This window comes from Meleagris gallopavo, chromosome 1 (genome assembly GCF_905368555.1).
Source record: "Meleagris gallopavo chromosome 1, MGAL_WU_HG_1.1, whole genome shotgun sequence".
NCBI lineage: Eukaryota > Metazoa > Chordata > Aves > Galliformes > Phasianidae > Meleagris > Meleagris gallopavo.
Genome location: NC_139404.1, coordinates 72043939 through 72116027, shown reverse-complemented (window position 1 = coordinate 72116027; position 72089 = coordinate 72043939). Strand labels below are relative to the sequence as shown.

At 38.5% G+C, this 72089-nt stretch overlaps 1 protein-coding gene across 4 annotated transcripts; it reads left to right on the top strand.

Moving 5' to 3' along the window:
• Nucleotides 1-36115: 36115 nt before the first annotated feature.
• PTHLH (parathyroid hormone like hormone) lies at nt 36116-47545 on the top strand. Of its 4 annotated transcripts, none has more exons than XM_003202552.5 (4): nt 36117-36214; nt 37279-37400; nt 42786-43208; nt 47050-47545. In XM_003202552.5, the coding sequence occupies exons 2-4, from the start codon at nt 37297-37299 to the stop codon at nt 47057-47059; spliced, it is 537 nt and encodes a 178-aa protein (XP_003202600.1). In that variant the 5' UTR covers nt 36117-36214; nt 37279-37296; the 3' UTR covers nt 47060-47545. The 4 variants fall into 4 exon arrangements, with proteins under 4 accessions (XP_085089833.1, XP_003202600.1, XP_010714599.1 ...); XM_010716297.4 differs by lacking the exon at nt 36117-36214 and adding an exon at nt 36648-36789; XM_085233706.1 differs by lacking the exon at nt 36117-36214 and adding an exon at nt 37012-37142.
• The last annotated feature ends 24544 nt before the right edge of the window (nt 47546-72089 follow it).

Genomic DNA, 72089 nt, shown 5'->3' with positions numbered 1-72089 from the left:
TAGTATTTCAAATAGCCAAGTGAAATGAGGAATGAGACAGTAATATTCATCTCTCTGTTTTTTAACTTAAGGACTTTTGACTTACTGTCAGATGATATACATAATTCCATCCACAATAGTCTTTGATACAGTCTTCCTAAAATTCATGATCTATTTCTATTCTGAAATCATATTAACATACATCAAATTATAATGTTATCTTCAGGAGCATGATTTCTTTATTTTCTAAGAAATTAGAAAATTTCTTCTCTTTGTGCAGGTACATATAACCTGCTAACAAAGTCTCTCTATATTATTCTTTTTGCTAAACTGAGCAATGTGAGATCCTTTCTATCTAACATTCATTGTCCTCCTGGTTGTACTCTGAGCCATCTAATTTGCTGGCATGGTTTTGATTTCTGGCCTGAATATTGTGTCAGTATCTGACCTGCTCTGCTAGAAATGCCTGTTTAAATGTTTGTAGCCTGCTTTGGGTGACTTCTGTCCTGCAGGTATGACACCACCGCATCAGAGTTGAGTCACTCTTGTGAATACCTGCTGTCCTGTAAGTCCTGGCAATACACAAAACAAAGACCTCCTAGCATTCATACTCAATGGTATACTTTGTCTTCAACTGCTAGAAAAGCTGAATAGCCCTTTATAAGAAGTCCCACTGGGTGCCATCTTGCAGTATTTGCAGTGTTCTTTTTGTCTCAGAATACTGCAAAAGGACACTTGACTTGAGAAAGCACACCAAAGAAGCTTAAAGTTTTACAGAAGTCCAGAAAGAGATATAAGAATCTCAGATGCTGTGCTGCTATGGTTTCTTCTGAGGACACCACCCTATTGTATGCAAAAAAGATATGTTAGGTTTTTCATCATGCTACCAGCAAGCTGGTGTTCACTGTCTCTTTAGTGGTTATGACTCAATTTTTTGCACATATGGATATAAATCCAGAGGTACACTAAGACCTAAGGCATCGTAGCTGAGCATTGCCAGCCCATTTTACTGTAATTATTATGTAAGTATCTGTGGTCTCATGCTGGCAGGTTCTGCCTAACCTCTGGAGTCTTTATATTTTTCTCCAACCTCTCTTCCTCTTCACCAAATTTCTCTAAGCCTTCTCCATATTCCTCCTCCACTGCCATAAGGATGCTACACAGGTGAACTGCACTACTCTTGCTAGAGTTTGATGCTTCCTCCATCGAAATTTGTCCTGTTTCGAAAAACCTTTGCACTGTCCTGAATTTAATTGTACTTGAATAAAACAGGACAAAAGAATTTGCTTCTCATTGCTTTCTCCAGCTCAGAAAACATGCTTGACAGCACATCACACTGCCACACACAAAACATTTGGGTATATTGTCACTGAGATTTTTTTAGATATACCTTCCTGCAAGTCCTAACCGTGTGTAATGGAAGGAAAATCCATGGTTCAGCTATGTGTTCAACTTGCTGCAAGGTGGGTAAAAACTTATTTATCTGCTTTCTACTTCTTATTTACATACAGTATGAATATTAAGGAATTTAACGTCTTATTTGAAAGTTTTAAACATGAATTTTCTATTGTGCAGTTAGAACTGTAATTTTGTTTACATTTTGGTTTGGGTGAGGTTTTCTTTGTTTTTTTGTTTGTTTGTATTTTTGTTTGTTTAATATTGGAAAACTGAAATTCATCAAAATCAAATTATTTCCCTTGAGAGTGGATGATCTCTAGAAGCGTTTCCTGCTTGACAGGTCCTTTTTTTTCTGAAACGAACAACCACTAGTGACAGGCACAGCTACCTCTTCCATTCCTTCAGTAAGTTTCAAAAGAACTGGAGGCAGCTTTTGCACTTCCAAGACCCTAGTTTTCATGTACTCTGCAAATTCAAACAACAAAGAGTCTTCCCCTTTTTCTCAGTTCTAATATAATAGATCAGTGGAGAGACTTCATCAGACTTAATATTACCTATGAGAATGTCTACTGTTTAAATGACGTACAATGGAAGTTTCTTCAGACTTTCAGAATAATTTAATTCTCAGTACATCTAGCATGTAGGATATAGTGAAAGAGACTGCTATGAATTCAGCAGTTCAGATTACCATTCTTTTAATTTGGACACCTCACTGGAGTTTTTAAGAAAGCCCACAAAGTTTCTGTAAATTCAGTCAAGACCAGTTTTAACAGTATTCCCTATATAGCTGCAGAAATTTGCAGGTTTGTCTCACTCTTCAGTGAGTTACAGGTAAGCAGTTCCACAAATAACTGGAATTAATCTGATCTTATGAAACTGCCACAAAGGAAATGTCATGTGTTCCACAAAATTCTCTTTTGTGAAAACATATTTTCTAGTTGCAATTATTTGGTTGAAAATTAGAACAGATTAATAATTTGCTGGTAGGCCAGCCACATACTATATTAAATCTTGTTCAGTTTGTGTAGCAGGTCAATACCCAACATAGAGGTGCCAAGGACTCTTTATTGACACAGCCATTGTAGTCTGCAACTAGGGGGTTCGTGTTTAGTAATTTGCATTCTGAAAATTCTTGCTTCATTTGTGAAAACATTCTGTGGGCTTACAGCTGAAACTAACAGTACTTTATTTATTTGAAATAGTGCATGATGAAAGTGGCTACACTTAATTCAATTCAATTTATAGTTAATACAATTCAATTTACAGTATTTCTTATTTCATTATGCATACAGTTATGATCAGCTTTATCTACTGACACTGAACAATGAAGTATTGTTGAGTCTAAGAAACTTCCCCAGTTGTGGGACAGATCTTTGTTGCAAATCCCTATCTAGACAGTATAAGCATTTCCAAAGAAAAACACATTTTGTAAGAGCAAATACTATTTAGTTGCCATTTAAGCAATACAATAATTATGATAATAAAGAATGTCTTACACTAAGTGATCTTGTGGCTCCTAAATGTCTCCATATTGCTTTAGTAGTTATGGCCAAATTCTGCTTACACTCAGAACAATGGGGAATTCTACAGACTTCAAGGAGAAAGAGATTAAATCCTTCATCATCTGTGAATGTTCTCTGTGCATTTTAACTCCTCAAATATCATCCCTTTCAGTTATACACTTAAGCAAACTTGCAGCTTTCCTAATCTTTGTCAAGCAGGAAACACTACTTCACTGGACTTGAGGATGTCCAGTAAGATTCTTTGCTGTATTTTTAGTGCTGAAGCAAATATCAACCTTTCTGTGGCTCATAATGCAGTCTGGAGATTTTTGTTATGAGATTAGGCAACAGCTAACTGTTGGTTATTAAACACTACACTTTGCTGTTTACATATCTAACATTCACTTATTCACTGAAGGAGTTAAACTTTTATATTCTACCCAGTGTAAAACATAGGAGACTTTGTCTGGAGAGATGGCCCAAATTCAACTATCTCAATAGCATTTCCTCTCTGCTATTCTCCTTAAGGAATGGTGATGAAATGCCTTTCTTCTGCTTGTCAATGTTTAGTTACACAACAGAAGCCCAGTAAAACTTAATACACTCTGTGATTTTTATACATTAATGAGAGGTTGATGATAAGACATTACAACATAAGTGTGCAAGACTGGGCACTGTTTGTTACAACAGAAGGACTGACTAGATTCTTTAGAAACAGTCAAACCTCTCCCTACTAGAAGAACAATCACTTAATTAGCATGACATGCCCAAGTGTCAGTCACCACCTTGTAGATTTACAGAGCCTGATGCTTACGGAGGTACAGCACAAATTAAAGAGCCAGGCTTGCAAGTTGATAACGTAACAAAGCAATCCAACCTGTATATTGACCAAAAAAGGAAAGATTTGGTACCATATGACCATAATTATTTAACCTTTTTCATCACCTGAAAGGAAAATTTGTCTGTTCGTTTACTTGCCTTTGAGAACAAGAGAACAAAACAAGAGGAAAAAAAAAAAAAAAAAACTGAATTGTATTTCAGCTGGAATTATATATGTGAGTGGGTTAGAGAATATTGGTCTTCCTTACCATTCACAGGATCCTACAGAAGACTGATAGTATCAGATCAACTGTACTGTGCTCAGTGATGGTTTTTCAAAATCCAATATTTACCAAGAGACACTACTTCAGAGGTGTCTTAGACTAGACAGGTAAAGTTTGCTCCACTTTCTCTCTGTGATTACTATTGTCAAACATCTCACACATTAATACAAATCAACATGTTTTTACTGTTTTCAGAGATCTGGTTAAATCCTTTATGGTTGTGAAACATGTTTTAAACAGAGTTCCAGGGTAGTCTAAGCAGCATACTACTTCTTAGAACACATTCTTAGAATGGAATTTTATGAGGTACCCAAAGGCTCTTTCTTCTCTGAGGTGCCAAAAGATCACCTCAGAAATATTTACATCAGCATCTTGTGCATGTATGCTGGCGGTGCATTGCGCATAAGCAAAAAAGAAATGGAAGCTTGCTCAAGAATAAAAAAAAAATCATGAAAGTGAGGGACTAGACTCCCCACTGAGCCAAGAATCTTTTGTGTGAGGCAGCAATAAAGAGGAGGGGCATCAAATCCAGACATTACCTCAGGCATCAGTGCCCTAAGGACTAACTGGAGATACATTGGAATGTTTACAGAGACAAATCAAAACTGGATTTCACACATAGATATCTAGCACACCTAGGCTTTTGAAAATCTTCTCTGACTGGTGAAAGCACAATCAAATAGCCATTGATTATCCAGCAAACCTGAGGAAGCTTGGCTCTCATTCATGTCAACAGACAATAAAGAAACCACACAATGAACAATTACATGCATAAAGAACTTCAATCCATTCCCCTTTGAGGAAACCTTCTAAGGCTAAAGGGTAAGCTTGTAGTTACACAAATTCACCCAATCTTTTAGATTCATCTCAGTAACCAATTTCTCAAACTGTGAAACTATCCATTAACATGCTATGCCTTCTCACAGCAATGATCAGATCCAGATAGTAACATTTTTAAGCCTTTGAGCAATCTTCTTTTCTTTCTTTTTCTAGCCCAACACAGTATGAATGCCAACATGACATTTAGCATGCAGAGAAGAGCCACAATTGAATGTCTTGATCAACAAAAAACTTGTTTTGCTTTCTCCCTGGGCTGTCCAGACCAGAAGCAGTAAACGACCAGAATGTGGTCAGTCCTGACCTGGAACTAGCATTGCTGTGCCAAAGCTAATATCACTTGTATCCCAGCTGAGCTCATGGATCCTTCATGGTGGCTCACAGAGTGGCCCAGGCAGACTCCCGCAGACTAGAAAATACCAGTGTAGCTCTCAAAGAAGACAAGAAATCTGTGTACTTCTGCATAGAACAGAGCCTTTACGTCTTGATCCAACAGTCATGTATTTCCTGTTACAGACTGCATTTTAAACACAGATCTGGGCACTGTCAGTGAACAAGCAAATCAGGAATCTCTTTCCAGTCTGGATTTCAGCTATGCAGGACATCTGTGCTCATAACTTCTGATTTGAAAGTAATATGGGACTCTATTAAGACATGATGTAAGACATTCTCGTGTTAAAAAAAATGGCGGGAAAGAAGTCTTAGTATTTCTTCTTGTTCCTATTCTACAGAAGTTGAAGAGAAATAGGATTTTGCAATCCTAGAAACTTATTGGCCAAAACTATCTATTTCAACACTGTTTCCCAAAAGAATACATTTGGATATTTTCTGTTAAAAAAAATGAAAAGGCAGTACTTTTATGTTATTATGTCATCCCATATCAAGGAAAGTTATATCCTCACTGGGGCCAAACAGCAAGTATGACAGTGTCTCAATGTGCAGGGACAGTTTTCATGTTCCATAGGCATTAAAAAAAATGCATTTTACAATCAAATCTCTGAGTATTAGCAAAATCAAAATAAATAAATAAATAAATATCATAGGTCATATTCGCAGATAGTTGTAGAACAAAGCCTAATTCAGTTGAAGTTTTAGGTGGCCACCAGTTCAGTCAATTGAACAAGTTGAATATGGCTAGATGCACAGGAATGCAGTAGCTATACAATATCTGACCACAATTAAGCTAAAATTGTATTATTGTGTATCTCCTCCTGTTTTTGTTCTCTGAGTAAATATATTAATCCCATTTTATACCATTTTCAAGTACACTGAATCTCCAATAAAAAAATGTAGTAGGTCTGTGCATAAATGACAGCATAGTTCTCACATATAGAAAATAGGTCATTAATGAATTACTCCCTTCTTATAGGTCCATTACTATCTGGGACCAACTAACTAAATAAAAAACATTATAGATAAATTGACAGGTTACACACAAAAATGTTCACAAGACCATTTGAAAATAATCCTGGTAGAGGCCTCAGGGGGATATATAGCTTATACTGCAGCCAAAGAAAGGACCAACAAAATCATCCTTGACTGAGCTGTCTCTGGTCTCTGTTCATAGTATGTAACCTTCACAGTTAATCTTCTTTATGTTGGAAAGATGTTTTATAGTATCCAGGTGAAACTTAGTCCTATCCTTCGTAGACGTAAAAGAACAAATTATTCCCTTTGTCTTTGCAACAGCCTTTTTTATGCATGTAGTTGAGCTGCCTCAGTTTTTCTCTGTATACTGTTCAGAAGCAACTCAATTTTTCTTTACAGTTTTTTCAAATCTCCTGTCTTCGTTGGATTTTCTGCCAGTGCAAAGCCAGTGAGCAGAAGAGTTTACACTGGTTTATGTAATCTACTCAGACTTTTGCCTTTTGACTTCATAACCCCTCTATGACACTTTCAAATATCAACTTCATTTCAATCTGTAAAAAAAAATTGAATAACTTTCTCGCGTATTCTGAATGGTGCTGCAATAGTTATACTAATTTAATTTCAGCCAAATAATTTGCTCCAAAAACACAATTCATCTTCTCAGAGCTCAATATAGGAGATAGAGCTCAATATAGGAGATAGAAACTTCAATAAATTCTGATGGTTTTGCAGGAGGCTCTGCTTGTTCAAGGTTCTGTTCCAACTCAAAGCTTTTATACATAAATACTATGAAATGTTTAAGTATGGATATATAAAAATATTTCATTATCTTAAAGTTTGATGAGTTAAGGATCTGCAGGGTTAGATAAGGAAGCTTTATATCTTTTGGAAGAGGGAATTTCCCAGCATTTCAATGAAACACACAACTGTTGCTTCTAGCTATGTGAGGGCCCAAAATAAAACTAATTAAAGACTAAAAACTATGTAAGAAGATTCCTCTAAAAAAAACTAAAAATAGCCTAACCTGAGAGAGTTATTATTTTATTCTTCTCATGAGTTTAATATGCATTACCGTAGCTAGAGTATGATATGTTCAATACAAAAACAAACAAACAAACTTTGTTTTTTAAAAATTTATTTTCAAAATTTGTGCAAATGTTTGCACTTTTTTTTTTCTTTTTTTTTTCTTTTCTTTTTTTTCAGTTAGTCAGTTAGGATCATCTAAAAAATAACTATTTCTTATTTTTGGTGATCCAGCCATAGAAGACTCACCACTGTACTTGACTGCAGCATATCCGCCAATACCATGCATACACATTCATACATAAAGCTCATTAATAGAAAACTGGTATGCCACAAGTGACATTTTCTGAAGTGCTGAAACATGAAATTTTCAGTATTTAGAAAACATAGTACTATAAATTTCTACCTGTGCAAACTCAATTAGGACCTCTCTAATGGCTGATTCTTTTGGAAACAATGCAACAGAAAGCAGAAAATTTGTATACTGTCTCTTGTGAGAGTAGGTATAAAATGTTTTTTATTTCTCTGATAAGCCATCTTCACAATGGGTATTTGAAAGTTTTCTGTTTAATTTCATCTGTGTCACTTTTGCACGAGCACTTCTTATTAGTCCAGATAAAAAAATAATTAATAGTTGCATTCCAGCTTAGTACTAGATCTCTGTAACACTTGAAGTTTCTCTTGATTTCTCATTTCCTCTATGGTAAGTTTAGCAATTCATACTGTAGAATTATTGACTTCCAGCCGCATTGAATTATCAGGAGTTATTAAATTATACTAAAGAATGGGGATACTTTAAGCATCAATGGATTTATTTTAGAGCAGTGTATTTCTGGCTTCTGGATGCTCAGACTATATCAAAGTATCTATGCACTGTAGTTTCATTTCACACCTATTTAATGTCTACAGATTTAAACATGCAGTTGAGCATATTTCACTTTAGGAAACATTCTTGAAATAAAATTAATCTTAGGCAACTAGTTAGACACATTTATTTATTTATTTATCTCACACATCAGTTTGAAAGGATGCAAGAAAAAAGTATTTATTTGTTACTTTTGGTGTCAAATAAAATAAAGCAGGAGTTTAGCAAAGTTCTCTAAGCCATGATATCTCCACTTCCTGTGTTTAACAAATAGTACTGAAGTTATCTGAGACTTTGTTCACTACATATTTTCAAAGATTGGAATTTTTTTGTGATTATTTGAAATAATGCAATACAGAGTAAGGTGAGAGAAAACAACAACAAGAACAAAACCACACTTATGAGGACTATTTATCCATACCTTGGAAAATACCAATGATGCAAAACAGTTGCTTTGTCTTTAAAATGTTTTAGTACAGTGCTGCAAAATGAGTTCCATAATGGTTTGTTCCTCCTCCTTTAAAAGTTAAATTAATTACATGAGAAAACATTGCACAAAAGAGCCTCCAGAAATCTTTCAGATTCCTCAAAAAGAGTGATAATGTATTGGAACACACTGCCCAGAGAGGTGGTGGATTCACTGTCCCTGGAGGTTTTCAAGAAAAGGATAATGTGGCACTAAGTGACATGGTTTAGTAGTATGGTGGTGATGTGTCGATGGTTGGACTAGATGATCTTAGAGGTCTTTCCAACCTTAACGATTCTACGATTCTATGTACAATAGAAATGTACAACCTCAGTTTTGTACATCCTGAAATGTTCTGTGTCTGAGCTGTAGCTTCATTTATTCCTAGAAAAACACCTGACCTCAGAAGGTGATCTGGAAGGTAAGAATAGTAGGATGAAAGAAAATTTTCTTGTACAGAGGCTTGTCACATGCTATGTTGACAAGCAGAAAAGCAGAACCCCTGCTGTCAGACATGGAAAGAGAAGTATAGGAAATGTTTATTCTGTTCTGCATATCAATAAATCTTTCCTCTCCCTTCCATTCTTCCCCTTCTCCTTTGCTTCCTTTCTTGTTCTGGTTTTCAATAGAACAGAAGTAACAACTTCGAAAACAAATTCCTTTGCTTACTGTTCACTAATTTTACATGGAACTTCAAGATCCAGGAGTAGATCCAAACTTTGCCTGACTCAGATCCAGTGTTTGAGCCTGGATTATCAGTGTTTCAGGTAAGAGACACATGGTCCTGAGATTATTTTATTTCCAGACCCTTTTTCTTTTCCTCTTTCAGTTTCTCTTATTTTTTTTCCCGATACAAATTTCCTCACAACTGATGCAATTTTGTGAAAAAGTAAACTTCAGAAGGTCAGCACTTTCTACAAAAAAATAAGTCCTGCTAGATAATTCTTTGTGTTTATCCTGAAATCTCTTCTTGGATAAAAAATATTCCCCATGTAGAGAGAAGCTCTGTGTTCATTTATAGACTTTGCTGGAGTATTTGAGCAGAATTTGGCCCTTGCAGCTGAATGAAAAGGAAGGTTGCAGCAAAGCACCTGCTTCTCAGGAATAACATGGCTACAGCTCAGAATTAGCAGTGTCCTCCTTAACAAACAGGCAAAGCACCCAGAGTATATTCTTTGTCCTCAAACTTGAACACTTCCCCCAGGAAACATCCCTTTTTTTGTTCTGTCTGCAAATACCATGCAGCAGTGTCAGAGACAAATGCTGAGCATACAGGTGAAGAAGTGTTTTTTCACTGGACAAGCAGACATGGGGAGTGGCACGGTCTGAGAAGGAGGAGTTCTGGAAAGGACACCAAATCCTTGGGAGTGTTCATTCAATTGCAAGAATGACTTGCTTAATAGTTCAGGAAATGTATTATCTAGAAATCCCATTTATTACACATGCAAAAGTGAAGTTGCAGCAGTTATGAAATTTCCCATACCACTACCCTGTACTTATTCAAAATAACAATGACTTCAGCCATGTCTTAAAAAATAGCCACCACAGCATTTAAAAACTTGCAAGAGATTTTTGAAGCCCTCTTTTACAGTGGTAAATTTAAAGAGGAATTAGATTATTTCAAAACACATTAACCTTTCAATTTGTATTAAAGTACATCCACTTCAGCACTCAGAAAGCTTGAGAATAAAAAAAAATTATTTCAGATTTTTTATATTAAAGAGTGCTCTAATGTCTGACCACAGCATTATCTGTCTTCTCTCAATAACCAAGTCATAGAAAATATACATGCACATCGTTACCCAGTTCACTGTTTCGTTACTTAACTTGCTTAACCATCTGTGGCAGAAGAAGATATGTTCTAAGTTTTAATTTCTACAATTTGTTTCTTTCTTGATACTGCACATGGGTATACTCCATGAAACACAGTGTGAAGAACGGATTAATGTCATTTTATTCATTGACGGAAATGGACATCTCCATCTTCTCTGACTGGAATAAATAGAAATAGTGATAATTAAATCATAGTCTTCCTAGCCTATTTTTGTACAGTGGGATATGGAAAACATGAAATAAGCAAAGGATAACAAGGGTGAAATTAATCTGAATTCTACACAAAAAAGCACATTCACTAAGTTTTTTTTTTTCCTTTCTTCCAGTTCATTGTGTACTGAATCAATGAATTCTGAACATTTATTATTATTATTTATTTTATTATTATTATTTTACTGACATATTTTCATAGGAGAAAAATAAATACATAGGGGCCATGACACAATTAAAATACTTTTTTTAAGAATTAAAAGGCTAAGAAATGTATTTAATGTACAAAGAAATAGCACATTTGATTGAGTTCCCTTGAAATATGATCGACAGCAATTAGATGTATTCTAGCCTACAGGATGATATGTTTTATTCACTCTATACCAAACACACTCAGGAGTTGAAAAGATATGGAAGAAAACATTTTGAAAAGCTAGCACAATCCTAAGTGAAGCTAATCTTTCCTAACAACCTAACAATGTTATCCAAATCGCCTACGGTAAAGAATGAACATAAGGGGAGAATACACATTATGTTTCACTAAAGAGAATAAATGTTAGTTTAATTAAACAAAAAGGCTTCATAGTACTTTCAAAGTAACCACAAATATAAACACATTTAATCCCTGGGAAAGTGTCTATTGTAGTAGAAGGTATGTCTCAACTAGTGAAACTGTAATGGAAAGATAGCAGGAGCCTTCACTAGAAGCAATACTGGCCCAAATCCCTCTTAGCACAATGAGACTTGGTTTTATCCCAGCTTCTGTAGTTTAAATGGTTGCACATATGTGTCTGCCATGACCACTGAGCAGTATCTTTGTAATGTTAGACAGCAGCAAAGTGTCTTCTCAAGTACAGAAAGCAATAATAATATTTTTTTAAGTTATTTAGAATTAGCCCTTTTGAGTTTGATAGTCAGCTGTGACTGTATATCTGTATTAGGTAAAAAATAACCATCACTGTATGATGGAACCAAAACAGAACCCATCAGATTTAGAAATTTCAAAAATAGCTTTCAAATTGTATTTCAATTCAGCAAAAATGATAGCAACAAAATCTGGGTGTAATGCATAGCAGTATAATCAGCCAACACTTTATTTCTCTTAAATATTCAAATCCCAGATGAATGAAAATGATACTTTTACTCAATGTGTCTTCAATATAGTGATTTTAAAAAAATTACTGCTAAGACAAACTTCTGAAATAAACAGAAACTTAACTGGGATAATCAGTCACAATTTTTGCTTAACTGTTTCCCTTACCTTCTTCTTATAGAGCATTTTGATGCGACTGGCAAGGACCAGAATTCATTGTCTTTGTTACTACTATTTGTAATTTGATGGGCCCTATTAATTTCTTCAGCTTTAGGAAATGTATCACTAGGTGCTACAAAGCACCACTTGAGCCACAAACCTAACTTACTTTCAAAAATCTTTCAAGAATAATGCGGAACTGTATGTTCACTTGTTCATGCACACACATATGAAATACACACGAGTGAACTTAATGTTTGTCCTTATTGTCAGAGCAGGCTATAAGACAAAGCTATTTGTCTTATTTGCCTCATTCTTCCTTAAATTAAAGCAGTGATGTAGTGATAGTAAGTCCCTGTGACATATTAGGAAGAAATATCCAATTTATGAAGATATTATTTAAAATGTTTGAGAATTACAGTAGTAAAACTGATCTGCTGACTACTCATAAAACTTTTCAGCAATGGAAAAATTCCATTAAGTGTTAATCACAATTGACAGTAACAACCATATTAGAATTGCTATGAATTCTAAAACAGAAAAGCGGCTATTGATTTTCATCAACTTTCCACACATACACACAGTATACACTTGTGCATATTTTCCCCCAGTCTTTGTTATTAAAAGTAAGCAGCTGTTAAAATGAATACAAACCTGATTTCTTAGATCACAAAATATCATTTTATAGAATTATAGAGTGGCTTAGGCTGGAAGACACCTTAAAGGTCATTTAGTTCAGCATCTCTGCTGTGAACAGTGTTGTCAAGCACTAAGTCAGGCTCTAGATCAAGTTGCCTAAGTTCCCATCCAATCTGGATATACCTCCAGGAATGGAGGAATCAACAACTTCTCCAAGGAGCTTGTTCTTGCAGCACAACTGTGTGAAAAATCCCTATCATATAATCTCTTTCTTCTTGTAGTTTAAAACCATTCCCCCTTGTCTTATTACTATCAGACTGCATAAAGTTTGCCTCTGTCCTGTTTGTAAGCTCCTTGTACTTACTGGAAGGCTACATTGAAGTCTTCCAAAATTGTTCTTTTCTCCAGACTGAACAAGATCAGCTCCCTCAGCCTTTCCTCATAGTAGAGGTATTCCAACCTTGCTATCATCTACATGGCCTTTCTCTGGACCCCCTCCAACAGCTCCACATCTTTACTGTCCTAAAGGCCCCACAACTGGACAGAATACTCCAGATGGGGCCGCACTGAGGCAGACTAGTGAGGAAGACAATCACCTCCCTCATCCTGCTGGCCACCTGTCTTTTGATGCAGCCCAGGATACTGTTGGCTTTCTGGGCTACAAGAACACACTGCTGGCTCATGTCCAGCTTTTCATCCACCAGGATCCCCACGGCCTTCTCTACAGGGCTGCTCTCAATGAGTTCTTCACCCAATCTGTACTATACCTGGGATTGCAGCAATTCAAATGCAATAGCTTGTACTTGTCCTTCTTGAACCTCATTAGGTGGGCCAAACTTTCAAGCTTGTCCAGGTACCTTTGAATAGCATCCCATCTTCTGCCATATTAACTGTACTACTTGGTGTCATCTGCAAACTTGAGGGTGCACTCGATCCCACTGATTTATTTATTAACTTATTTCATTTCTTAACTTTTGCCGTGCATAGCTTACAATGATTCTCTTAAAGTGCAGTGGACAGGCCCACTGGCACTCTACATGCATCTGCTCCTGGTTATCCAACACCATATGGAGTATCAAAAAATTCTAATTTCTTTACTTTCTAATATGTTTTGGACACTTTGACATACTGTCATAACTTGAGTCATGTACTTAGGTACTTTGTCATCACTCCACAGGAACTGTAGTGAAGATCTTTGATTACAAACATTTCTCTAGTTTATCTTCTAGGCTTTTAAAATAAGCAACAGGTTTTTCACAGAAGATACCCAACAGTAGTTCTATTCCATGCCTTTCAGTACTGCTCCATACTCACTAAAAGGGCTAACGCTTGGTGGTAGATCTTTTCCAGGAGTCAAGAAAACTGAGTAGGTCAATTTCCCAGCATCCTAAATCTTATGTTTGATCATAATTTGACCTAGTGAAACAGAAATACTCCACCATTCTCCTGGGGTAAAGAAATAAATATTTTCCTTTGTCAAGTTTTTCATTATGCCCATGTAAATCAGAGTGCGTGCTGTCAGTCTGAGGGAAATATCCATTGTCTATTTCCTTTGAATTCGAATTGTTTGTGCTTTCTTACAGAAGTATAGATACATTAGTGGGAAGGGGAACCGCGTATAGTTTCCTGAGGGAATCTTTGAGAATTCTAAACTGTTTTGAAGTAGTTCTGGATGTTAGGAGGGGAAAAAAAAAAAAAAAAAGTGAAAATTAAAAAAAAAAGGGGTTGAAAAACTGAACAAAAATAGATGACAAAGAAAGAGAAAAGAAAAAAGAGTGGCAGAATGGCTTAGAATGTAGTCCATCCTGACATTTAGGATGACTTCTAATTATCCTAATACAACTAAGTGCAAGGAAGAAAATGTTACTATATATTTATCATGTATTTATTTACGTTGTTAAAATTAATAGATTCAACCTTAAGCCTGTTTTTGAGATTCAAGTGTTGCATGAGCCTATTTCTGACTTTCGGCATATGTATGAATTCCTTTTGCAGTGCTAACAGTTCTATTCCAATGCAATTTATATAATTTATAATATAAAATTATTTCTTAATTTTCTTTTCATGTACACATGGAAACGCACATACATTTATAACTTCAGCAAATGCCTAACATAAAAGGAAATATGAATTGATTAATTCTTGATTGTGGCAACAAAGAAGATTTTTAGGAGCAATTAGCTGATAAAAAAATTAAGACTTGGGAAGACAAAAGAAAAAATCATAAGAGGTGCGTCAAAAATGAATAATTAAAATAGTTCTCCCAGACTTTTATGTGGATAAACCATGGCTAGAGGCACCCCATTTCCACATCCTCCTTTAGAAAAAAATCTCATGAAAGAAAATATGTTAACAGAAATCAAGACTTAGCATGTGTATAAGGAACTAGCCATAAAAGCTTAAACAATAGTATGGTTTAACAAGATTTTCACATAGTTTGCTTTTCCATTTAATTAAGTTTGATAAATTTTATATAAACTGTGTGAATACTTAAAAAAATAATAATTGTCATCTCAAGAGATTTCTTCATAAGTCCACTATCTAAAGAAATAGGAGGACGAGAAAGAGGCAGGGAAGTACTAACTACTAAGACCTAGGATTTACTGTTTCCCTCTTCTATTAAATTTCTTTTGTTCAAAGTGCATGAAATAGTGATCATTCCAAAAATAAATGAAGCTAAAAATTGGCATGTACTTCTATTTTGAAATAGGTATGGCAGCTTTCACTGGAATCCATTGAATTGAGAAGACATAAAACCATAGTGCAGACCTGGCATAATTATGACAATTCTGTTTCTTCATACAAGTATTCATTATGAGGCTTTTCATAAGGCTTTTTTTTTTTTTTTTTTTTTCTCCTGAAGAGTGAGTAATGTTCCAGACCATGCAAATCCTCTGTCTCCATCACTTTTTTAGATCAAGATTTCTGTTAGGACACAGTTTATTTTTAGTAATAATGATGCATATAGTCACAGGTATCCACGAATGAAAATGGGCAAAGCTTTCCCCTACAATCATGCTTGCCTGGGCAAAGAACTTGAATGCAATATAACTGCATAAAATTCTTGTTGGTTGAAAGTCCTTTTTTTTTCACTGTAGGAAAGATCCTCATTAGGACTCCAAGTGTTAGTTGGAAATCATTTCCCTCCCCTTACCATCTGCTATCACAGCATTTCCATAATCTAAAGCCCAGGTGACTGAGTAGTATTGCTGGAAATTTCCCATCCCACTAAACATGCAGATTTAACCTTTTGCAAAATAAATAACAAAGCAAAGTTAACAAACGAACTAACAAAACCAGTTTTGGACCTCATTCTATTCATCTGGACTGAGGATAGTAATGGTAGATATTTCATAGGGATACAGAGCACCAATAGCCTGATATTATATTCACAACAGTTGAAATTTCAGATCCTAATTTGGAGTAATGATTTCATACCTTAAATTTAAATGCTTATGAATAAATTTGGTTACAGCACTTCAACTTTTACAATATCTTACCTCACCCAAAGACAATTTCATCTTACAAATATGAGGATAAGCCCTGTTACCTGTGTAATTCTGTCTGTAGACATGACATACATTTCCAGACAATGTTCTAGCAATAGTCCTTCTAGACAAAGACCTGAACCCTCCAAGGCTTAACTGTAACTTTAGCAACTTGCCTGTTAGCCCTCTTCTTAGACTTCCCAGCCTAGTCCATGCACTTGGTGTCATGTCTTTTTTGTGTCACAAAGCCCCTTTTGCCATTTTGCTCTGTTACCCTCCCTAATGATTTCCATCTTTCCAGTACTAATCCATTTCACAGCCGCAGCAAATAGCTCAAGTCTGGAAACCATGTTTGATATAGCAGAGTGAACCCCTGATCTCACCATCACTTTGTTAATAAGGCTTCCTATTGCACTTGAAAAACACCCTAATATTAAGAGCAAAGAAACAAATATCTTCTCTGTAATATTAATAGTACAATTACGGATGGTGACAGATAGACTCTGTCTGTTGGAGACAAGAGTTTTCAGTGATGCCTGTACAGATTCTGGTCATGAACAGATAGACTTTTTGCTTCATATTGCCACCCCTAAACCTTCCCTTCCAAATTCAACGTGGTGCTGAAGCCACAACCTAGAGAGACCACCTTGAAGAACAGTGTAATCACTAAGACAAATTAAAGTTTAGGTTCCTAACTGACACTGCCAAGAGAGGTGCCACTCTTTATGCTCTTTGTAATGTAGGCACCTGCCACCCACAGAGAACCAGACTGAAAGACCATCAATTAATAGATTTATTCTATTTATTTTATGACATCACATCAATTAAACTTCCATTCTAAAACCTCAGATTGTAGTTGAAAATATCTCCAGGAAATACCAATCACTTTTAAATTAAAAATACATCTCACTTAAACTAGCTACTTCTGTTCTTCCTTCTCCCCTCTTATATCTCAGAAGTGACATACTGCAGATGAGGAAGCATGGAAACAAATTTAAAATCACCATTTAAGACTTCAACCCAGCAGATGTGCATATTTTACTCAAAATTTATGAGAAGTAGCAAATATTGTTAACTCAGCTCTGCCATCTTGCCATAAAAATCTAACTGGCCAATTTCTACATGTAATTCCATTGCCAGTGGAGGCAGTGAACATGGCTATCTGAACACACTCAAAAGAACTAAATCTTTCTAGTATTTCCTTCCAGTAATGCTCTAAAGTTGTCATAAATATTTATATATTTGTATCTGTTCAAATGTGCATCAGCAATGAGCAAACCAAATCTCTTGATAAAGCAGAGGATTCATTTCCCTTCCTGTTCAGTTGCAAGTCACTTGGCATAAATAAGAAGCCTGTCATTGCTGAATTTCATTACTAATTTCCTGTCATTAAATTGGATGCTATTAGTAAGTGAACACTGAAAGACAAACAGAAATACAAATTCTTCCCTGTAGTGAAACTCATCCCTAAAGGAAACTTTGATGAGAAGCTAGTAAGTCACTATGGGTACTTGTCTGTTGTGGAGGTACACAAGCATAGTTGGATTGCTTTTCCTAATCTCTTTTCTTAACCTTCTTCATCTCAAACAGACGTTCCAGCCTTTTCCCACCCGTTCCTGATAGGAAATACTCCTAGACATCAACCAATAAATTACAAGGGAATGCAGTCACATAGTAAAAGCAAGACAAAGTAATGACATTTCAATAAAACACAGTATTCATCCTATACTAATGAAGCCAGAGAAGGAGAAGATATTCACAAAAAGATGCACCATACAGCCTACACAGTCTTCAGAACTATTTTCTCTACAAAGGCATCCTGTCCCACACTCCCTCCTAGCACTTGTCCTTCTGGGGTGCTGACCTGAAGGTGTCCCTCATGTTACTGTCTTCCTACTTTCCTCCCCTGAGATGACTTCTTAAATCAAAATGAGAATATGAGAAAAGCTGAAAGAGAAATAAAAATCAAATTTCAATTGGCATTTTCCCCTAATTTGATCTACTGTGCTTGGGCATGGTGAGACAGAGTAGACTGTTACTGAAGTGAGAGCTGCCACCAGCTCCTGTATTAGTTGCCTAATGTTTTCCATTGCAAGATTATTGCAATCGATTTCTGAATCATGTTGACACCTCTACTGTTTGTCTTTGAAATCTGGCAGAAGACATCCAGTATCATGCCTTTCATTGGAACTGTTAATAAATTCAGATTTGGACAAGTAATAGAGGTGTTGAAAATCACAATTTTTATTGTATTTTCCAGTGCCAAAAATTATTTTGGCAACCTGTTAAAATTCCCAGAGATTCAATGAGTCTGCCTCCAAGTTACACCCATAGCTTCTTCATGAATGGCTGTTGTGGGCTGGTGCAGACAAAATGGCTCTGCCAGTCCTCAAAGGAAATTTAGTGTAATAGGCACAGGATCATGAAGGCCAGGGTGAAGACATGAGATGGCAGCAGCTACTTCAGAAAGCAAGAAAGGAAGAGCAAGTCACTTGGCTGAGTTAGTTGCCATCTAAGGTCTTCCAAAGGAAGGGAAAGGACAAATTTATATTTGTCTCATGTAGCCTCAGCTTGATGACCTTTTCATGTAATGAAGACTTTAATGTTAGGAACACACTTGTATTTTCTCACAGGAACCCTGAGCCAATCTGGAAAACAAGTTACACAGTTCCTAGTCACTCTGAGGAGGTAGCAACTTTAGATAGATTTCACACACTAATTGATGACCAAAAATAAAAAGAAATTAAAGAAATACACTGTATCTTCTTAGATTGTGCCTTTGTCATAATTCCTTTCACTGGTTTACATTTTTGTTCTTAAAAGTAGTCCTCAGTGCAGGAATAGCAAGTCTTTCACTTTCCTCCCTTTCGGAGGAAGAGAGCAGCAGAAGTTTGCTAGAAAGCAGTGAACTGTGAGGCAGTCACATCACTGATGGAAGGTGGAGGCCATGGCAAACCTCCAAGGCATCATGGACTAGGCACATTGCCTACGCATAAGAAAATGGAAAGCAGAGTTGAAATCTAGTTTTCCTTGAACTAGGCAGAACTGTTGCTTTTAGCTACAATTTGTCGAGTAACTAAGCATCCTAGCACAGCTCTGGGGACTCACATACAACTTCAGCCTACACAGATTTCTAGCTTTTGTATTCCTTATTTCCAAACAAGCACTGCAACTATACTTCGAGTTCTCCCAGGCCCAATAGTCTGGCTCAGGATCCTGATCTGCTACTGTCTTCACAGCTCAAAAGCTCCAGGATATCACTGTATATTTCCAGCTGTGGAGTCAGTTATGGAGTTGATATAGCAGAAGTTACTGTAATTGAGTGTTGCATCTGGCTTAGCTGAGATTTCTGGATATGGTGATAGCTTAAAGTCAGATTCTGTAGTAGTTCAGCAGGAATTGAAGACAAAGATTTCCAGCAACGCAGAGCTAATAGTGGCCTCGTTTGGCAGAGGAAGGAGTAGATATATTCCTATGTAACCTCTAAGTCATTTTGATAGAAATCTCAAACTCTGCATGCTGTATAAGCACAGACACAAACAAATCTAATGAGGCCTTCTGAACCTCCATAGCACATCTAAGAAAATGAAAGAATATTGCAGAAAAGAATGTGGAAACTCACCACTCCTATTCCAGCTGAGACTATTAGGATTTTCTCTGGGATTGTTGTTTACTCATTTCCCAGCAGTGCTTAGATATTAATTATTTCATGGCAATGTTCCAAACTCTTTTTTTCCCCAAGGGACTACATTCAGAAGCAGTTCCTGGCTGAACTGCTTCTGAAATCTATATACTCCAAACAAAGACTGCTCAAAGATCTGGCAATGTGGAAGTAAGCTTGTTCTATCTAAAAAATCACAGCATATGTAGACTGGGATAAAATAATATCTATATCCACCTCAATCTGCTTTTGAGACGTTACATTTTTATTTCATACATTTTACCAGTAGGTGAAGATATATTATCACATAGAGCCATCAAAGCTAGTGGAAGTCATTTCTTGGGTTTTAAGTCTGCATGCTATTTTAAAAATTTATGGGAGAAAGCAGAAAAATCATTGTAAGGTAGAGTTGTTCCTACTAAAGAATTCTTCAAGAATGGAACATTCAAACATTATAGAACTGGGTTTACAAAAAAAAAAAAAGGGTGAAAGAGCACACCAGTTTGAAAAGAAGCAATCAGTTAGAACGTATGTTAATCACACTTTCACACGAGGATGTAACAAGACAGTCACATTTATAATTTGAAACATATTATTTCCATTTATCTGTTACAGCCTTGGAGAAAGGCTGTACCAGTTATAAGATGGAAATAAAGTTTCAATAAACATACGTAACTTTAGGAAAGAGGCTGGTTTGTCTCAGCACTAAATTTAAAATGATTAATACTTTGGCTATTTTTTTTTAAATATTTAGAGGACACAAGCTGCTGTTTTCCCACTGTACATTAGTACTGACTTAGCAAGTGGCTGTATGAGGTGCTCATTTTTGAACGTGTCAACTAAAAATAGAGCCTACTGTAATTGCAGTTAAACTCTGAAGTCAAAGTAAAATGGGAAGAGACACATAGTCAGATCTGCTTACGCATTAAATGTCAGGTTTCTTATAAGATTTTGATATTTAATTGCACATTATACGCACCTGTTTATTTTCTTGCTCGTCAGTGCTGTATGTTTCTAGGTTTATTTTATTCTGGGAGAAATCACAAAACCTCTCAGGGGATGCTTTTTACATGCAGACATGCAGTTTACAGATGTATTGTCTAGTTTTTTAGATATATACATGTATCTTGATAGGTCACACTTCATACGTGAATTGTAAAGAGTAAAAGTTCATTTAAAGTAAAATCTGAAGTTCATTTAAGATGTATTCACTGAGAGAAAGAACGGAAGGGGAAACTTCCTCTGGTACACACTGGTTGGTGTGGTAAATGCCTCCCTACCACAAGATGCAGTCCTAGACATGAGGTTTCTTAACCCCTCGCCAGACCTTTCTCCCTGATCAGATCATTCCTGAGTCCTCTCCTTCCATACACATTTTTCATCTTGAATTGTCAGTTGCTTACAACTTTCCCAAACCAGTTTGCCTTGGGATGAACCCCATTTGCCTTTTTTCTACCAGAAGTTGATGTCTTCTTTGGCTTTTTTTTTTTTTTTTTTTTTTAAACAAAGCTCATGTATGCATTTCTCTACTCTGAACTCACCTACTTCCCTTATGTTTCAAGTGTTGCATCCATGTAGCTTTTGCATGTAGATATGTGTAAAGGTCCCTACATTTCCTGACATGAATAATGCCATCAAATAATGCTAACAAATTTCATGGGACAAATCAAGCAGATGATGTAAGTATGCCTATTCTAACAAGCCAAAATCTAGAAATAAAATAATATACTAAATTAAGGAAAAAAAAAATCAACGCAACAACCATCCATGCATGCACCACATCAACGATAACAACAAAACTGAAAAGAGGAAGGAGAATGAATGTAGTCTAGACTGTAATGTACTCAGTACCAAGCCACAAATCTGTTGAGCAACATGTGAATTTATCTCAGGTTGTCAAAAGCAGAGTTTTGAATGAACATAAACACTGTCCCTCAGTTGTTTACCTAGTAGAGGTTCTTCTTCATATACTCTACACACATATAAAATACATGTTAAGCGCTTTTTCTATCACGTATGAATTGTCACTTATCAAGGTACATGTGTATATGTATATGAATAAACACATTCCCTTTCACACAGTGATTCCATAAATTCCGGGGCGGTAGTGTTAGTCTTTAGTTCCATATCCAGATCTCTCAGCGATAAGTGGACTTCTCAGAAAGACTGAGCTTTTGCCCAGCAAGAGACAGCTTAAAAAGCTGAATGCAGCTTTTTTTCTTTAGCCAAACCACAAAACCCTTTCTCAAGAACGAATGACCTCATATCTTTACTAACGTAAGCAAAAGTGAATGAGCTCACACACTAGCAGGCATAAACACATACACACACTAGCACATATATATACCCAATCAAATAGCCATGTGAAAGTTAACAGTTTTAGGACACTGACTTCCAAGAAAAGGTGAATAAGTATGGATCTTGGAATTTAAATTCTTTTCTAAGAGTGATGCCTGTTGGTGGTTCTTCATAAGCCTTGAAAACCATACGGGTAATTACATAAATAATTTGCAGACTTACTTTAAACATTTTCTTTTTCCTTCTCTTTTTTGAACCTAACATACAAATGAAGAAAACAGACATATTTTTCACTTCTTTGTGTTGCTTGGAGGGGGAAAGTAGCATGATATTTTCCTTATAAATACCTCAGTAGGATAGATTATGCAGAAAAGATGTAGAACAAGAAATACTAAAGCTGTGTAGAGAGGCTTCAGAACAGGATTGAATAACTCTACATCAGCATGGAAATGAAATACTAAGTATGTGAGGGAAAAGCAATCTGAGTTCTGCATATTCTTGAATGTGTGTTTACACTCTTCTGAACAACCTCGCAGTCCTTCTTTGAAAATCATACACTAGAAACAACCACACAGAGAATTATTTGAATTAAGAAAAGGCTTGCACACAAAGAGAAACAAAATAGACTATAACTTCCCTGCTGGAAACAGGGATGACAGAAGAGAAATGTAACATGATCAACAGAATCATGAAGAACATGAGCAAAAAATGATTGCTCACTATTTCTCATAATATAAAGAATTTGGGATAATTCTGTTTCTTCTGCATTAAAAACAAACAAAAGGAAGATTTTTTTCAAACAACACAATAATGTAAGTGTGGAATTCTTCCACATGATACCATGGAATCTAGCAATGTAACCGGAGTTAGAAAAGAATAAATTCATTGGTGGATATTCCAAGTAATATTACAAATGCATTCACTAATCATTCATGAATTCGATGACTATCAAGTGATTAGAAATCATCCACTTTATATTAGTTTGTGCATCTTCTGCTTGTCTCTGCCACAAATAATTCAATAGACACTGATTCTGACCTAATATGGTTATTCTTTATTCTTTCTTAAGCCATTAGATATTAAGGGCTGATGAAGTGCAGGTCCTATATAATAACACCACAGACAGACTACTATGACATTTTCCTTTCATATTCATTGTTATGTAATATTCTTAAATTGATAAGAAGTCTGACTTACCTTACCCATAAAGATGAATTAGTATAAGAGCTCCTAACATATAATCTGGGGTCATTTTTCCTCTGATATCCATATTGCTCCACAGTTTTCTTACTTTTGATACATGCACTTTTTAATTTATGAATGAATTCTCCTTTCATATGGGCTATTTGCAGGCTTAATACTGAGCATATGCTCATTGATTTCATAGCTGTATCATCATTAAAATTTGGCTTTTTTTTTTTTTTATAAAATCAAGAAATATACAGTAAAGATTGATGCAGGGCACTTCATGACCTTAGTGTTCAGTATGGAAGCTAATAATGCCTAAGGCCACATATGCACTGAAAGTTTTTTCCACGTAGTTCTACAGTGTCTCTTAATCCTGACATAGGTGTCAGTACCCTAAATATTTCAGTTACTGTTGTTCTTGGTTCTGTACCAGAAAAGCTCAGCAGTCTTAGCTGAAGCCCTTGGGTAGCCCTTGTGAACTCAGTTTGTCTTTTTGTACTTCTTGAGTGCTTTGTTTTCTCATAGGCCTAGAGCACTAATCTGGCTTTCTTCACACTTCCTGTTCCACTTCTCTGGACTACTTTCAAGTATGGGTTTTGTAGCAGTTTTATCTTTATTATTCATTAAGTATCAAGTTGAAGAAACCAAATTCATGTCAACTTATTCAGGATGTTAGCCCAAGTCTCATGAGATGAAAAGTCAGTCAGGGTATAAGTAAAAGGGTGCTGTCCCAAATTCATTATTTATTAATAACAAATTCTACTGCAGTTTTCTTAGGATTGCCATAAATTTCCAAGGATCAACGTTACTTCTGGATTGCAGACTATTTAAGCAAGAATTTTATATGAAAAGTGAGAGAGATAAGTGATAATTTTCAAATTGTGCTTTATGAAGTTCAAAGTAAATAATTCTCCTCTTTATATTCTTCTCCCTTGTATTGTTATTTGCAATGTTAGTTTTCTGCCAGCTACTGCTGCTTACATTTTAAACATGTCACACACCCAACATGTTGGGAAGTATCACAGCCCAGTATAATATTTGGCTTTCGAATTTTTGTTTTGCAACAGGAGGACCAACAGACTAGATCAGCAAAAGCAACTTTGGTTATTACAGTTTGGACATGAACTTGCCATGCTTATGCCAGATAAATACAAGTGCCTCTTTTCATGCTCTTAATGGAATCATTAATTATGTCAACAGCTCGAACGATACATCTCCGAACACTTTATATTACTTTGCAAACAGGTAGTCACATAGAAGTCTTAGAAAAAATATTCTTACATTCTAAATTAATAAATTCTAATCATAAATAGATTTCTGGTTGCAGGGCTTCAACAGGTATTTTTCTCTCATCCTCTTATTCTGAAATACTGAGACTGAAGTCTCAGTCTTGAGGAAAAAAACTGAACTGAACAATAAATTTACGTGCCTTGTCACAAACTAAATGAACTTTCTGGCCCTCAAAGTTTCCAGTGCTTTGGATTAAGAAGGAAACAGTCTCAATAAACTTTTCTTTTTTTTTTTTAAGCTAAGCATTTTATAGCAGAAGGCTCTTGCTTTTTTTCCCATAATTACTAAACAATTTGTTTTAATTATATAATCAATCTGTTGATAGTACTGTAAATAATAATTAAATTATTTATCTTTCTTGATTTAAGTATGCATAGCTTCTTTTTTAAAAAATAACTGGCAGTATATAAATGAGCTTTTATACTTGACAAATAAAACCAAATTTCGGTTTTTAAAATCAAAAGTAATTTGGAGAAAACTGTTTCTAATCACAAAGCTAGAAAAATGTTCTCAATGCTTTACAATGTAGTACACATAGGGAAAAAGAAAACTTCTGAAGCAAAGGAAAGACTAACATTCGGACTGTATTCTTATTAATCTTTCACACAAAATATATGATCTAATGCTTTATTCCAGCGAAGTCATCTCCACATTTCTTCAGTAAATAGCCACATACTGCCTTTTTACTTCACTGAAAGAGGGCTTTTGTTTGTTTCGTGATGTCATAAAAAGAATAAAAAACATAGTAATAAAGGCCAATGCAGTAAAATAAAACAGAAAAAATAAATTCACCAAAATTAAGACATTTTGTTACAGATGTTACATGTTTATCACTAAGCACTGTATTCATGTCTTATTATAACAGCATAAAAATTCTTTAAAAGAGACTGGGGGGAAAACATCACTATTTCTTCTCGTAGCAGTATTTGTAGCACTCTATATGTAGAATTTTGTTGCTCAAAGACGTGATCATATGATTTATAAAGTGCTTCCAGCAATACACTGGAAATAGTGGCAGAAGCACAAAAAAGCTTCGGTTATGTCCTTTGGCCAACGTTCTTAGGAAACCTTACAGTACGGAGGATAAGGTAAACAATCAACATTAGCTGATATTTGAGAAAATTTGTTGCAGTGTGCTGTCTGGTTTGGCTCTTTGGAGCAACTTTGAAAACTCAGTGTCTTCCACATGAAATACTAGGAAAGTAGTACAAAACTGAAGAGGTTTCTAGAGTTGATATTGTAGCACAGAGGTATAACTAATCTGTGCACAAAAATAAGTAAACCAGGGTAGAAACATCTGGGAAAGAAAGTACAAAGCAAACGTGGAAGGCAAACTTATTACTCATTCATTTATCTTGCTGAAGTAAGGCAGTGAAAAAGGAGAATGATATTCCTAAGGAAATTAAAAATAAATAAATAAATAAGGAGAGAGAAAAACAAAGAAAAAAAACCATACTCATTATATCAGGATATAAGATCAGAAATGTGAAAACTGAAGATATGTTAAGTAGCAACACAACTAAGTTGATTGAAGTACCTTATAAAAATCAAATTATACAAGCATAATTACATACATGTGAACTTTGCATTTGCCAAAATTTCCTATATGAATGGCGTAAAAGAAGATATAAAAAACTCATAGTACTGTTTTAATTATGCTGTACATAGTTAAGTTCAAGTAGTTACACAACTCATACTTGACAACATTCCCATTCTCTTTTTCCCTTCAAATAAAGAGGAATGCCTTTTGCAATAACCAAAAAAATCAAAAAATACTTCTCATTTATACTACTCACAGCTGTCCCTAATTTGAACTTATCTTCTTCTGTCGACTAACGCAGCTCTCAGATGAGTTTCTTACCTCTTTCCTAACTAAGTCCCCAAACTGCTCCCCTATGCACATCCTCATAAACTGCTTAGATTGTCTATTCAGTGACATCCTTTATAAATTCCATGTTGACTGGGCATTATATTTCATTATGTTTCATTATGTTTCTCCACCTAGCCATTTAGAGCCTTATTGAGATGATCTTTTCTCTTTTCTTCCCTTTCTTTGGGCTTTCTATTGTGCTCCCTTATTGAAGTTGAGGTTCAACACAGCAAAGTGCAAGGTTTTGCATTTGGGCCAGAGGAATCCCAGGCATCCATACAGACTGGAAGGAGAGGTCCTTGAGAGGAGCCCTGCAGAGAAGGACCTGGGGGTCTTGATGGATGAAAAGCTTAACATGAGCCAGCAGCATGTTCTTGCAGTTCAGAAAGCAAATGGTATCGTGGGCTCCATCAGAAGAGGAGTGGCCAGCAAGGACAGGGAGGTGATTGTCCCTCTCTACTCTGCTCTTGTGAGGCCTCATCTGGAGTACTGTGTCCATGTTTGGAGCCCTCAATAAAAAAACAACAGAGAGCTGTTGGAAAGAGTCCAGAGGAGGGCCACAAAGATGATCAGGGGACTGGAGCACCTCCCCTATGAAGACAGGCTGAGGGAGCTGGGCTTGTTCAGCCTGGAGAAGAGAAGGCTGCGGGGTGACCTCATTGCAGCCTTTCAGTACCTAAAAAGAGCCTATAAACAGGAGGGGAGTCAACTCCCTGAAAGGATAGATAACAGCAGGACAAGGGAAAATGATTTTAAGTTGAGGGAGGGAAGATTTAGATTGGATGTTGGGGGAAGGAATTTCTTTACTATGAGAGTGGTAAGGTGCTGGAACAGGCTGCCCAGAGAGGTTGTGAATGCCCCGTTCCTGGAGGTGTTCAAGGCCTGAATGGGGCCCTGGGCAGCCTGGTCTAGTATTAAATGTGGAGGTTGGTGACCCTGCCTGTGGTGGGGGGTTGGAGATTCATAATCCTTCCAACCTGGGCCATTATGTGATTCTGTGATTCTGAAGCTTTCCACTATGATTACTGTGCATTCTCATTACCAGAAGACCTACGAGTTTGAAATATGGACCAAGTCCCACACTATGAGGCCTCCCTAAACACAGAATCTTTACTCACTCTCAAACTATCTACAGGTTAATGATGCATGAAATTCCCTCCATATAGTTCTATCTTACATTCTGATTGTTACTTGGATAAGCTTGAGTTAAAGCTAAACAAAAAAGCTAATTCTTTCTCCTTGTTGATAACAGTCTTAGCAAGTATATCTTTGCATCCATGGTAATGAGTTTTGATTTTATTTCTTCAGTTATTTAAGCTTTTGGAGGACATTTTGATGTTTCCAACATTTGGCTTATACTCAAAGATTTTCCTCTTTCGACAGCTCCAAAGTGTATCCTAACTACAAAAGCTTTCACCCAGGTTTTTCACTCCTACTTCTTAAACCTCATCTGCTACAGGCTGCTCTCCACCTGGTCTTCCCAAAGACTTGCCCAAATCATCCCCTTTGCTAGTTATTTCAGTCATATAATTTATACCATATGTGACCTTCTGATTGCTCAACCATTTCTTTCCTAAAATGAAAAGAAAAAATAGAAAGAAGGAGAGAAAACATCTTTTGTCTCTCCTTTTAAATTTCATAATGGCTGAACTGCAGCTTGCCTGGCTTTTTATTTCTTGCTGTATTGTCACCTCCGCTCTACTAGCACTGCCAGTTTTTTTGCTTGTTCATCCACACCTATTCCCCATCCCTTTGTGTTTTCTCTCCATATGCCATTAAGACACTTCCTTACATAACTTTAAATTCCACTTGAAACTTTACTTCTGTCCTGATGTCCAGCAGTTTCTGCCTTTTAGGCACTGGACTGGACTTACATGAAGCTAACTCAAATAGATTTGTGTTTTACTGATCCTGTATGTCTCCTCTGCCTACTTGATTGTTTAATATCCCTGTTGCAACTTGTATTTCAATTCGTTTGTGAAGTAAAAGCTCTCTGCATCACAGGTACTATAGCAGCAAACACAGCAGAACCGCTGTGCTCATTTGTAGGCTGTAGATACTATCTATTCTGCAAACACTTCATAGAACATATACAGAGTCTTAGAGGATCAAATGCTGCTCAGAGCAAAATTTAGTGAGGCAATCTAAGTCATGTTTCTTATGTTTATGGAAAAAGATCATAAAATTTAACAATGACAGTGTTTCGTGCAGTCTTGCATGCACATTTTTCCACTTTTTTCAGTAAATACATTTTCAGACATAGCAAGTAAACAACTTACACAAGCTCAGGCCTGAAGTTGAGCACCTGCAACTCAAATAAGATCATCATTGTTTGAGCAGGGATTAAATAATTTAGTACAAATTGGCTTTCCTATAGGTGTTGACAAGTACATCATCACTACTTACTAATGAGTACAGGTTTCCAGAGAACTGCACAGACTGCTCATGTGTCCCTCAAAACTAAGTATTTCACAAACAAGCACCTGGAGAACTTGATTAAAAAACACCTGCTGGGAGTCAGTTTGCAGGACAGATTGCATAGTATGCAGATGGCCTTCCCGGCATGGGTTGTTGATATTTCTGATATCTGGAGTCACTGAAATAACATTCATTTCCTTTCCTTCCCCACACCAACCCAGCTTTTTATGCTGGCTGCAAAGTGGTTGATTTCATGCAAGGAGTTTATGAGTATCTTCAAAGCAATGGCTGAGGGAGAATCTGACACAGCCTAACAGTGACTGTGACCTCATAAATGATGAGTCCAACAGACCTTGCCTTTGTGACAGGACAGCAGCTGTTATCATGAATTACATTTTGGCACGATATTACAAAAATTGTGATATTTGGTGAAAGCGGGATAAAGGCATCTTGTGAGGCAGTACGTGATAAACAACATCTGATAAGTCTCATCACCTGTTGCACAATTTTCTCCTATTCATGCCTGTGGGTTCCATGGCTTGTTAAAGAAAAGCTATACAGATTTAATCAGATCTGATATACCTCTCCTGGATCTTTCTTTCCATGCAAGTGAGATCCTTCAGATCCCCCGTTCATTTGTTCTACTTGTTGTCATGTGAGGTATTTGTAGGAGTTTCAAGCTTGTGTTTTCAAAGATAGAATAGAATAAATCAAGGAAAATCTGTCTGCTCTGCATGCTTGTGAAGAATTTCTACTATGACTAAGTTCTGAGAGGTCTCACTGGAAAAGACTGCAGTAGCCAGATGCCATAGTGACTTAACTCATAGGAAGGCCAGGAGACTTTTATAGATGTGTGAATGCGTAATTTTGAAACAGATACACTATTCAGAGTCAGAAGAAAGAAGCTCGTCACACTTTCTAGAAAGCAGCCGCAGTCAGACACCTTCTGGTTACTTCAGGCATGCTTGTTATATTGCAGGAGTATACCTCATTTGAGAGAGTACAGTTGGCTGGACAGAAAGCTCAATGCATGTCCTGTCACAGGACGACGATGAGAAAATGAAACCAACACCACTTAAAGATTTTGTTTCAAACCTGGTAGTCTTCCAAGCATTTGAGAAAGCTAAATATTTCCAATGAAATAGATATCAAATACTTGCTGCTATTCTGACCTGCAGGTCAGAAATGATGACTACAGCTTCCTTTTGTCAAGGTTCTGTATTACAACCTTAGATTTCAGTCCTGTCAGGATACTAACATACAAATCCTTCCCTGAGATGTCCTCAGTCTGTACCAAGTATAGCTTCCTTTTTTAGTACATGTGCCATGATTATAGAGGCCACTCTAGAGTCAAATGAGCTGCTCTCAAAAAACTAAGGTGTGTCATTCCTTCATTTGCCAGCTCAGGAACCTGCATAAGACTGAGATCATCTTGAGGGCTCAGAAGGTGGAGTTACATCAGTAAGGGCAGCAGAACCCAGGATGTTTGACTGTCAGTGTCTAGTCCTGGTGAGAGCCAAAATTCCAACTTCTTTTTTATTTTTAGCAGAAAATTAGACTTCATCATCTCAGCTTGCTGAAGTTAATATTGCTTTATCAACTTCTTGTAACCTTTACGCAGCCACTAAAACTGTTTGGCAGAAATAAAGTAATCAGTATTTCTAAGAAATACAAATATATCTTTTAGACCTCTCAGGAGAACACCAGTGATCAGTCAGACAAAACACAGAGTATAATTTCTGGTTTAAAATGAGTTGAAACCCAGAGATGGATAGATAAATTAGTCTCAGTGCAAGACAAGATATTAGAATGATATAAGAAGCAGTTTAATCATCTTCTAATAAACAAATAACAGCTAATATATAAGTTTTATAGTTAGCTTTTTTTTTTATTCCTTCAAGTTAATTGAGTTTAGTATTTGATAAGCTAGTAAATTTAGAACCTTAACCTGGAGGGGTTAACTGTAGATCCTCTGAAAATATTCTCTCTCACATCTCCTGCTTTCCAATCTGACGTCGTGAGCAGCTCTACAGGCTCCATTTTACTATGCATGATCTGTTCAAAGCAAGTCAGGTGGTCATTCCACCATGTTTATTACAGTCTGGACTTCACATCCTACAGGATATTACGTCTTTAAAAACAACCACAGTGCAAAATTTGGAAAAGGGCTAGTCATTCCAACCACCATTTAAATAAAGTGAATGAAGAGAATCAGTTTAGCTTCATGACAAGATTCCATGACTTCTGGGAAAAGTTGAAAGTTGCAGTTTGATGCACTGGAATTAGGGAAATGAAAATGGATAATGAATGTGGGATTAAATGATAAGTAATATTTTACTTGTAAAGAAGCAAAGAAACTGTCGAAGAAATTTTGAGTCAAAGTAGACAATGCACACAAAAGTTCCAGCCATTTGTATATTTTAAAACCGAAAGAAAGAAGAAATATGTTCCTAAAAGGCAAGTTGAGATGAGCAAAAATAATTAAATTAACGTTAAAAGAAACAAACAAGTAAAAAAAATGCATTACACAAAGATACACATTTAAGAAATCATAGTTAACAGTGGTAGAGCATATTATGGTGTCTTGCTGTTCAGATCCATAAATGAGATCTAGAGTTTCAAACAAGCAAGTTATTTTCGTTAGCCCAGTATAGAAAGGCAGCTTGATTTTCTGAGCTGCAAAGTCAAACAAGGCTAGATATGATAGTAGGTGCAACTTTATCTTATGTTCCATTTGCTAATGAAATAACAAACTAACAAATAAAATGACAAACTAAGCAAACAACCCTGTATCTAAGAAAAGCCCCATTTACCACACTAGCCCCATGTACATACAGAGAAAGACAGAATCCTTTTATCCAAATAAATTACTAACTTAAAGTCAAAGAAAGTGTGCTCAAACCACACTACCACGTGCCATCATGGAAGATGGTCCTCCCTTTTCCTTAACACATCACTTCTTTTCACAGTCTGCAATTCTGTTTCATTGTTGTATAATTGTAGTCATGAGCTCTTCTTGTTTAACCAAAAATCTGAGGCTGCTCAGCATAACTGTTAGATTGGAAACAGTTAACTAAACATTCGTTTTCACCCACTGGAAAATACCAATTCATCACAAATATAATTGGAAAGGTTTTTAGAACTGGGATGGAACTAAGAGAAGCCAACAGTCCAGAGGTTAGGGCTCTGAATCAGAGAAGGGAAAGACTTGAACTCTGGTGTCCCACATCCCAGATGAGTACACTCACCACTAAGCTATTCCAAGGCAGGAGGTGAGTCTGTATTCTCACAGAAAGAAAAAATATCAAAAGGGCTGGATTTCTTCCAACACTGAGCAAAAATGCTTGCAAGAGAGCTTGCAAAGCTGCTCTCTTCTCCCTCCCACAACCCTTCAAATTATATTCTTGTTCTCTAGCCAGTCCAACTTGGTAATATCTTTGTGTAAGTTAGGTAGGCTAGACACATTTGTTTCTACTGGTATTTAATAGATACTAGGTGAGAAAATGGAACAAATGAAACATCCCAATCTATGTTAAGATATGTTTCAAACTGGATACCTGAAGAAGTTAGTTGAACAGCTTAAGGTTTCAGAGCACTAAATTAAAATACGTGAGTTACTGAAAGTACGGTTGCTGTTAGCATTTAAAGCACATGGTGTGGGCATATTTGTAAGCCTCCTTGGAAGGGAATTTGAAAATAAATCCCTACATTTTCCAATTTAAATGAAGACACCCTAGGTGTCACCCGAGGTAGAGATGGAGAAGGCAAGCACAGCCAATTCCCCTTCCGGATAGGGAGTCCCTAACCCCTACGGAGGCGGCACCTCAGCGGAGCCCTGAATCCAGGACCTTCCATCCAACACCACAGTCTTTCATGCGCCGCGCCCCACTGGCAGAACCCGCGGAGCGGCCCTGTGCCGATGGCCGGCGGCGGGTGGTGATCTCAGGCGGCTCCCGGCACCACCATGGACAGCTCACTTGGGCCGGCCCGGCTGCGGTCTCCCTCGCTGCCTGCCTGCTTGCCTGCCTCCGCCCGACCCGCGATCGCACTTCACCGCCCCGGGCCCTGGAGCCCGCCCAGGCTCCGCCGCCTGCGCCGCCGCGGGATGCCAGCCGCGAGCACCGCGGGGCTATATATAGTATGACAGACTTTATGAATTAATAGCTGACTCTTTGCCCTCAAATTTGAAAATTATTCCTTTCGGTGTCTACTGGATTCTAGGAACCAGACGGAATATTTGGCAAAACTCTGTTCAGTTCCACACAGACTTTTTTTCTTTCTTTTTCTTTTTCTTTTTTTTTTTTCTTCCCTTGAATGCGTTAAATTAGATGCATATTGTCTAAATAAACTGCTCGTTGTGTCAATATCTGAGCTGTGGACCTCCGGTTGCCTCTGGGGTGGGAGAGGCAGTGCTGCTCAGATACTCTATCCTTGTTTAATAAAGAGGATTACTGTGCATGAATGGGTTGCCACGACACGCCTGGGACTTGTTGATGGGGAGAAAACGGTTTTCTCTTTCTCGAAGCAATGTCCTCACCCAGACAGTTGCAGTGCCCCAGCCACCAGCTAAGGCGTTAGTCACACCTGACAGCCAGCAGAGTCTTCGTGGGAGCTGTAGATAGCAGGGCGGTACGATAACAGGTTGAGGGAGAGAATGAGCGTGTGCTAGACAGACCACCTAAATCTGCAATCTGAGCTGCGTAGCAGGCTCACCGTCGAGACCACCCTGCGAGCTTTGAAAAAAAATGCCGTGACTTTGCACTACGCTCTTCGATAGGTGCTTTCACTGGCTGCGTAAATCACAGGGAATTTTCTGGTCCTCGCAGGACGAGGCCAGCAGTAGCTGCTCTGACGCTCCCTTCCTTTCCCCTCCAGACTCTCAGGCAGTCAGTAAGGCTGTGTTTTGCTGAACACCATTTTTTCCACCCTGGGAAGACTAGGGAGGTTAAATTCCCTGTCTGAACTGAAGCCCTGGACGAGTGCAACTGAGGTTAAAGAAATCCGGGAGGGGAAATGATGAAAATGCTTTATTGTGAGTAAAATAAGAGAAGGAGGAGAGGCAGAACTCCTCAAAGGTGAAGGATGGGGAGTTTGCAGTGTTGACGACTCAGCCTGCCTCTGAGCACCGGACGGGGGGGTCATTTACTTCCTTTTGTCTCTCTCGGGCTGTAATTGCGGCTCCTCCTCAATTAGCTGAACCTGTCCCACTTGTCTGCATTGGTTTCAGGGGAAGTTTCGCTCCTGAGTGGCGTTTGGGGAGCCCGCCCACCCACAGCCCCTGGCCCTAATCCCCCCTCAGGAACTACGTATCAAACCTGAAACAGAGATTTACCCTCCTAGCCAACCTCCCAGGTCAACTTCATCGTAGGCTAGCTGATTTATGCCTGTTTATACGTATGGAAAAAGGAGAGAGAAGCCAACCACGGCATCCCTCCAAAATCTCATTGTCTCATAGGGGTGCTGGATGCACAGATTGATGCTTCGGCACAGATGTGGGGACGGAAATAGCTCCGCCTAGCACCATTCCCGACCCCACACCTGTGTCAAGGGATCTTTCCACTGGCCCTTCCTCTTCTCCGGCCTCATCCTCCCTTCCACGGCGCATCCGTATGGGGATGAAGGGAAAAGCACCCGGGCACAGTTCAGCAAGAACCTGAGCCCTATTTTTTCTCGGCGCCTGGACACAGAGCCAGGCCTTTTTAGGGGGGGGGGGAACGGTGTTAGACAAGAGTGGAGGGGAGTTCTGTCAAGTCCTGCACCGGAGGAGGCTCAGGCTTGCGGTGAGGCTAGGTACTGAGAGGAGTGTGCTCACGGGTTAGGCATTTGTGTAGGTGGCAGGAGAAAAGTGCCGAGCAGATTTTGCGGATGACAAACGAGGTTCGGTGGGGGGGAGGACATGGGATCATGATGTGATAGTAAGCCGTCTAAAAGGGTTTGGCACTGTTCAGTTCCTGACATATTAGCAAAACCATAGATTATTCTTTTTTTTTCCAAGCCCACTGAGGCAAGATGAGGCAAACTCAGCCATAGGAAGGTGGTTAGTGATGTCACAAGTTCAGTCTTTTCAATAAAAGCAATAGAGAAGGGTCTCCCTTGCTATATATATTAGGAGAAGCTTCTGTTCTTCATAATAAAAAGAGCAGCAAGGGAGTAAGGCATCTGCATCTGCTTTTAAAACCCTTTATTTAGCTCTAATTTGTTGCAGGCAGAATAAAAAGTCTGCAGATCTGCATATATTTTAAAAGCTATTTTCTCTTCTTTTTTTTTCTTTTTTTTCTTTTTTTTTTTTTTTTTTTTTTTTTTTTCCTTAGGATAGAACATAGCTTTGGAAGCAGTTGCTGAGAAGATTAACCACTGTTGGCCAAGGTGATCTCTGAGAGGCACAGAGGGCTGTAACTCAAGGAAAAGGTGAAGTAATAAATTTTGAAGAAACTTTAGCATTCCAGTTTTATAAAGACTATTTGTTTTTCCAGAATCTGTAAGGGTTGCCTTTTTTTTTTTTTCTTTCTTTCTTTCCTTCTTTCTTTCTTTCTTTCTTTTTCTTTTTCAATTTCTGGGGGAAAGAAAATTCTAAAAATATCTGATGGACATTTTACTATTAATGCAATAGACCTATGAGAACGTGGGGGGGCTGTTCTCAAGGAATTTCACAATTATTTTTAATTAGTCAAAATGACAGTATAATTCAAAGAAGCTTATTGCCCGTACTTTTATAGCCTACCAGGTGTTCAGGGAATTTAATGTTTTCAGCATGATTTCTGTTTCAGCTCTTATGTTTTTGGTTTTATTTGCTGGCATGCTGTGAATTTTGGCGAAGGTGGTGGGGGTTTTATTGTGGCAGCAAGCAAATGCGAAATAACCTGCAGGTATAAAAATGGTCCGCTTGCACACAAAATCTCCCAGAAAGCATCCCTGACTGTGGGCAGAGGATGAGCAGAAACTACCACCCGGCACACCTCAGCGTTTTGTTGCGGCTTGTGAGGGCTCAGGGGAAGCTTTTGCTGTAAATCGAGCTCTCGGGGGGAAAAGAGGAATGGGATACCGCCGCGGTTCCGCGGCTTTCTCATTGCTTCAGCAAGGCCAGGGGCAGTTTCTTTCTCATGCAGGCTGAAGAAAAGGGATGATTGTGGTAACTCTGGTTTTACCTAAACGTTTTCCAGAGATGGAAAACTGGGTGTCGAGACGCGGGGTTGTCCCAAGGGATACGGGATAGACCGAGTCTCGAGGGGAGTCCGGGCTTGCCCCGCTCGCATTGACTCTTCCACCCTGCAGAGCGACTTAACCCAGGGTCTGAATCTCTCTGGCGGGAGCCACTTCCACACGGGGAGAAATTGAAGGCGAAAGGGAGAGGAGGAGAAAACTTTCCACTAACTTACTTTTTTGGCCAAGAGCGCTTGTGTTCGTAGACACCGAGTCCTTCCCCCAGCCCTCCCCCCCAGCCCTCCCCCTCCCCGCCTTTACTAGCGTACAATTAACATCATTAGGAATCAGCCCTCCAGCTAATAGAGGAACTGCGACGAACAACGGTAGGTGTGAGAAAGGAAAGGTGGCGAGGATCCTAGACTGGGTTTTGGGGCTTGAGCTGGAAGTTGCCCCTCGGATGGAGGATCCGTGTTGCGGCAGGGGAGGTGCTGACCTGAGGGTAAACACCAAGTGGGGAAAAGAAAGGGAGAGAGGAAAAAGCTCGGCTGCAGAAGATGCGGATTGCTTGGCCGGAGCGCTCAGGGTCTGTTGCGTGCCTGTGTTGTCGGGTGTTTCCCTTTCTCCGCTCCCTTTTGATCCCAGTCCCGGGAAGTGCTGCTTTCCAGCCTCCCTTTTGGCTGCGAATACGTACAGGGCTCCGCACATGTTCCTCGGGCGCCATCTCTTTGCAAAGTCCGCCGTGCTCCCGCAGCTCTCCCGCGGGCTGCCCCGGGCCGTGTGAGCATCGCGGCCTCCAACCTGCGGGGCTTGGCATGCCTACCAACCCCCGGGCGGCACTGCGCTGCCCCGCTTCAGACATGGAACTGCTGGGCAGAACTCTTTACTTTCTTCGGGGCGTTCGTCACAGTGAGAACGCAACTTCTCAGGAACAGAGAGTGTGAATCTAACTTCCGCAGAGGTATACTTAGAGAAGTGATTTTCTGCCCGCCTGGACCTGTATGAGCGTATGTTTACAATAGGAGCTGTGATGACTTTTGGAAATCTTTCCTTATCGGAAAAGAGGGCTTCTCTTGTAACATAAAGCCTTGGGACAGCCGCTTTCCAGCTTAGAATTGAACACTGCTCGGGGAGACGAGCTCTTGAACACGATTCAAATACGAGCTAGACTTTTTTTAAACTAGTGTTAAGGGAGATCTTGCCTCCGGGCGGCCAAAGACAGAGAGAGGGAGGAGGGACGGACGGAGGGAGGGAGGAAGCGAGCGAGCGGCAGACAGCAAGGAAAGGCGAGAGCCGGAGCAAAGTTTGGAAGAAGTGAGCTGTTGCGGAGAGTTCCAAAAGTTTGTTTATCCTTCCCAGCTTGCGAGCTGGCAGAACTGACAGCAAGGGACTGCCTGGGGACGGAGCCCGCGCATGTGTCGCTCAGGACTGACCCCTCCTTTCCTTGCAGGTTTAAGCCCCGGAGGATATGATGTTCACGAAACTCTTTCAGCAGTGGAGTTTCGCGGTGTTTCTGCTGAGTTATTCTGTGCCCTCCTACGGAAGATCGGTAGAGGGGATCAGCCGCAGACTGTGAGTTACCTGAATTTCTTTCGGTCAGGATGTGGGTGAGGAGGGCCCGGGACCCCGGGGGGTGCTGAGGGGAGTCCTGGCAAGCATGGCTGTGGGCTGCCTGCCTCAGTTTGCTCTGGGCTCGGTTTGGGCTGAGACAATGGCAAGGGACGTTCGGGGAAGTTGCTATGCTGACAGAGCACTGGGAAGGCAATACTGGCACAGAGGGGTTCCGACCTGCGGGGAGCAGCGTGCAGCTGCACGCTTGTCGGAGGTGAGCTATTGCCGGTGCACCTCTTTGCACTTCTGAGGGGAGTAGTACGTTTCATCGGGCTGTTGCCGGTTTTGCAGGTAGTACGAAATGCCATGTACTTCAGTGCTGGCACAGAACCAGTATCGATAAGGGCAGTGAAAGTGCACATCAGTTACAGCCATAGTGAAACTGGGGAACTGAACGCTATTTGGACTGGTACTTCAGCCTACTTATTTATTTATTTTTCAAAGAGAGTCCAGCATATGACTTAGAAGCAAAAGCATATTTCTGACAAATTATAATGTAACTTAAGAGATTCTCTTCAGGAAACGATCCTTTTGCTCCTTCCAAAATAATCATCATGGCTCATGCTAATATAACCTAAGCAAAATACAGAAAAGCTGATGCAGGAGCAGTTGTCTCACATGTGTATTTCACTGGCTCTTATTGGACTTGCATCAGATTTTCTAAAGTAGAAACACTTTAGACTGACTGTGGAGGGCTATATTCTTACAGAATTCAGAAGGAAGTTGAGCTAGAGAAAGTGTGTTAGAAAATTCAGTTACAACATGTGGGGAAATATAACATAGCAAGCAAATTCACATGGGTTTCCTTGTAACTGTTTTGTTACATCCATAAGGACAAAATTTTCAAATATCACTCCTTCTCTTGTTTAAGTACCAAGAATATTCCCCAAGTGAAGTGACTTCAAACCTGAACTTTGGCACCAAGCAGACAGCTATTACGATTTCCTACAAGCAAATTTCTACAGCAAATCGTGTAGAACATCATGTTGCTGCTAGTGCTACAATGTGTTCTACTAAACCTGTCAGTGCTTAGCTGTTTTCTATTCCTGAAAGCTACTGTTGAGCTATTTCTTTTCATGTAAGAGCATAATCTTTGACCCAGAGGGTCAAATCTTCAGCTTCATATATAAAATCCTAAAATAATTGAAGTGCATTAAAATGCTGTATTTCCTATGCTGAGAAACTCTGAACTGGATATAAGCCAAATTTGTAAAAAATAAAAATAATTTTTAAAATTGCTAAGAAATAATCTTTCTCTTCTTGAGAGAGGTTAGCATTGTTCTAACATTTGTTTATAGAAGTCAGGATTAGAGGTCTTCCCAACAACCAAATTCCATCCTGGCTGCAGGAGAAAAAAGTGGAAATTAAACACTTGAAACATTACTCAGCCACCTCTTTGCAGTGGTATGTAAAACATACACAAGAAACCAGATAGTTGTTAGTTAGTGGCATTCACATTGTTTTGTTTGTGGGTACAGCACAAACACAGACACCACACTCAAACATGTGTCCTGTTTTAATATCACCACAAACCATTCCTAGAGTTAATGGTTAATAACTCACATAAGTCTATATATATATGTGTGTGTGTATGTGTATGTATACAGATAGATATAATATATAAGTTTGTTTTCATTAAAATGCTTAACCCATGACAACCCAACAAGTAGTGAATGAAAATACTAAAGCATGTTCTCATAGCCACGCAAAAATAGTCAAAATGAAAAAGGTTTGGTTCTCTAGGCCTTGCTAAGGCAAATCTCTCAAGGAAAGCCATATCAAATTGTTCCAAGAAAAGATTGCCAGGCTTATTTGTTATGGAAATATTTTAGTTACTACAGAACTTCTGAGAAACCCAATAATGTCTCAAAGTGAAATTCTATATTTTTATCAGCATGCCCAAATGCTGCAGCACCATGTCCCCAAACCTGTTGGAAATATTTTTCATAACTCTGAGATAGGGAGTGAAAGCTGCTGAACCATTGGAGCCTGTGGCAAGGGCACTGTCTTGCAAAACCCAGACAGTGAGTTGACTGAATCCTTTCCAGTTATTTTGCTGATCAGAATTAATGTGAATAGTCAAGGATAATAACAGTTAAATAAGAGCAACTCTGACATAGCAAGTTGTTGCTTGAAAAGTGTTTCTTCTTGGTGACTCCAGTTACTTAGTGGAAAACAAAAAATAAGAAAAATGTGCCTGAAAAAAACAGCTTATCTGAAAGTACATGCTTAAAGTCAGAATGACTTTCTAATATTTCCCCCACAAGACATCAGGTCTCATATGCACACAGTGTACTTGGGTACAGTGATTAATCTGGGCACTCTGCTTAAATACAAACCATCACCATCCTCTCAAAAGCACCTACCATGAGTTAGTTTAGTATTTACTGTACTTGGTTTGGTGTCAGAATCTTTTTCCTTGAATGATAGATGCTCTTATAGAAGGATGAAAGGAACCTCCAGTGGGTCATCTTAACCCTAACAATCCAATATTTTTTACATATTGTCCCCGACAAGTGAACGTAATCATTTCAGTTTCCATTACGTTCCTGCTTGGTGTGTGGGGGTGAGATACTGTTGATATCTGCAGTATGAAGTACTTCTTACATCAGCCTTGGACAAGTATTTTTCCCTGATTTTATAAACAAAAGAGTTCAAGTAATTGAGTAGAAGGAGATAGAAGGTCAAGGAGATATATATCTGCCATATCTTCTTTGTTTAGGGATATTTTGATCTAGAGCATAAGAAGGAAATTGGTAGGCAAAATGTAATCCTTTAGCCTGGCTGAGTAATAAAAGTCATGTGAAATGCAACACTGTGTAATGTTATTCAATTATCTGGAATAGCAGATCATTATTTGCGGACAGACTTGATGCTAAATATCATACAGACATTTAAACAGAAACCCACCCCGTTTGGCACACTAACCCTTCACATATCAGTCTTTGAATTATTTTGGAAATGCCTACTTGCACAATATGCAGATTGTATAATGCTCTTTGTCTGTCTTTTGTGATCCGGAACTAAATATTTAGGCTTCAGCTCTGTAAAATGGAAAAGCTTTTCAATTGAGAGTACTTTAATAACAGGCTTTAGAGATTCAGAATTTTGTCACAGAGGGTAAATTGACCAAATAACCTTTAGAGGATCAGGGTGGCTTTAGGCTGTCCGTGATAAATAGTGAGACGCGCTATTTTAGTCTCAGTAAATCATGAAGATTTTGCATGTTTTTACAGACTCAAAGAGGAGAAGGAGAGCATTTTCCATGCAAAAATTCTGGGAAAATAAATTACTGAAGCTAGGACAGTAATGTGCACCACCATGGACAGCCTGACAAAGAGCTGAGAAATAGTATTCAGAGGAGACTAAGGTGCTAGTTTTAGCAGTGCACTTGCAGATCAGATTGACTTTAATGGGAAGATTGTTAGAGATGGCTATTGGAGAGTTGAACTGGTCAGAGAAAACTATCTTGGGAGAGATCTTGGGCTTATATTAGTGGTCACAGCTGTACTGAAGAGAATAAAACTATATGGGTTCAGCTTAGTGTTATTGTATTGCATTTTTGCTTAGAAGCATTGAGTTGAAGGACATAAAACAGTTGCCCTAAGGCCTGAAGTCATCTGATGTTCATCTGATCTGGAGACACTTAAAGCATCACAGACAATTTTTGGCTAAATGTATGCTCACAAACTTGAGTACATAGGCCTGATTTTGAGCAAGTATCCTGGTTGCATCATTTCATGAGAAAACAGTCATCTGTCAGTAGAATGGGAGAAGTGCTTGAATTTTATGTGGAGTAATGGAGATGCAATATCACTTGAACTAATCAGTTGCACCTGATACTAACAAAATTGCAAATTTACAAAGATAAATAGTGAAAGGGATGCTCTTACACCCATGCTACATGAAGTTACCAAATTCAGATAGCTCTACTGTTGGTCAAATCACAAATCTAAAGGGACTCTGCAAGATAAATTACAGAACAGTTCCAATCATTTAGCACACTATCATTGTCCACCACATTTTGAAATCTTGCAGGATAATTAGAGATGGGAAGGAAGGAATGCTCACTGACATTTGTGTGTTCCTCCCATTTTACCAGAGCTCAGAAACAGCTATGTATCCAGCTAGCTGACCAAATGATTACATGACAGGCAAGGCAATGAATTCATTTTCTTTGGCCAGTAAGAATCCAATCACATACAGTACCCTGATACAAGATGAGAGGATACGTAGCCAGTTTCAGTACATTGAATTAGGACAATTGGAAGGATAAACTGTATTATAGTGTTCATGAGAACATGACTAAAATCCCAGCCTGCACTCTTTCTGTGATTCACAGTGCAGCTGTGCATCTAACCCACATCAAGAAAAAAAGACTCCATTTTTCACAGTTATTTATTATCCAGGTGCCACTTATATCTTCTTTCATCAGACATTTCATGCCTTGTCTGCCAATAAGAAATCTCTGAAAGACAGATTTATAACCATCTCCTAATTCCTCAAAATCTAGAAAGAGATCAGTGAACTAAAATATCATGAACTTTGAAAGAATACCAGAGAACTACTGAAACTAAGATGCTCTGGAGAGTTAATGTAAAACTTTGCAAAGACAAGAAGTCTGTCCCGTAAAGTTCACATCTTAATGGAATGCCATAAAGGCATCTAAAACTGTAATTAGACATAAGTGACCAAGTTGTAAAATCAACATGAGCGGCAGATACTCATCACCGCTGTTGAGCAAGCTGCCTCTCTGGATAGCTCATTATGGACTGAAGTGCTTATGTTTCAGGCACCCAAATCCGAACATTTTTCCATTACATTCCTACAATAGTACTTATTTAAATTTAGAACTGAAATACGATTTCATGTATTTATTTATATTTACTAAGTATGTGACTGTGCAGAAGAAAATTATTAGAATGATGTTGTATAAATACAGCTTCTGGCTTCAGAACTTGTTATTCCCTCTTATTTGGCTGCTGCACTCCATTACCTGATGCTGCAGTTTTCCTACTTCTGGAAACTACCTTCTTGGTTTTACTGCCTTGAGTGTGATATATTAAGAATTTAAAAGCTTTCCTAGAACAGAGTAGTGAGTAATCCAACCCGAGATCCAGTGATGTGTGGTCAGTCAGCTGAAAATTACTACTAGTTTAGGTCTTTCCTTTCTCTGTAGGGAGCAGCTACTTTGAGAATCAGGATTTGCTCCAGCAGTGTGATTTCACTGGATGTCTCCAGCTCTGAGATCTGGTGCCCAATCTCTACTAGAGGAGAGAGGATTGCTGCCAAGCATTTGGCAGTCACCAAATCATAAATGCCTCTTCTGTTCCTCTCTTTCTTCAGCAAACGGGCTGTATCAGAGCACCAGCTACTGCATGACAAGGGCAAATCAATCCAAGACTTACGAAGAAGGATATTCCTTCAAAATTTAATTGAAGGTGTCAACACTGCAGAAATCCGTGCAACTTCAGAGGTCTCACCTAATCCTAAGCCTGCTACCAACACAAAGAACTACCCTGTCCGATTTGGCAGTGAAGATGAGGGCAGATACCTAACTCAGGAGACAAACAAATCACAGACCTATAAAGAACAGCCCCTGAAGGTATCAGGGAAGAAAAAGAAAGCGAAGCCTGGAAAACGTAAGGAACAAGAGAAGAAAAAGAGGCGAGCTCGCTCAGCTTGGCTAAATTCTGGCATATATGGAAGCAACGTAACTGAGAGCCCAGTCTTGGACAACTCCATTACTACACATAATCATATTTTAAGGTAATTCTGCTATATCTTTTCCACACACATATCATACATTTACTGAAATTCTTACCCTTCTGTGTGTGAGGTCAAGACATTATTTGAATTTGGAGTAGTAGCACATCTTTATGGCCATAGGTGCGCAATGGGTTTTTCAGCTATGCATTGTGTCAAGGTAAGTAACCCTTTCCACTTCCCACTGTCAAATCTGCACCAGAAAGTAAGTATTTTACCTCTGGTGACAGAGTCACTATCATAGTAGTGTATACTCCATGAAGGCTTCCTTTCTGATTGCAAAAAATTCTAGTAAACTGCTTATTGTCAAAACGAGCTTCTAGAAACTGTGTAGCAATAACAGTTATTTCTGCTGAAAGAAAGCACATCAAATTCATTAAAACTTCCTAATGTCTCTCACTTTATATCTCAGGCCATCACAGACTGAAAACTGAGTTTTAATTAAGGCTCTGCATTTATAAAACGGCCAAATTTTCTTTCTTTTCTCTCAACATCTTCCCTCTCTTGTAACTTTCCTATCCCTACCTTATAGTTTGTCATTTTGCTACTTAATCTTAGAAGAGAAAATGGAAAAATCCTCATGCTAATATCTGCAAACATAAGATTTTCCACACAATTAGAATTTTTTAATTCAGTTCCATACTTCTACTAGCTTGTGAAACAATTATACGGCTGCTGAAAAATATTGAGCTTTACTTTTGGAAGTAGATGTGCTTTCCTTGTGTATGACAATGAAGGGTTTTCAGGGCAGAGGTGTACTGAAGTTTCAAGTAGAGATGCGCTGAGTGACTCATCCTCTTGCAGTTATCTCAGTTTGAATGGAAGTCTGTACACTTGTGGACAAGGCCAAGTAATCCTCTCCTCAGTTATCCTCAAATGTTTTCATTCTCAACAGCAAAGAAAACTCACCCTTGTGTCTCCTCTCCTGCTTTGGCACAATGAGACACAACAGAAATATCGCTTGATCACAGTATGTCCCTTAGAAAGAGATGCCAGCTGTGAGACTTACTAAAATTCAGACTTTTGTTTGAATTCAGAGGGTGCTGTTTGCAGCATACTCTATTGTCTCAACTTCTGTTGGCATCTACACAAGTTACTGCTGTCCAAGGCTAGCCATTCAGCCTGGCCACAAACCAGTTAGTGTGGCTATAGTAGTCATTAGTGATGTAAGAGAAGATGGGTTTGACACAGTCACCTAGGAAAGGCACGTTCTGGTACTCCTGTCAGAAGATGTCTGAACTTTCAATAGGTCTTAAGGAACTGCAGTTGCAGAAGTGTATGCAAAATATAGAGATTATGAATGTAGGGAAAAAAATCCATGGGCAATTTGACTATTTATTTGTGTATATAACCACAAGGAGCTGTAAAAGAATGGCAGATACAAGCCTGAATTTAGACAGTAGTCTGAATTCAGTCTTCCTGTTTCAGTCATGATTGAATAACTGAATGCATTAAGCTTTACCTTGGAATCCTGACCTTATCTTTTTGATACTGTTGCCCAAGATACCCAAGATTATGACATTGCAGAAACAAATTCCTTTAGAAATCTAGAGGCCTCTTTAGAGGCCCTATACTGTAGATATTTAATTAAAAAAAAATTAAAGAGAAATCCTGAAACAGGAAAATAATTTTCCTTCTTCACAAGGACAGAGTATATTATGTTGGTTCTGCCCAGCTAAAGTAGGAATCTACCATTATCCCTGAAGCTGACAGAAGATTTGAGCTTTAAATGAATGCAAGACCTAACTCCGTCTTTACTTCAGATAGAGGGAGACAGGTTCAGTGCAGTTTTCTGTGCTGTTACTGGCAATTTAGATGGAGGGATGACTGAGTTTTGGTGAAGTTGATTCCTCAGCCATGCTGAACTAAATCAGGAACTTCTCCTCTATTTGCTGGTGCTGTACAAGGAAGGATTATGTGGACGATATCCAAATACTACATTGGTAGAAACTGCTTTTGTAGCATGCTTAAGACTAGTTTCAGCTCAGCAGGAGCATAACTTCCTTACAATGAAGAAATGAAGAAATACTGCACAGTGCAGTAGCCTGTTTTTTCCCTGTACATCTTATTCCTTCCTGCTAAACAGGCTGAATTAAAATCCTCACGCCAACTCTTTGCCCCATCTCAGTTCCAAAATTTTGAGTTTAGATCAGAAAAAAGACCAAAACTTTGAATTTCTACAAAAACTATCTCATAAAAATAGACAATCAGAGGCAAAATCACAGAAAAAATCTTACAAGTAGTCATTAGTACAAAGTTCATTGTTGAGCTGTGGTTTAGCTTAAACTCTATAATAAAGACCAGAATACAAGCCAGAGTGAAAATGTTACCCTCTTAAAAATGGCCCTGTGTAGTGCAGACACAAAATATACAGTCATGCTGTATGAACAGTGCTATTGTTATGCTCCAGACTGAATACACCCTAATATTACCCTAGTTAATTATTGAGGAGCTTCATGCTAGTAATTCCATTCCAGGCACTTAAAAATTCTTTCTCATGAACATTTTAGCTCTATTCCCATTCCAATTCAATTAAACTATTATTACCTAATTTCCTAAGAAACTTTTCAAATGAGCAGACTTCCTTGTGTTAAATGTAGTTTCCCTTGCAATGTGAACATAAAAATATCCCCTTAAACTCTCAAGGATTTGCTGCTTTGTGTGCGTCTCACACCCACACACGTCTGCCATGTGGAACGCTACCCACAGCTTCAGTGATCCATCCAGAAGCAGAGCGAATCACACTCTGTCCTATAGCTCTGCATTCCACTCTATAGCTGTTTCCCAGGGAACCAAGGTGCATTACAGAAATGTGCTGTTCACAGCAGCAGAAGGGAAAAAAAGCCCAACCCTTCAGCGTTTCCTGCAGCACTGAAATAATGTAGAGCAAGTACTACGTGCGCCAGATAGAAGCAGGCTCTGCTTTTGTTCTCCCATGCTCACAAGGAAAGGAGTATTACAGAAAGAACTCACACCAGCCCACCAGCATCCGTTAGAAAGCTCTCAAATCTTAGGCTTGTATACAGCTGACACTGAAATTTTCGTCTTTGTCTGAGTGCAACAGGAGTCATGGCCTAACATGGGATACTCATTTTCTTTCCAGTCCTAGATGTTTGGCTCACAAAGGGAGAATTTCAGGAATAAAGTCTCTTCTTTTATTAAACTCCTTAAAGAGACATGCTGTAAAGGATCTTTTCACTTCAAGACCTAAACTGACTTCAATAAAGTAGAATTCATGGTTGCGACAGTTCAGAAATACACAGTTCCACAATGAACAGATCCCTGTCTATCTGGTGGTCTCACCGTGAGAAAGAGAGACTGAATAATCCTGTGGGACAATTCTAACCATAAGCCAGCTAATGCCCAAACTGCTTACACACGAGGGATGTGATTGCCAGAATGTTCAAAAGGAAATTTATTTTTCTTATCTTCAAATAAAATTTCTCATTTCTCCAACTATACACCCTTGACATATTTATTATAGACTGATATGTTTTTTCTACCTGTTGCACTCAGGAATGTTATTCTGGAAGGCCCTACAGAAAACCAAAGTTCTTTCCTATTTGTCTGAGAATACAGCATAGCAGAGTCAATGGTCTAAGCTAATAAACTACGGGTCTTCATACTGTCAGCTGAGATATACTGAAAGAAGTAGATTTTGAAAACATGTCTAATACTGTAGTGCACCTGCACCTTTAAACAGCTCTTATTAGTGCAAATGCTTATTAGCAAGGTGCACTCACCATAGTCTGTGTAACTCTTGTTATTAATATTGGGTCTATATATTTAAAGTGAAAAATTAATGTTTGTTTGTTTGTTTTTTCCTATTTTTTTTTCTCTGCAGGAGGTGCTGATATTTTCAGCAAGACATCTTTGGAAGACATATTGCAGTATTCTGTAATAGTGAACATAGAACATATGGGAAGTATTAAAATATTTATTACCTGTAAATATTGTAAATGCTCAGAATAAAACCTTTTTGTTCCATTGCTCTCCAAAACTGCACATTTGGTTATTGTGAATTTCCCTTTTTTTTTTTTTTTTAATATTTTTATTGGCTAAGGCTAAGACAGTTATTATTGTCACATTTACCCTAATTTATTTTGTTGATTGGTGTATTTATTTTGTGAACGTATCTTGGTGCTGCTGACTTTCTCTATTTTTTGTAACATAATGCACTTTAGATATATATTGAGAACTGGTATTAAATGTTCCTGTTTTGTGGTTGACTTCAATGAATGCCTACATGAAATTTTTCAAACTGATTTTCCTTTGTGCATGTATAATAGCAGTATTTTAAAATTTGTAAAGAATGTTTAATAAAATATAATCTAAACAAATCATGACTCAGAAAGAAAATGTGTCCTTGAGGAATTTCAAGACCAGAAACACCATTTTTTTCCTTAGTACATTTGAAAATTGTTTTAGATTTATGGTGTTTTCACTGGTTCAAGCTCCCACGTTTTCACATTAGCTTTCACTTAAAAATCACACCAAACTTATTTTGTTCCAGTGCTGTGTTTCAAGTCAGTTCAATAGTTGAATGACATAATTCCTAATATTTCTATCTCCCAGTATTGTAAATGCTAAGACATGCTGCTTTACAAGTAAGAAGACATAAAAAGCAGCTCAATGGGATGAACCAATTATTGCAAATGTGGAGGATGCTTGCACCTCATACCCCCCTGTGTTGTCTGAATGAGACAGATGGCACCCTCAGCTCTTGCCAACTTTACCCAAAGGTGAAAATGTCTGCCACAGGAGTAGATTCACAGGTCTGCAGTTAGGAGTTACACTATCTTAACATTATAATAATAATAAATAAAAAGGAAAAAAAAAAAAAACCACCAAAAACCACTAACAATGTAACAGCCAATCAACACCTCCACCAACAAAAACAAAAAGCAAGTAAAAAGCATTTTCTGGGTGAATGTATTTTGGTGCTCCAAAAGTAATGACTCCCATTTATTTCTGTGGTAACTGCCGTGGATACAAAGACCACAAAACACTATTTGGTAGAGAAAACTTTTAGCTACAAAACACTATTTTTCAACATAGTCATCACCATTAGCTGTACGTTTTCACCAGCTTTGAACAACAGTCTGCATGCTGTATATGTCAAAATCTGCACCAGTAGAGGTAACACACTGTTTTGCAGTGTTTCAGCACCCACTGCCTCACTGTACCAACATCCACTGTTTGGTCTCCATAAACATCCAGCAAGCATCAATCGATGAAATTTTTTCCACATGGAGAAATTCAATTTCATACTTTTACTTCAGACACAATTCCGTGTCACGCCAATTTGTCAGTCCAGCCCTCTGCTGACATACATTGAATGGCAACAAAATATAATGGAATATCGTTGTTAAGGTTAAGCCTCTGCTGCCATACCACTAACATCTGCCTCTGACATTATGGGCCAACACAATAAAATAGGAAGCATTACTTTTGGAGCATCCCTTGTATAAAGAGAAAAAATATATATTGGAACATGCAGTAGGTGACACAGCAATCTGTGCTGTTATATTGCTGAAATATTTTCCCCTCTCCCACCACAAAGATAATTCAATGGCTGTGTTTCTGAAAAATATCTGCACTAATTTTATTTTTCTCTTGAACCCATATATAATGGCAGTTAAGGGGGAGACAGTCTTCATTACTGAAGAAAACAGCAGAAAAATTATGATCTTGAATTGTTTTTTTATAATTGAACATTTGAGTCCTGCTTCCTATCCCTTTTTCTACCACCCACATGTTAATCACAACAGCTGCTGTGGGGGCCACCTGAATAAAGGAGATTGTTTCATGAAGATAGCTGAACTTTGTAAAATCCTACTGAATTTCTTCTGTCTCACTCCCTTAACTTCAGCAACATCAGAAAAATGCATGCGTGGAAAATAAATTACAAATCCTGGGAATTTTGAGATAGTTCTTGTAATTGTTGCTCCATTCTGTAGTTGCCAAGCTTTTCTTTTTTATTCTTCTTTCCTTTTTTTAAGAGCCATTTTTTTCCATTGCCAAAGTACAACCATCATATAATATGAAACAGATGTTTTTCTGCTCTCTACCCAATCTTGCAGAAAACTACCTCCAAGAAAACACTAAAACCAAGAAAATCTGAGAAAAACTTACCCATCCTCCTGCATCTGTTTCTCTGAAGTGTGATATCCAACGCTTCATTATGTCTGCTTAATTACTACACCCACTAAGCACATGACTATTGTTTCCTTTTCAGATGAAAAATATTATATACATGGTGAAACACAGCACAACTTCAGGGTTGCATTAAAAAAAAAGCATGATTCCTGCACATTTTCAACTTGGCCTCCTTACACATCCTGCCTATTTATAGTATCCAGCTAATGTTTGGATTTACACAACTGAAATCAACTGCTGTACAGCTAGAAGATTTTGTATCTCAGGATTACCAGTGCATCCCAGCTGGAAGTGAAATCTAGAATTCCAGTGGGCAGAAGCACTTGAGTTTTGTCAGAAGGGTTGACCCTTGCAGAGAGAGAACCTGAAGGGCATAAAATAACACTCAGATACCAAACCTTTGCTCTGTAGAACCAGACACTTTGTAACAGAAGGCTTTATTGTGAAGTGTCTCCACTCCCCCTTGTAACTTTACCCTGTCCATTAGGGACTTCCAATTTTCAGACATCTACGAAATTTGCAATTGCAATATTCCTTATAAATTCCATCTATGGATCCTGTGGTTCTCAGATTATAGTTTGAAAGTCACTGCTGCAGACAAGTGGATTTAATTCTAAGCTAAAACAAAGTCTTTTGGAGCTCTCTGTTTTGCAGGAAAAGAAATCCAGGAGACTGCTGACTGAAAAAAGCACAAGCAGTTTTGCATTTCTAGCTATGGGGGACTAAGTTCTTCAAGAAACTTCATTTTTCAGACAGATCAAGCCTAGTGATTCAACTTACCTCAGAAAGCCTGCAGTAATCATGACTTACCCTGATATTTTCTGATAAACAGGTCAAATGCAAGGTATGTGTATTTCAAAGGAGGAAAAATAAAGTGATGCTAGAAATTAAGCCATTATATGACCTCCTGAAGGTCTGCTCTCTTACATTACTACCCACTTGATATTCCACAGCTAAGCACATCTAAGATGGACAGTACTACGGGTACTGAGGTGCACTAGGGGTTTTGAAGTATTAAAGAGAAGATTTCTTGCACAGCTTGTATTTGGTTTCTCTGATTATAGATTACTGCATTACTGTAATCAGTGGGATTACATTATTAGATGTTCTTACCTCTGTCACCTATTTCCTCTTTTTCCTCTACCCACCTGTTCTCTTTCTACCTCTACTTCCATGTCTTTGTCCTTTTCCACTGCAAAATACAAGATCATCTTCTTGTCTTTTCATCTGATGTCCTTGCCCTGCACTTTCTTTGGCTCTGCACCCACCATTTCTGGCACAGTCCACCTCCTAATTCTCCTTCTCTCCCCCCATCCAAAATATTTTCAGTGTTTTTTCTCATGGTCCCAATCATCCCCATGTATACTCTAGCTTCACTTCTTTTTGTCCGCCTAATCCCTTTCCTCAGCTCTCGCACTTTAGCTTCCTTCACCAGTCTCCTTGTTCAGCACGTTCTTCCTCCAACATTCTGGCTTGCAATCACTGATTTTGTGCTTCTCTAACCTTTACAACACAGATTTTTTCCTGCTGGGCTATTCTCTCTCCTCAACAGCATACCACCTTCCTCCATATTCCTGCTTGGAAGGCACTCAGTCTGGTAGAACAAGAGAGCTTACAGGAAGCAGAGTGCCCTCATTTGTTTGGTAAGGGATGTGTGCTCAATGTCCAGACATACATCGCATCGTGTCCAGTGATGAAGGCTTTTGCTGTTAAAACAGTAAAGTAGCCTTCATTCTGTGAATGATTTTTCACAGGGTCCCAACAGGGCTGAATGTTCTTCATAGTGATAAAATAGCATTCCTAATGCAGAATATGCACTTCCAAATTTACATTTTCTTACCTTAGCCACAGAGAGATGCTTTTCAGAAGAGTTTCCAGCGTATTTTTAACACATAAAACACATTGTGTTTTCCCTTTTGCATTTTAAAATTATAAGACTATTTTGGCTGACATTTTCTGTAATAAAAAGCAGTTTACAAATTTTCAGCTTGAGGGGTTAAAGATTAAAGAGAATTGCAACAAAATGAAAGCAAGACATCATAGTAGGAGGTGGGAGACAGCCTCAGAATTGTGCTGAACAGCTACTTTGTCTCTCAGATCCAGCTAACACATTCAAAGATCTTGTTGATGCCCATTTCAAGACAGGGCAAGACCTCAAAGGTAACCTATGTTTAGCACACTAGTGCTCTTCTGGTTCTAAAGTTATCGCCATGTTTACTATGGAACTTAAAAGCTGCTAGGATAAATCAGATGATGGCGGTTCTTCATAGCAGATACGCTGTTGCTGGATCTCCATAACAGATGATTCTTTGGCTTTGTGCATTTGGCAGTAGAAGTAAACTGACAGTGGAATTTCACTCACAGAGTTTTTTTGTGGTCCTTTGTAAATGCAGGCATTCATTTGGTACTCAAGACACACAAAAAAAATATGATATAGTTTGTATCTACACTATGAAGTATCTCTGAAATACCAATTAAAAGAGATCAGGCAAAGGAAAGATTTGGCTTAGTTTGAGGTATTCATGGTCTCAACATTCAGACAGCACTGTTTCCAATTCAATGCACCTACAGTACCATAAGCATACATACTCACTTATGAGTAAATGTCCTCGGCCACCAAAGAGAATGTGTCTGTTTTGCCAGCAATCTGGGAAGTAGGCAAATGCTGCCTGTATTTAGTCATAGACTTTAAGAGATTAAAACATTCTGTTACATGATTATAATTTATTGCAGAGAAAAAATGCTGCAGTAGTACCTCTAGACCCTGAAGGTCTTCAGTTGCATAATAATACAGAGCTAATACAGGAAGCACAGACTACCTCTGAAGCATCATACAATGTTGTCTACTGTTATAAAATGGAAACCATCAGCATGGATTATGTCACGTGAGCAACAAACTTGTTAAAGCTTTCAACTTGTGCTCAACTGAGAACATCACCAGTGTCTACTGAGGGCTTCAGGAACAAAGCAAGGAAGCATGGAAAGAGTACATTCTCCTTCAGTTTTAACCCTAGGATCACTGGAACACCTTGGACAAATCATTTTACTTCTTTATCACACTTATAAGTCAAAATATTTTTTTCCAGTTCCCTAAAATGTTCTGAGATCTACTGGAACCTATGTGTGGAAGGGAAAAACACTATCATAAACCACTCTCCTGTTCCTTCCCACACTTTTTTCTTTCTTTTTTTTTTTCTTTTTTTTTTCTTTTTTTTTTTTTTTAATGGTTGGTTCTCATTCAGGCTATGAATACAGTCACCAGCCAGTAAGTCATTGGCATCAGTCATTAGCTTCAAGTTGACCATGCTTGAAGAAAATACCATCAATCCACCAAGATGCTTCTCTAGAGATTGACTTCAGTGGAAGTTATATTCAGAACTTCCCACACAATTCTTCGAAAACATTCCCTAGAGTCCTCTTATTTAATAAGAGTTACTGATCCAACAGAGTGATCTGCCTTTTCTATAGGCTCGATTCTCTTTTCTAAAAATGTACATGTGCATCCCCTACACCTTATCAGGTGCTCTCCTACACTTGATTGCATTTTTGGAACTCTAGAGGGGACGTTTAAGACCACTATATAGATTGTGGATAAGCTTCCCTTAAGTAAAATCTCAGAAACTGTGTTTTCCCAGAGGAACTACAATGCAAGCTCTACGTATGAACTACTGGAAGTCATCCATGAGTAGCAAGCTGTTAGAGCAGACTTTCTTGCCATGAATGTGCACATACTATAGAATAATATAATGACTTGGGTAGGAAGGGACCTTAAAGATCACCTAGTTCCAATTTCCCTACTGAATCACTTTACATGTGCTTCAAAATATATTCTGATAAGTCTTGTCCTCTTTCACCTTCTTGTAGCTGAAAGGGCATGGAAAAATAAACATATCAGAGTAAATCACCAAGTGCAGATAAACCCTGGTTCATTTAAGAACAATTATTTTCACAGTAATAAGAAAACACGGCTGTACACCACTTTGTGAGTGGTTCAGTCCTGTGTTCATATCAGTCTCTAGCATTAAATAGGAACAGCCCCAAGATTCCTCTCATTCAGACTTCGACTCCTCAATCAGACTATTAGGACTGTCTGCTTTTGCAATTCTGAGGCAAAACAGAGATGATTTAGTGCTTTGCTGTATCCACTTGAAATGTCTACTGTTTTCAGCATCAGCAGGTAAAGACTGCCTGTAAATAGAATCTTTTCCTATCTACCTTTCACATCTCTCCAGATTTTGTTTCAATAATAACCAAGAGAGATTTACCAAGAGATCTCGTAAACTCAGTAAAGTTTTCAGAAAACAAAATGGTCTTATCATACTTACGGGGATAAAGATGAGTCTTCTTATTGCATGGTTATTCTACTCACACAAACACACTCACAAGAAATGATGGAGAAGTGTCCTTGTTAACTCATTAACTATACTAAGAAGTTAGTTTAAATGTATCTTGGGTTGGCACTGTTTTTACAGCTGCCAGTAGTCTGAGTCTAATACACCAAAATGTATCCCACATTATTATTTATAGTATGCAATGATCCTACGGTCTCCTTGATCAGAGATGGCCTAATTGCATACATGAGTTCTTAGTTTTCAAAGCATGGATCATGGAGATATGCTATATATTTATTTGTTATAGAATCTACTGGTTGCATGCAGCAAAAGTGGCAATGCACAGATCCTGCTAAGCTGAGTGTCTTCTGGGAAGTGGTAAAGAGGCCCCAGTAGTGTCTGGGACAGTCAGAAAGCCCTTCTCAATATACAGCTGGCAGTATAGAACTGCAGTTACTTGCATGGTAGTCAGTTCCAAATATTTTGCTGTGAGGAGCTGGCACCAGTATTCAAACTTGAAAAAACTTATGGTATTTTTAAGTGTGAAAGATATAGAGAGACTGTTCCTTAAAAGATCTCTTAAGTAGCCTAGCTGTTGTGCAATGGATAAAGGAAGTTCCTTAAGGACAGGATATATTTGTTTATGTTTGAAACATCAGATCGTGGAATGAGATACAGAAAATGCTATCTATGTTAATGAAATGCAGCTGACATCAATTGACTTTTTTTTTACATTGCATTTACTCTCGCATTAGGAATCTATAGAGCTAATAAGCAGAACCAGAATCCCAGCTTTGCTCAGTTTCAAACATTCACTATTGACAGAAGAAGAAAATGAGAACTTAAATATAGCACAGTCGCTATTCTTGAAGTTAAGAGCAGCTCTAACAGCAGATGATCTATCATTTAATCCATTTAAGAGATGTTTTTATCAGACAAAGATCAACCAACTGAAAACATTACTAGTTACACTATTGCTAAAAAAACCATCAACCATAGACCAACAAAGACAGACATAACAAGAATACCAAATCACCAGTAAATTTAGAACACATTTATATGAAAAATTTGCTGTGCATGTCATTAATTAAACAGTGTTATAGTGAGAACATATGCATGTATAATGAAAAGCAAATACAAAGACTGAAAAAAGAACCTCAGGAAAATATGCATCTTATTCTGGATGATTTTTAGTACATTAAGTGGAAAGAGCACACTGGCAAGTTGCCTGAAGCTGGAAAGAGCAAGCCACGATGTGATCCCATTTGTCAGAGTCTAGGTAAGATTATACAAAACAATCTACAGTGGTATATACAATGTCTGTTAGGTATCGTGAAGGAATGCCTGTCTGGGTGCACTATAAACACCCTGCAGAGCCTCTGTTGATGTTAGCAGGAGCTAGCTTAGGGACCAGCACACATGCATCCTATGTGCTGTGGGCTGCTCTCACTAACTCATCTCATTTCTACGCAGGCATCCTCCAGTTAGTCTGACGGTAGACTTCTAATCCAACTGGAAAAAAATATATCAGTAGCTAGTACACAAACCAGAAGTTGATCTCACTCTAGATTTTTGAGAGTCATCCTACATCTCACCAGTATTTTCCCTTCTGCCAGTAGACAGAGCTAGCAAGAGTAAGGACATTCCTCAGCAGATGAGATATATACATAGCTATGTCAGAAAAGAAGTGAAGACCACAAGCACTTCTAAGAAACAAAATACATGTGCAAAGTTTTTCTGCTACTGTTTTCAACAGAATACTAGGAAATCATTCATGGTCACTTTCTTTAGCACCCAGACTTGTGTGCCTGTTGGATTTGGTGAAATAAGCTACCTCAAGAAACAAATCTGTCAACAGACTGTTCATATCAATTGTAAGAGCAAGAGGATGTGGCAATTTATTTGCTGGGCTTGTGCATGCAGGAAGATGTTCTAGGGCTATATTCAAAAACCCTTAATTAGATAAAATTTCTGTTAAGTTCATTGGTAGTTTTACCTGCTTAAAAATATTTCCAAGGGACCGACAAGTTTTGTCAGTAACTGTGAATTGTTTTTGACACAGTTCCTTTTCCCATCTGTAATGATCTATCTCTTCTTTGCATACAGAGATATCCCAATCCTAGCCCTTCATTCCTTCCTCCAGCACTGTCCCATGGACCTTCTTTTGGGGATAGATTTATATGGTGTGCATATAAGGTGAACAGGCTTAAGCTTCTGGCACATGTTACAAAGTAAAAGCATCAGAAACACTGATGTATGCAGCTGTTTCTTTAAATTTGAAGGCCATGCAAGGTGAATGCTACCAGCCAAGTCTGAATGTATAAAGAACCACTTCCAGAGAGAGGGCTCAAAGTTCTTGAAAGTGGGACCACCTCAGAGATGAAGTTAGTCACTTCCCCTCCCCCAGTCCTCCCTGACCTTCTTCAAACTTGAGCAAATCAGTTTTTCCAAGCCTCTCACCACCTCCCTCCCCTTGGGCAGTCTGATTCTTCTATGTGAACGTTTTTGGAAGGTCTCAGAATAGTTTTACTCATTCATTTAATAGTCACAAATAATGGTTCTTTTTCATCAGCTAATTATTTCACCAGTCCCACAGATGCATGCCTTTCCTGCACATTCAGCAAGGAGGAATCCAGTACCCATATAAGAAACAACAATTTAAAGAAAAAAACTCATGTGTTCTCATTTATTCCCTTCAACAGGTTTTGTTTAAAAAAAAAAAAAAGAAAGAAAGAAAAAAAAAGAAAAAAAAAAGAAAAAAAGAAAGAAAAAAGAAAAAAGAAAAGAAAAAGAATAAAAAATGGAAAAAAAGAGCCCTATGTATTTAGGACAGTGTACAGGACATAAATGAAGTGAACCACTGGAGGTCACTGTGACAGAAAAGGAGAATGAGTCAAATGAAAGCAGGACCTCAATGCCCCAGCCACCCGTTTGAGTTAGTGGTAGCAGCAGGGGCTGGAAAGGCGAAGAAAGAGACTGCATCTCCAGTCTGTTTTTACTGAAACTAGGAGGCACTAGCTGCAGAAGCAAGACACGAGACAGGGCTCATGTCCACATCAAAAGCTTGATTTCTGACCAGACTTCCATCTGGTCAGCATCTCCAGCTTTTATCTATTGCATATACTCAGGTGTTTATAGCCTTCAATCAAACAGACAAATGTCCTGGCCTGCTCACAACCTCCCAGCTACACATTGCTGAATGGATACTGTTGTAAAAACACAACATTGTATCACGTGTTGCATTTTTCTATCATATGTTGCTTACATAATGCCATTTTGCTTTCAGACATTCAGTAGGATGTTAACTGAAGTCTGCTGTACTTAACAAATGGGATCCATTCCTGAAACAAGAATTGCAAATCAGTTGCAGCATCGCAGGCTCTTCCTATTTCCAAGAACTGCATAGCTTGAAATCCTTGTTCTGTTTATTAATGCATGTGTAGAAGGGGGGGGAAGGAAGAGCAGTGGGGGTGAAAGAGACAAGGCAAGAAACATCATGCCTTTCAAGTGTAGGGGGTTATTTTTTACTTTTTTTCACCCTTCCCCCCAACAGATGTTAAATTCCACATTTCTCCAGAAATGCCTTCTGCTTCTGTGACAGAGGTATGTGTAGCAATCATCACTTGCAATGGCTGAAATCACTTGACTGAACCCACAGGAGAAGTGGTTTGCAAGTTCATTTGGAATAAGAATCCAAAAAGCTATATAAGCTTTTTTAAAATTTGCTTTGTTTTGTTCTACCCCCCAGAGACCCCCTCTTTTTCTTCAGCTTCCTTTCCACCCCACAGTCTCTTGGTCTAATCTCCTCTATGCCCTTATTCCATCCTGATGGTCCCCAGAAGTTTCTGGTAATCCCAAATGCAGCACAGAATATCTTATAAAAGCAGGAGGAAAGCAAAAAAAAGTGATATATATATATATATATATATATATAAAGCTGTAAATACTACATCTTACAAATCATTTTCCTTCAAGGGCAACTTTTCTTTCTACCTTGTTTTTAGCTTAAGTCTGTATGTATTTTTGACTAATAACTATGCATACATGCACATGCACGTACGAGTGTGTGTGGGAGTCAGAGCCAGGGAGCATATAAAGGGTATTTGGAGATTCTTTGGTTTTGGACTCTCACGCACGGCTGGGGGAGGCAAGTTATAAACATATAGGTAGATCCAAGAATGAATACTTTAATATTTGCAAATCTTGGTGGCTGCCAAATGCTAGCATTTCAGGGATGCATATTCACATGTAGCTGGCGACACATTTTGGAAGACACCCAATATTTTGCCAGTTAGATTCCAGACTTGAAATATCTTAGCAGATCCATATGTGCATCTGAACAATGAATAGAGAATGTTCACCCCTTCTCTCCTTCCCACCCCCTCCCCAATCCTCTATACTCATTAATAAATAAGCAAGAAAAATGGTGTGTTGAGAATAAAAGAGCAGAAATAAAGTCTGGCCTTTTAGAAATTGCAAGTTATCCTTCCCAGGGCCTCCATGTCAACCTGCTAGCTCCCTAACCTGGAGAAAGTCACTAAAGTTTATTAAGCTCAATAAAATGCAGTCACTGGTCTTTGGGATGTTTCACCTTCATGGTACTTTCTAGACATTTGCACTAAATGGTTCAGCGCAGCTGGAATTTTAATTTAATTTAATTTTCTTAAGGCTATCACACAGCTCTAACATTCCTCAGCTTGTTTACTGATAGTCTCACCAGTAAGCTGAATGCCAGTTTTATTTAATTTGTTTTTCCAGCAGCAGCAACAATCTGTGTGGAAAGCATAAACAGGGGGAAAGAATCTGGAATCAGCAAATGGTGTGCACAGCTGCACACCATAATTTCTCATAGTGAAAGTTTTAATTCAGTTCATCAGATGAAGAGCAGAAGAGTTGGAGGCAAAGAAGAGGTGGAGTAGTGGAAGAAATATAGAAAGAGGAAACAGTGAAATCCAAAGCAGCTGGAGAATCTTGGAGTTGTTATAATTAAGGCTCAACAGGTTACAATTTCTCCAAAAAAAGAAGTCAAACCATGAAACCAGCTAACAGGTCTTTAAGAGAGACTGCTCAAAGATGTGATTCTCAAATACATTGTAATATATGCTGCTCTTATTTCACAGATAAAAATATCTATCAAGGACAGGTATGCCCTTCTTTGGGTAAGGAACTTGCTAGAGGGCCGTGCCCAATGGGTAGTGTTTAATGGAGTTAAGTCCAGCTGGCAACCCGTTACAAGTGATGTCTCCCAGGGGTCAGTACTGGGGCCCATCTTGTTTAATATCTTTATTTATGACCTAGATGAAGAGATTGAGTGTACCCTCAGTAAGTTTGCAGATGACACCAAGATGGGAGGTGGTGTCAATCTGCCTGAGGGTAGGGAGGCCCTTCAGAGGGATCTAGACAAGCTGGATGGCTGGGCTGAGATGAATGGGATGAGGTTCAACAAGGCCAAGTGCTGGGTCCTGCACTTTGGCCACAATAACCCCATGCAGCGTTATAGGCTTGGGGCTGAGTGGCTGGATGACTGTGAAGAGGAAAGGGACCTGGGGGTGTTGGTTGATGCTCAGATGAATGGGAACCAACAGTGTGCCCAAGTGGCCAAGAGGGCCAACGGCATCCTGGCCTGTATTAGAAATAATGTGTCCAGCAGGAGCAGGGAGGTGATCATCCCCCTGTACTCAGCACTGGTGAGGCTGCACCTTGAGTACTGTGTTCAGTTTTGGGCCCTTCACTACAAAAAAGACTCTGAGGCCCTGGAAAGTGTCCAGAGAAGGGCAAAGAAACTGGTGAGGGGTCTGGAGCACAAGTCTTATGAGGAGCAGCTGAGGGAGTTGGGGAGGAGGCTCAGGGGAGACCTTATTGCACTCTACAACTTCCTGAAGGGAGGTTGTGATGAGGAGGGATTTGGCCTCTTCTCCCAGGCAACAAACGGGACCGAGGAAATGGTCGCAAGTTATACCAGAGGAGGTTTAGATTAGACATAAGGAAAACTTTTTCTCTCAGAGAGTGATTAGACACTGGAATGGCCTGTGCAGGGAGGTGGTGGAGTCGCCGTCTCTGTCAGTGTTCAAGAGGCAACTGGATGAGGAGCTACGAAATATGGTTTAGAGGCTTGCGGTAGCAGTGGTAGTGGGAGGACGGTTGGACTAGAAAATCTTGAAGGTCGTTCCCAACCTTGTGATTCTACGATTCTATGATTCTGTGAAAACACACATATCACCTCAAAGGCAACGCATAGCAGGCTAGAGAAGCAAATTACTTAGTGAGCAGGCTGGGTTGCTAATACCTGTATTTTGAGCTAATTAGGACATTCAATTGAAAAAAAAAAAGTGCTAATTCTATGGTGCTATTAAAACAATGAAAGAAGAGTGCTGCCAATTGACACCTAGGAAACATAATTTCAGTCTATAATTAGAACAAAGCTACAAATACTCAAAAAAGCATTTACAGCATTAAGAGGGTGGTGGGTGATTCAGGAATAAGTGTATGGTCCTAAATCGGTTCCAGATAAGTATTTTCTGATTTCAAACATTTCTCTGGAAGAAAAGGAAGTTATCAGGAATAGTCAGCATAGGTTCACCAGGGGGGAGGTCACTCTTGACCAACCTGGTAACCTTCTACGATGTTGTCACTGGCTGATGCAGTAAGAAACCAGATGAGGTTCAACAAAAGCAAGTGTAGAGTCTTGCATCTAGGGAGGAATAATTGCATGCACCAATACAGGCTGGGGGATGAGCTGCTGGAGGGGAGCTCTGCAGAGAGGGACCTGGGTGTCCTGGTGGACAACAGGTAGGCCATGAGCCAGCAGTGTGCCCTCATGGCCAAAAAGGCCAATGGCATTCTGGGGTGCATTAAGAAGAGCGTGTCCAGCAGGTTGAGGGAGGTGATCCTCTACTCTGCCCTGGTAAGGCCTCATCTGGAGTACTGTGTCCAGTTCTGGGCTCCCCAGTACAAAAAAGACAGGGATCTCTTGGAAAGAGTCCAGCAGAGGGCCACAAAGATGGTGAAGGGTCTGGAGCATCTCCCCTATGAAGAAAGGCTAAGTGAACTGGGTCTGTTTAGCCTTGAGAAAAGACGACTGAGAGGGGACCTGATCCAGGTCTATAAATAACTAAGGTGTGGGGGGCAGAGTGGCAAGACCAAACTCTTTTCAGCAGTGTGTGGAGACAGGACGAGGGGAAACGGCCAGAAACTGCAGCATAGGAAGTTCCGCACAAACGTGCGCAAGAACTTCTTTATGGTGAGGGTGACAGAGCTCTGGAACAGGCTGCCCAGGGAGGTCATGGAGTCTTCTTCTCTGGAGATATTCAAGACCTGCCTGGACACCTACTTCTGCGACCTGGTGTAGGGAACCTGCTTTGGCAGGGGGGCTGGACTTGATGATCTCTGGAGGTCCCTTCCAACCCCTACGATTCTGTGATTCTGTGATTCTTTAAAAGCAACACTGTTGCTCTATTTTCTAGAGCCTTCACATTTTAATCAGTCACTTTATCATAATGAATGCCTTGCTTCTTGCAGATTGTGTTCACACCACCATAGTCATAGCTGCCTTTTATGTCCCTGTCTGTGAGATATTATTAGCTGACTGCTGTTCAGGGCAGAAGATGATCATGACTATTGATATCATTGTTCCTAACTTTGTTCTAGATAATATCTACTACTGTCAGCACTTTCTTCTAGGGAGTTCTAAACAAAAGGTGTTTGCCAAGCTGGAAATGACACAGGTGGATTCCAGGTTGCCACAAGAAGCCATGTTTTATCCGTTAATACAAGAGACTGTTCTTTTAATTAAAGGAGTTAACAGTGGCAGTGGTTCTGCTGTTTCTGCTGCTTGGCCCTGAAGCAGGACAGGCCTCCGCTTCCTCACAGACATCAGTGTCAGTGATGCTCCTTGCTTTGCTGCGGCTGACAAGCCTGCTGAAAGGCCTCTATTTCTCTCTATTCCTTAGTGAACATTAGCAGTTTGTGGTGAGGGAGAATTGAAGAGAGAAGGGAATGGCCCACAGCAGCGACTGACTAGTACAGCATGTGCCCACACAAGATTACATGAGAGGCCTTCACTGTCTGCCTTCATTCTCTTTCCAGATTACAGCTGCAACTGGCCTTGTCAAACCTGGATTTTTGCCAAACAGTGCTTTGGATCTCCTTGGCATCCATTTAGGTGTTTAAGTGACGAGCAATTTGTTGCTTGTTTTGGCGATGGTAACATGCAGAAGAACAGCATGGCTGTGCCGTATATACTCTACAACTGCTTTCTGTCTCTGGGAGAAACTGGAAAATTGGCTTCAGTATCAGCTTAATGCAGGTCCTGTAAGACTGGTTCTCTATTGCGATGCAGAGATTGCCTCCTCCCATGAATAACCTTGCTCAGTGACATCATGTTGAAATAGAAATAACCCAGATGAAACATCCACACAGTACTTGATGGAAGATCCAAGGACTTGGGCCATGGTGACGTGCAGAATTTAATTACACAATGCGCTCTGCTGTACCTGAGAAATAGTTCTACAAACACTCAGCCTCTTCTTTTTGCCACTGTCCACTGCTAGAGTTTATACAGCTATGCGAATGTTCAGGCTAAAGAGCAGTGCTACTACTACAAGAGAAGCAGCATACTAAAAGAGTGCAATGGAGAGGAGAAAGGCAGAAAGGCAGAGATGCTCCTTTTGGTTCTATAGATTTGTGCCAAATTAATATGAACACTCAATAACCAGATGAGATGTCAAAAAATCTATGATGACTGCATTTATTCCTGAAGTGACATCCTCTCAAACTTTTGATGAGTGTTGACAGGCTTTGCAGTTCTCTTCTAATTCACCATCATATAGTTGGTCAAAGACTTCTCCCTTTTAACAGTGCTTGGCACTCTACTAGTATCTTTAAAATAAAATGCAAACAAACAAAAAACAAACAAAAAAAAAACCAGTTTTTCTAAATACCAACATGCATGCAAAAAGAACTTTTAAAAAACACAAATAAATGCAACTTTTTTTTTCAGGCAAGTAATATTTTTATTATTATTATTCCATAATTAAAAAGAGGTACAGATTATGCAAACAGCAAAATATGTATTTGAGTCTTAACAAAGAATTCAACATATTACTCTAGAGCCTTACTCATTTTTTGAAAATTGCCTTGAACTTCTAGACTGTTAGACTAATTGACTGAAAGACTATAAGCAAAAGGGCAATAAAAAAGACTGCATTTTTGACACAGCTGTCATATGAGTGAAAGATTTTCATGTGCTTTCAAAGTATCCATGACTTCTGATATTTGGGGAATTTGCATGTGGGCTGGTAAACGTGATGCTTAAAAAGCTGAACCAATTTCTCTGAAAACCTTGAGCTCTGCCAAGTTAAACCCTAGACTACACAGGAGGCTAATAGAGAGCAGGAGACCATCAACAACACTATGGTTACACAAAGGACCAGTCCTGTGAATTCTCACTGAGAGCTTTAATTCCTCCAGGGACAGAGAGAGTTCTCTTTCCCCACGACATCTGCAGTTAGACTGAATTTGCAAAGGCCAGCTCTGGCAAAACAATGACTGAAGCTTAATGACTCCTTGCTGCAAAACACAGCATATTAATCATTTGGGAAGAAAGGAAGAAAGGAAGGAAGGAAGAAAGAGAGAAAAGAGAGAGAGAAGGAAGGAAGGAAGGAAGGAAGGAAGGAAGGAAGGAAGGAAGGAAGGAAGGAAGGAAGGAAGGAAGGGAGGGAGGGAGGGAGGAACGGAGGGAGGGAGGAACGGAGGGAGGGAGGGAGGGAGGGAGGAAGGAAGGAAGGAAGGGAGGGAGGGAGGGAGGAAGGAAGGAAGGAAGGAAGGAAGGAAGGAAGGAAGGAAGGAAGGAAGGAAGGAAGGAAGGAGGAGGAAGGAAGGAAGGGGAGGAGGGAGGGAGGAAGAAGGAAGGAAGGAAGGAAGGAAGGAAGGAAGGAAGGAAGGAAGGAGGGAGGAGGAGGAAGGAAGGAAGGAAGGAAGGAAGGGAGGAAGGAGGAGGGAGGGAGAGGAGGGAGGAGGGAGGAAGGAAGGAAGGAAGGAAGGAAGGAAGGAAGGAAGGGAAAGGAAGGAAGGAAGGAAGGAAGGAAGGAAGGAAGGAAGGAGGAAGGAAGGAGGAGGGAGGGAAGGAAGGAAGGAAGGAAGGAAGGAAGGGGGGAGGGAAGGGAAGGAAGAGAAGGAAGGAAGGAAGGAAGGAAGGAAGGAAAGAAGGAAGGAGAGAAGGAAGAGAGAAGGAAAGGAAAGAAAGAAGGAAAGAAGAAGAAAGAAAAGAAGGAAAGAAGGAAAGAAGGAAAGAGGAGAAGAAGAAGAAAGAAGAAAGAAGAAAGAAAGAAAGAAAGAAAGAAAGAAAGAAAGAAGAAGAAAGAAAAAGAAAGAAAAAGAGAAAGAAAGAAAGAAAGAAAGAAAGAAAGAAAGAAAGAAGAAAGAAAGAAAGAAAGAAAGAAAGAAAAAGAAAGAAAGAAAGAAAGAAAGAAAGAAAGAAAGAAAAGAAATTCCTTGTCATGCAACCCGCACAAAAAATGGCTGGGTATCTCAGGATACTCTAGTAGTAATTATATACTAGATCTTCTATAAATGCAAAATATATAAAGAAATAATAAGAGTAGAAACATATTGTTTACAGTAAGAGATTCTATTAATAGCTATTATTGTGTGGACAGAGATTTCAGATTGACAAATGACAGTTTCCTTAAAAAGCAATTATCAGTTGATTCATCCTTTTCCAACTGTACTTTTTCAAGTAGGAGATGAGTTTTGCAAAGGCATACTGATTATTTTTTTTTTCATTATTTTCTGTATTCAGCCAGGGCACCCTGTATTTCATTGATTCAATCAAAATGTCTTAAAATCTTTTATTATTCCCTTACTCTTTGTGCTAGAAGCAAAATAGCAGTAGCTGGAGTATACTTTTGAAAAGTCCTACTCCAAAATGTTGTACCACAGTAATTTATTAATTTATCATAAGAATGATAAAAAGGACCTTGCATCTTAGAATCATGGAATCATAGAATCGTGTGAGTTGGAAGGGATCCTTGTAAGTCATCTAGTTCAACTCTCCTGCAAGACATTCACCACCTGTCAGCGCAACCTGTGCCACTGCCTCATTTATGTGCCACTCTTATTGTAACAAACTTCTTTTTTATATTCAGTCGTAATCTCCTCTGTTTTATTTTGAAACTGTTTTCCCTTGTCCTACCACAACAGACCCTGCTAAAAGAGTCTGTCCCCTTTTTCTTATAACTCCTCTTTAGTTACTGAAAGCTTGCTACTAGATCTCTCCAGAGCCTTCTCCAGGCTGAACAAGCCTGAGCTCTCTCTCAGCTTGATTTTGCAGGAGAGGTGTTCCATCCCTTGGGTCATTTTTGTGGCCTTTCTCTCGTCATGTTCTACCAGTCTTTCCTGTACGGAAGACTGTATATCTGGATCTATCTACTCCAGGCGAGGACAGAGTAGAGGGGCAGAATCACCTCCTTCGACCTGCCGACCACACTTCTTTTGTTGCAACCCAGGATATGGCTGGCTTTCTGAGCTGCAGTGGTACATGTTCAGCTTGCCATTCACCAGTACTTCCAAGTTCTTTTCTGCAGGGCTTCCTCATAAAACTCTGCCATTTTGTCAGAAGTGGAATCCCAATGCATGTGCATCAGTAAATATAAGTATCACATTTTTTGTTCAAATGTGCCAAGTTCTTTGAGGTAGAGATTCCACTACTGAATATATTTTCTTTGATCTCAAACCAGGTTGAAATACAATGAGATTCTTATTTTATTAATGGAACATTTTGTTTCCATAAATGAAAGTAGGGAAATTTATGTCCATCAAAAAACGACGCTTCAGAAAAATTTCCATGGACACTGCACAAAGTCTGTGATGTAGGCTTTAAAAGCCAGGTTGATTGCATTGAGTAGAATAAGATTCTAATTAAGTTTTTAAAAATGCCGGGGCACTTACATGTTCTTGGTCTACATACATAAGTATAGCACTCATGCATACAAAGGAACATTTGTAAGGGGAGTTATTACAATGACATACCAAACTAGGACATTTGGTTGGGCATTAGTTATTATGAAAAAGACATCCTAACACTGAATCCTTACTCTATCTACTGTGTGTATTCATTGCAGAATACAATAAAACTCCAAAGTAACTGTGTGCATTGAGGCAGATCAGTCAATTCTAATTATTGCAATACAGCAAAGTCAAATTTCACTAAAAAATGGATCAACTGGTAGTGTTTCCAACTCTGTCTCAGATTTTTAAATTGTAGACATGTTTTCAAAAGCCCTGTTGTTCTGCTTGCTTCAAAATCCAAATGGTCCAAGACTGCATCACTATGATGAATTTGGGAAGTATTCCTGAAGTAGCTTACAGAATACCTGCCTCTGCCATTCAAAAATCTTGAGTCAAAACAAAGAGAAGTTCTTTTCGTGCCCAACATTCTGAATATAATATTTATCTTTTGTTCTGAAGTGCATTTTTTTCCTATTTCATATACAAGTCACTGAGACCTATATTGTGACTTTAGTGCCTATATGATAGACAAGAAAACCTGTTTTCTATTCAGTTATTCTTTTGTGGCAGAAATGACTTCTCTACTTTTTGTTATAGTTATTATTATTTATATTATTTTAGTTAAGGTGCTTTTTTTTTTTTTTTAATTTGTCCATTTAGGAAGATTCTACTGTATTAGGATATTTTGTACTTTTAATGCCCTTGATCACATTCCTTGAAGAAGAAAATAGCGATTTTTACATTATACCAGTTTCAGCCTCTTAAATCCTAGCAGCCCATGGGAGTTCCACAGTGCCATCTACTGCAAGGTAATAGAATAACTGACAATGTAGTAGTGTTGGGTTTTGTTTGTTTGCGGTTTTTTGTTGTTGTTGTTGTTTTTGCTGGGTTTTTTTTCAGTTTATCTTACCTACCTGACCTATTCCAAGGTCTCTTTCTTCTGCTTATGATCCAACACATTTTGTTACCATTCCAGTTTCTCTGGCTCTCTTTTATGCTGTACTTGTGCTCATACCATTGCACTACTCATTTCCAAAATTAATTTTACCATTCATATTATTATTTTTTGTGGGTTGGTGTGGTAGAGTCATGTTGGTTTCTAAAGCATGATTAGCCCCACTGCCAGACCACTGGTATCATCTTTCCTTCAAGCTGATCTTGAGAAAATTCTTTTCAGAGCCTGCCCATTGTGTTTGCTCACAGGCTAGAGGGTGAAGTGAGAGATTCAAAACAAGCAAAAAACTAACATCCTTCCTGAGGGAGCCAAATGTGCTGTCTCTGCAGCTTCTTTTGGCCTCGGAAGCAAGAGATCAGGAGAGTGGAATACCCTGCTATTCAGTTTGTAATCATTAGAGCAGAATCTACTTTAACTGACAATTCTAGCAAAACCTGACACATGGATCAAAGCAACCAAGTTTCACAAGAGTATTGCTTTTCAACTTTACACTGTGAGCTGCTTCACTGAGGTAAAATTTGGAATCCTAGTGCTTCAGTGTGATACAAGGGGGCTGTGGAGATGGGGACTCTGATAGTCTGATATTTCAACTTTTTTGTTTTAGGGAAGTATTAAGGCTCAGGGAGACACAGTAAGAAAATGCACATCTGTTAACACAATCTCCATCTGCCTTAATGTAAATCAATATTTGGAATGAGTTTCTTCAGTATCTCAAAAATTTATTAGGTTTAATATCTTAGAATAAAAGTAGTATAAAAATGAATATCTAATATCATCTGACTCCATTATACTCAGGAAATTATTCTATCCAACATAGTTCTGCTGATGGATATATCAAGAAACTTTTGACTTTGACCATAGAGTATGTAGCTAGAGATTTACTTATCTAACACTTGACTGCTATGTGGCTAGATTGTACTGAATAAGATAATTTTCGTTTCAGCTAATAGTGTCTGTAGTCTAAAAATATCTGTAGAATAACAAAAAGGAAAAGGAATGCAGTGAGGAACACATTAGGCTGCAAATCACCAATATCCTTTGATGCCAAAATAATACACATTTATTCCCTAGACCTATTACTGTCTCAGATTTGATTACTGCCACATTCTAATGGGATTTGAGAGATAATAAAGAACTGCGCTTACTACGCAAACACAGAAAAGAGAATGAAGCATGGCTATCAATTTATTTGTTCCTTTAAGTTTCAAACATCTGTGTGCACACAAATATTTGAAAAATTAGAATATGATTAACAATTCCAGGCAGGAAGATTTCCTTCACAGCTGTATACAGATCTGTAGCCTGTTGAGCACTAGCACAGTCATTAACAAGTCATGTTTATTCTCTGATCGGAAAATAGTTCTACCTATCCACACCACAGAGATATTAATATTTCTAAAATCAGACACGGAGATCAGTAATCCTTCAATAACACTGTTAAAACTTGGCATCCTAATTAACTACAAGAGGTCTTTGAATCTGGAACTACTTGCTGAAGGAGCAAAGAAATATATAAATAATTCCTGATTGTCTCTATTTCTTTCTGTGCAAGTAATGCCCAGGAATCCTGAGAAAGTATTGATTAGCTTATGATTGAGAATGTCTTGAGAGCTTTTACATGGTTAATAGGTGATCTGTAGAATCAATTTTAAGTTCTATTAATTCTGTAGTTCTATTTTGTTATTCGAATAAGAAGAAATTCGTTCTTCATATTCACTTGTGTTTTTCTGTTTGTTCTGTGGAAAGAGCAGTTGGCAAAGCACGGAGAAATCTCAGCTGAATTAGAATATTCCTCAACAGAGAGTACTGGAGTATGTCTGTAATAACTACCATTTCCAAGCAATTTCAAAGCCGTGGAGTAGGCAGTGAGGAGGTTCTTTGTAAAGCAATATGGAGGTTAGTTTGGCAGCGCTGCTATTAGGAACTGTTGTAGAAAAGGGGCATTACCAGAGTATATACAGAGTGGGACAGTGGATTCAGTGCCTAAGCTCTGGTGACCACTCATAGGTTTCTAGCACACAAAGGAAACTTGGTCAGTGTGACTCCATTTTCCACAAACCTAAAATGTTTTTTAAAGCATTTTTGAAAATATTAAATTACTGGTCTTCCTCCCCCCAGAAAAAAGGATCCTCTTGGAGTCCTCATAGTCCGCATCTACAGATCACCAAAAAGAAAGATGGCTCAAGTTCCTCAGTCTTTTCATTTGGTGCAAATTTTCATTGGGGTAGGGGTTATTTTCCCATGCAGAAACCATCTCCATGGCATTAAAGTATATGCTTCATTCATATTTACCTGGTCTATTAAAGGGAAAAGCAGTTCAGACAAGAACAGTAATCAGAAGATTGTAACGTTCATTTCTACAGAAAGCACGGTGTCTACATGCCTGGGAAGGGCCCAAGATGCTTACAGCATTTCTATTTTCCATGCTGTGGTGAATTTGGAACCTTTACACAGCTTAAGACAGAATAAATTTCACTCCAGCACAAATCTCTTGATCATTTCTCCTTCAAATGTGGGAAAACAACACTGAGAATGTGGAAAGTGTAGAGCACATCATAAATCCATGGACACAGGAACTCAGAAAACTGCATAAGGCACATAAGGTCTGCTATAAAGGAAGCACTGTGCTTTCATATTATTTTCTGTTTAAAATCTACATGTGTGGTTTGGGACAAAGGTCTTTTAGTTTTGAAGAAAGAAGGTTCAGTGTTTTTCTTCTTTTTTTTCCTTTTTTTTTTTTCTTCCTGAAGAGAGGTACATCTCTGGGGAGACAGTGAAGAGAGTTCTCCAAACTGTAGCATATACTGCTGCAGAAAAAGTGAAATGTTTGAAACCACAGAAATAATACAGAGGAAAACTCAGCACCCAGGATGTAGTTCATATCTGAATAACCAACAGGTGTTCATGCAAAGAATGCTGGCTTAGGTTTGAATGCTGGCTGTTATTTGTTGAGTTTCACTACAGATTTCTGATCTTAAAATTAGGGTGCCTTGAGGAAGTTTTCTTCAATCACCTGATCCTACCACCAACCATAGACTTTTTTTTGTTCTCTTTTCTAGGGAAGGCAGATTAACTCCAACATGCTAAATGTGTAGCTGCAGTATTATCAGAAAGGCCGCTTGCAAGTTTCTACCACTGCTTAATAAAACAAAAGACTCTAGAAAACAGAATATGAGGAAGAGTTTATTCTATATATATGCATTATCTGGCTTCTTAGGGCTTGTAACTCTTCTGCAGAATCTGAGAAACCCTTGTTCCTTTTTGCTTCTTCATATGTTCAACATGCCTACTGTTTTCCTTATCACAGACAGAATTCAGAATTAAAATCCCCAAAGGACTTTAAATACACATAATCTAGACAATCTAAAAACAAACTGCAGATGAGTCATGCATTTAATAGAAGAAGTCAAATCATCAGCATCAGCTGTCACAATAAATGCTATCAAGTCTATTTCCACTTGTATGTGTTCTATGTTAGAAATTTGCTGTGCTTACCAAATGCAGCAGAGTTTAGTTGAAACTCAATTACCCTCTCTTTCAATCTCTACACTTTGGGCTCCCATGATAACTAGTGAACAAAAAGTGGCCCTTTTAGAGACCCATATTAATTGCCTAGCTTCAGATAGAGTAGATGATGCCCTAGGCACTACTAATCATACTGATTTGATCCTGATGACAAACACAGCCCAGCCTGATCAGTTCAGATTTGGTCTTCAATTTGATTCTAAAGAGATGTGGCTCTCACAGTACTGCTGGCAGCAGAATTACATCACTTCTACTCTCTTTGTTGTGAAGTTAAATGACAGGTAGCTAGAGTTTCATGCACAACAAAGACAAAAATTTGTCTTCATTCATTCAAACCTCAAAGATGGTTCACAACACATCTGTGGAACTGTAGAACAATTGCACTAATAGAAAAAAAAAAGTACTTTTACCAGAAACAAAGTAGGGCTCAGAGTAGTGGGTTTCTAGCTCTTTTCTTGAAAACTTACTTCAGGATTTGTTCTTATCTTTCTTGTGAAACTGTCAAAAGGGTATCAATAGGGCTGTTACAATTATAGTGTAGAATGACTGAGCTGAAACATAAGAGAACTCTCAGAACTGCACAAGGATAAAACAGCCTAAGCTCAGGATGTTTCAAGAGCAATATAGCTTGAAATCTTCAAAAGAAATTATAAGCTTCATATTATCTGTGGAATCTTAAAACAATTTTTCTTAATTCTGCCTAAACTTCCTTGTATAAATGCACTTTTTACTCATCCAAAATATTTTCAAAACTGTGACAACTATTTAGTTTCTAACAAACATGACTTCTAATCCAAATAAATCTGTGTAGTATAATATACTTGTTTGTTAATCTTTGTTAGATTGTGTGGTAGAAAGGAAAAGTAATAAAATATTTTCCTCAAGGGAGCCTTGCTGAGGCACAATGAATTTCAAGAGTTTTTACTATTGCTTAGGGGAAAAAATGATTTTTGCTTGTGGCACAAATATGTAAAAATGCTAGACTGGAATTAGAACTGAAGCTACATGAAATGTTAATCAAATTCATGAGAATCACAAAGACTGTTTCAGTGTGCTTTATGCAGATATTCTATAACACTGCAAATTGCAGAGCAGTGAGGTAGCTTGCATGTGGCTACTGCTGCTCCTGTAGGCTGACATGGGGGAACAATTGCTCTTCTCTGCTCCATAAAAGAGGGTTTTGACAAACCGTGAAACTGCTGAAAAGAAAGGTTTGCTATTCAAAGAAGTTTGTTTGTGCTCTATTTCAGGACTTATCACTTACGGTTCAGCATCATAATCACTCAGTTATATCTTCCTTTTTGAGAAGAAAAGTCCTTAGTAGGCTCCAAGGAAGACCTCCTACGTGAAGGCCCCTGTCATATAGGATTTTGACAGCCATTATGCTACATGATCCCATGAAATCAATCTTGCTGGGATCCTTCTGCAGGTGCTGCTAGAAGCAGTTATATTGCCCTTATATTGCTATATAGCTTCCTTCTCTTTGTCAGCCTTGGGAAAATCCTGTCACTCAGAATGTCTATATAAGAAGTGCAGGGACACAGCTAACTTAACCATATCAACTCAGTACCTAAAACTGGATTCTTCTAAATAATTACCTTTGACTTTTCAGCAAAGAGATGAATAAAAGCCATTACATAGCAGTTGAGGAGTCACCAAATTTCTGGATGTATAGAATTACCTTACTCTTCTCCATAGCGTCATTTAATCTCTGTTTCAACAGGTTTGTAATAGGCTGATCCAGTAAAGCATTATCTCACCCCAAATTTCTACAATTATTTGGATTCCAAGGAAAAAAATATTTTCAGTAAGAGTGATAATGCACAGGAACAGTTTGCTCAGAGATGCGGTAGATGCCTTGTCCTTGAAGACAGTCAAGGGCAGGACAGATGGGGCTCTGAGCAACCT

What these genes read in the sequence shown, in the direction of transcription:
- PTHLH (XM_003202552.5), top strand. Translation starts at nt 37,297, where the DNA reads ATGATGTTCACGAAACTCTTTCAGCAGTGGAGTTTCGCGGTGTTTCTG. An exon ending in GAGGGGATCAGCCGCAGACT is followed by an intron (nt 37,401 to 42,785) that starts GTGAGTTACCTG and finishes CTCTTTCTTCAG; the next exon opens with CAAACGGGCTGTATCAGAGC.